This window comes from Nyctereutes procyonoides, unplaced genomic scaffold, assembly GCF_905146905.1.
Source record: "Nyctereutes procyonoides isolate TBG_1078 unplaced genomic scaffold, NYPRO_anot_genome, whole genome shotgun sequence".
Taxonomy (NCBI): Eukaryota; Metazoa; Chordata; class Mammalia; order Carnivora; family Canidae; genus Nyctereutes; species Nyctereutes procyonoides.
In genome coordinates this window covers 21,733,883-21,805,971 of record NW_026575159.1, presented here as the reverse complement: position 1 = coordinate 21,805,971, position 72,089 = coordinate 21,733,883, and the positions used below count along the sequence as shown (strand labels likewise).

The following is a 72,089-nucleotide window of genomic DNA, read 5'->3' as shown; positions in this document are numbered from 1 at the left end:
TCCTTAAACTCTTGTTACTACTCACCAAGTTGCTCTGTTCACCCTTAGCTCTCCTCTCATTTTCCCTCTCATGTTCTTTCTTCTTCCCTTGTCCTTGGGAGAAAAAAACTGTTTTCTTTGACATGGCTCAGCTTTGGTGTCCTTTTTTCCAAAGTTCCATGAATTCTGTGCTTAAACTTACACTTGGAAAGGGACTTTCAGATCAAGTTTTTTGATAACACCTTTATTGATATATATACACTTGGAAAGGGACTTTCAGATCAAGTTTTTTGATAACACCTTTATTGATATATAACACCTTTATTGTATGTATACCATACATATCTCCTGTTGAAAGTACAATTCAGGGCTTATTTTAGTAGATTCACAGGGGTTGTACAACCAGAACCACAGTCTAATATTAAAACAATTATGCCAGTTTTATTCTCATTTTCCATCTGGAGTGAAGAAAAGGGGTGAAGCCTTCTAGGTACAATATATTTCTGTCTGATGACAATTTAAATCAAAATTACTTAAAAATGTTGACTGGCTATTATATTCATGGTAGATTTACATAAATCATAAAAATTATACAGTTTTTGAATAGTCTTTTCCAATATCACTTTGGTAAACTTTTTTTTTTTAAGTTTTATTTATTTAAGTAATCTCTACACCCAACGTGGCTTGAACTCCTGACCCCAAGATCAAAAGTCACATGCTCTTCTGACTGAGCCAGCTAAGTGCCCTCTGGTAAACTGTTTTTAAGTAGTGACTGGTGCTCATTCTTTACCTGCTATGATCACATTTGACAAGTGAAATGATTAGGTTAGTGGGTTCTGAGTAGTATATAGCTGCCTGAGGCCTGTGGTGTTATAGCAAAGAAACTACTGCTTAAGTTTTGCACGAAGCAGATGTAGGAGACAAGGCTGCTTTTTGACTTAATTTTGAGCAAATGTAGAAGTACCTAGGAGGCCATGAAGCTAAATAGGCTTTTTGTCGAGTTTCAGGAAGAAAAGGAGGCTGAAAGAAAAAGAGAACCCCTATCACGTATCCTGAGGACAAGCATTTCAGAGGCACTGCTAAGTCCAGATCTTCAAGCTCTACCAGTTCTGGGCCCTGGCAACAGTTGCCTGGGGGACAGCCCACCAGAGCTTCCGATCCTGCTTCCTCCCACCCTCTTCTGTTTCCTAATGCTGTGAGGGAAACAACCAACCTTGGTAGCCAGATTCTGGCTCTGTCACCCACTGGCTTTGCAACCTTACATGAACTTTCCCTCGGAGCTTTTTATTTAACAGCAAATGGGAATAATGATTAGGTGTTTAAGAGCATTAATGCAAAGAATATAGATACCATGCCTGGAATATCTGTATATTACATACAATAAACAGTAGCTTTGGATCTTCCTTCATTTCAATGGTAAGCCAATATTTGAGAACCAGTTTATTCACTAGTCAAAACTAGTTACTACTCAGACAAGTTAAATTGTGGCTCTTTGTAGCAAGAAGGGACTTCGAAACAAAATTTATTTCATTTTTAAAGTACTAAGTCCATTAAGGACAAAACAGTTTGCAATTGAAAGCTACATTTAAAAAAATTAAGTGTAAAACTTGACTATCTGGACTTGATTATTTTCCCAAAGGTCAGAATAGCAAATTTTATTTGTTTGTTTGGGGTAGGAAGGACGGGAATCAAAGTTTAAAGAAATATGGAAAAGAAACAGCATCTTTAACAACGTAGCTGGTACTCAGTTTCTAGTTCAGTGACTTCTGTCGTTTGACCAAAGTGCTCTAATTATTTCATGTTGAGAGTGATATTTTGTCACCTGGCTTGAGGTTTCAAATGTGTTTATTGGTAATTGGTCATCATCTTTTACTTAATTTTGTTTCCTTAATTATTCTGTTTAGCTCTTCAGTGAACACCTGCATCTTACTCCCAGAATTTATGATTCTTTTGGGAAAGTTAAAGCTTTACTAAGTAAGATATTTTCTCCCACAAACAGACTTGATGTTATCTAGTTCAGTAACCTAAGTCTTAGTGCACCTTCTGACGGTAACCAGACAATGTCCTTTGAAGGTAAGTTCAATGAGACCTCCTGCATGCGTAGAAGGGAAAGCACAGAAACACATGGGCTGAGCCCAGTGGGTTTGGTGGCCTCTCTCAAGTAACTTCTCACTATATAGCCCAAGGGGCTATCTCATCATTACCAGAAACGACAAGGGTGGGGGAACCCAAGCCAGATGAAATGTGCAGAGTTTCTGTGTATATGTGCATGTGTGTGTGTGTGAGCGTGTGTGATCTTGCACCTGTTAGGTAAGCAACCATCTCCCACAGCCAGATGGAGCCTTCAGTTAACAGACTTCTCTGGCCACACAGACCTGGGGGCTCTCCCCATGTTTGCTCTCACTCTGTATCCCTATTCTTGAATACTTTTGAAATATTAGGATATCTTTGGCCTACAAGACACCTGCTACAATTGCATAAAAGTGGTTATGGGACTTTCAATGGCTGGTGGATAGTGAAAGTGAGTTTACTTGCTTCTGGAGCACAAAACTCACTGCTGATTTTGTTTTGTTTCATCAAGGCCTGAGGAGGAAAAAAACGTAGTCATGCAGGTTGAACCAGTCCAGAAGTTCCAAGCAGAAAGATAAAATGAATCACCCACCAACTTGTAAAAATGTTTACTCACTTTTCAAATGTTTCTCCAACTTTCTGGATCAAGACTTACCATCTCATAGCTAAGGTCCAAACTAACTTAAATTTAAATGAGTTTCCTGAGAAGAAGAGGAGAGGAAGAAAGGGTGGGGGGTAGGGGTGGGAAGAAGAGGAAGGGAAGGAAGAAGAGGGAAAAGGAGATGAAAGAGAAGGACTAGAATCTAGCTCTCATTTGAGGACATGAGTGATTGTTGCCATTTGTCATGATAACTTTCCTCTGGTTCATCAGTGTCACTTCAACTCTTAGCCAACAAAAAACATGTCTCCCTTAGTCACACACACACCAGATGAGTGATATTTTCTCAGTGTAAATGGATGGACAGTTATTTCCCTAATTCAGAGGCCTCTTCTCTTGAAACATTCTCCTCTAAATTTGTTTTTTCCTCTGTAAGAATCATAGCAACCACTTTTAGAATTTATTTTCCTGTTTTTTTTTTCCAAGTGCCATTGGACTGTTAAAACACCAGGAATCACTAGAAATAAAGGATACAATTTAGAGTCAAGTTGTAACTCCATGTCAAGAAGATAAAGCATGAGCAGCTAGTTGGAGAGTAAGTTCCAAAGGACACAGCAGGGCAGGATTTTTGGCTCTTCCTGGCACTGTTCCTGCCTGTGTGTCATTGGGCCAGACCCTTCCACTTTCTGGGGCTCAGTTTGCTAATCAGTAAAATGGAGAGGCTGGCCAGATGGGTTTCCAGGGCTTTTTGGTGTTTCAGAAAGGCTGTCATGTGGTGTATACACAGGTCCTTAAATGTAGCCTGGAGAAAGCAATGCTGCGCAGTAGGTCCTTGGACGCCATATTGGGAGGACTCTCCATAAGACAGTGAACATGTGTTTTATTTTAAGTGCTATTTGTTGCAAAATTACATGGTATTGCAAAACAGAATTGTGGATTTTAACATGCCTGTTGTATTTTAGAGAGTTTATTCCCTACCTATTACCCTTCTCCTGTAGAATGAGATAGTGCTTTGGGCTATCAAGATGTTTAGGAGAGATACCAGTGCTTCCTCATTGCGGACTTCCTTGCTCTTTCCTTTTCCTCCTTCCTTCTCAGTACTATAGGAGCATAAAGGGGCCATAAATAACACTCCTGGCCTCCCTGGAGGAATCTGCTAAACAGAAGGTTGTATTTTATTCTTGGAATATTTGGCTTGGGCCATCCTGTGGGGATTTAATTAGAATAGAGGCAAAAGGCCTATTCATTCAAATAGTATTTTCTGCTATCATCCTGGCCTTAGCCTGCTCTTGGTCTCTATTTTTATACTTGTTTGGGGCTCCCTTCAAAGCATGCTAAGGATGTAAAAATTCTTTAAGAAAGAATGTCCCCTCTAGGGAATATACTTAGCTCATTTCGCAGTTCTGTCTTCAGAAGTCTCTGATTGATGTAACTTGCTATGCTGAAGGTTGGCATCTTGCTTTACCCAACCACCTACCCTGTTTCTGTGAGGCAGGAAATGGACTTTACAAGAAGTGGATCGTCTTCAAACCCAAAGCCCCACACAACTGTGATGGATTCAAGGAGACACAGGAACTGCAGTATTAAAACCCAGAGACACCTTTGCAGTGACGCCTCACTTGGGGTCCCTGTTCTCCCTCTGGAACATGAACAGATTGTGTTATGTGCTCTGTCAGTTTCTATCCAGTTCCAGCTTTCTGTGGATTTATTTTTAGCAAAAGATATATTAAGAAAGCAATGTGATTTAAGATAGATTCAGTTTTGTTGTCTTTTAAAGGTTCAGTCTGATTACCTCTAGAATGCTGTAGATCTCCAAAACCAAAGTATGAGTTTTACTCTAATTCACCAAGATGAGGGCATGACTGGGGAGTGTTTTGAACACCAACATCACCAGGTTGTGTTTATTGGGGGTCCCTACTTCACTTCTCTATCTGTAGCCTCTCACTGCTAGGACACACACAGTCCCACAAAGCCAAAAGGGAATGAAACCATCTGCTTGATGTAAATGGCTTTATCATTCTGAATGTTCAAGTCTTTTCAGTAAAGCTCGGGGCTGACAACCAAGCCCAAAGCTGGGTTTCCTATTTTTTTTTCTCTAAATATAAATGTCAAAATCTAGTTTGAGAACACTTATATCTGCAAAATAGAGTTTGCTACTCAGCTGGCCTTGTGGGGACCTGTGGTGTGGCTCCTATTCACAGTTTTTGGTAGAATGAAGTGCACAAGAGGAAGTACCACTTGGTCAAGTGGCCCTTCCTTCTATTAAAAACAGTAAGTGTGGGGCAGCCTGGGTGGCTTAGCAGTTTAAGTTGCCTTTGGCCTGGGGTGTGATCCTGGAGACCCGGGATCAAGTCCCATGTCGGGCTCCCTGCATGGAAGCCTGCTTCTCTGCCTCTCTTTCTCTGTGTCTCTCATGAATGAATGGATGAAATCTTAAAAAAAAAAGAAAAAAAAAAAGAAAAAGAAAACCAGTAAGGGTCCTGGGTGGCTCAGTTAATTAATCCAGCTCTTGATTTCAGTTCAGGTCTTGATCTCAAGGTTGTTAGTTCAAGCCTCATGTTAGGCTCTGTGTCTAGCTACTAAAAATGAAAAAAGAAAAGTTCAGTGGATTTTAGACTTCCTTTATATAAATCCACTGCTCCTTTTCCTGTAGTGAATAAAGAGTGTGGGGCAGAGAGAAAGACCAGGGTGAAGCAGACAAGAAGTGCTCTCCTTTGTGATAATAGGAAAAGGAGGGGTGAGAGCCCCACCCCTCCCGTCATTGGCTTGAGTCCTTATCCACCATTAATTGTGCAGAATGGAAATATGTTTAATTATTTTGATAAATTTACCTCCCTAGGTCTAATTTTTCTTAAATTAAAAAATTAATTAATTAATTTGAGAGAGAGAGAGCAAGCAAGCATGCAAGCACAGGGCAGAGGAGGGACAGTGGGAGAGAATCCTCAAGCAGACTCCCTGATGAGCACAGAGCCCTACGATGGGCTCCATCCTACGATCTTGTGATTATGACCTGAGCAGAAATCAGGAGTCAGCACTTAACTGACGGAACCACCCAGGCACCTCTCTATGAGGTCTAATTTTTCTACATTTGTGATCTGCAGAAAATATTACCTGTCTTATAGAGTTCTTGTGAGAATTAAATTAGGTCATGTAAGTAACAGACATGTGGTAAGTTCTCAGCACATGATCGCTGCTGTTTTCATTTTTCAGCAAGACCCTTCACTGCCCAGAATCTCCATGATTTCACCTAAGGATGAGGCATTTCAGTACTCAGTCAGGCCCTTCCTAGTTTAAAGCAATGATGATAGAATTTCCCAAACTTACCTGTTCGTAGAAAATTTTTAAAATAATGTACTAATAGGACCAGCAGCCATTCTTGAGGATATAAATGTCTGATGAATGATAAACACTGAATCATGTCCAAATGTGTTGAAAGATACATCATCTAACCTGTAGTCATAACATATACCATGCACGTTAATGCACTGGTTACTGCCTCCAGCAATTCCCCAGTCACACAGCCAGCGGTCTCAGGCAATTTCTTTTCATTTTGTGCAAAAATACCTCATTTCTTATGGTGTAGTGTCAACTTTAATTGTGTACCTGCATTTATATGTTTATGTTCTCGACAATATAATTAAGTTATATTGTAGAAGAACAATTTGCTAGCATCAATTTTATTTTTGTGAAACATCTATTAACATTGAGTTCTACGGAAACTAATTGGCTAAACCTCATATCCTGTTACCACTAAAGCAGTGTTTTTCAAACTTTTTTGACAGAGGCTCACAGAACGAAATTAATTTTGCCTTGCAACCTAGGGCACACACACATATACAAATATTATGTAATTGAAATACATTATTTCATGGTATAATGTTCTCTTGTAAAGCCAAGCACTCTATTTTTTATTCTATTCTATTCTATTCTATTCTATTCTATTCTATTCTATTCTATTCTATTCTATTCTATTCTATTATTAAAGTACTGCTGATCAAAGCCCACTGGTTTGATTTCCAGACCCACTAATGGGCAGTGCTCTCAGTTTGAAAAAGACCCAGGGATCAAGCTAGGAAATGTGTGGTGTTTGTGGCTCTCCTTTTGCCAGGTGGGGGTACTTCTTAGATTACACTTCAAGTGTATTTGAAATGGAACCTTTTCTAACCTCCAGAAACCCTATGGAGGGGGCATTACCTACGAAGGGTCATGTTGCCCAGCCTGAAGAGAGGCAGCTGCAGGCTCCCAGGCTAAAAGGAGGGAGAGCAAGATAAGGGAACCCACAGCTCCCTCAGAGAAAGGCCCAAGAGTAGTAGGGAGAGGGTTTGGAGAAGCTGAGGAGAACTCTGGGGATGGCCCTTCTCCAAGACTCCCAAGATTTCAGCTGTCTGCCATCCCCACCACCCAACCCTGGCCCACCTGCTCCTCTCCTGGCAACCAACCCACAGCCCCCTCTGTACTCCAGGGTTCTCCTGTCTCTGCTGGAAAACACTCCTCTCTCTGTTTCTTTCCCTTCTCATGTCAAAGCCTGATTCACACTAAATCTGTCATATCTCCCCTTGAAACTTTTCTTATACAGCCTCCCAATACCAACCTCAACCTGCACCCCTGTCCGTGTGCAGGACTGATGCTTCCTCTCTACCCAGGACATCCTCTTTACTTCTCCATCCTAACATGCACCATAATGCATTTCATTATTTTTCCTTTCCTCTGTGCTGTAAACTCCTCTGAGAGGCCAGGGACCTGTCTTTTTGTGACTGTTCTATCTTGAGGAAATGTGATCATAAGCAGTAGTTACTTACCTTCTAAATGGCTTACTATGCACCATCTGCTTCCACGTCCACCACCCTGTTTTGTCTGTGAGGCAGGGAGGGATGATAGGATTATTTGCTGCTTACAGACTGAGAAACTGAGGTCAGAGAAGGGAGGAAGCATTCCTGAGGGTACACACACGGCCTGTGGAGAAGACCAGACATTGAAGCTTGGACTCTAAGCACAACATGGCACACACACACATACACATTCACACACACACACACATACACACACGGCCTCCCAACCAGCCCTGTTCTTACTCGTGACCTTCAGAGTCCTCAACAAAAGCCTCACTGATTTGTCCTCATTGTCAGAGGTTTCCATTAGATGTGTGAGCAAAAGGGTGGGCATGGGCACAAATGCCTGGATTCAGGACTGGGCCCATTTCACCAATAATGGATGCTACATCCTCTGAGAATTCTAGAAGGCATTGAACATTGCCGAGGGAGTTCAGAAGTAGGATTTCTCCTTCAAATTTGCTTAACCCTGACATCTGATTGCATAGAATTTGGAACAAGAGTTACCTGTAGACATTAAGGAGATGAAGTGTGTTTGTGTGGACACGCATCCTGCATCAGAAAAGTTCAGATACATAAAGAGATGCTTTTGTATAATTCATGTTATTTACTAGAACGATTTTACTGGCCCTCCGAACATCATTGTGCTCTCTACTATAAATATGCATTCAGACCTTTTCCAAACCACTAGTCATTTGCCCAGCGGGCCATAAAAGCAATGTATCATGTAACCATGTATTGGGATGAAATTTCAAAAGCTCTCCATTTAGGCAGCAGGCCTTAGCGGGTTTGGGGAGCTGTAACATTATCCATTTAATTATACATTTGGACACACTGAAAAAAAAAACCTGTATTATTTACACAATTGCCTGTAATATTCTCTCCAAGCTGTTAGACCTAAGTCAGAAACCATTAGAATGCTAATCAAGAGAAGAATATGAAATATATTTCCTTGGTGCAACTACAGCAAGTTTTCTAGACACTTTTATTTCAGCCACATGTTTTTTCCCCTCACACCTTCTATCTGAAGAGGCCTCCCATGGCCCTGGTGGGGGTACTAGACTGCTAATTTGGGAACACAACACAATCTGCCAATATTGGCTCTTTTTTTCTCAAAGACGTCTCATACAAGGCATGGTACCATATATCTGAGGAGAGCCAAATTGTTGGAATGGGGAAGTTATTCTATTCAGGGAGAAAGTTTCCCCAGGATATAATCCTGTCAGGGATAGACATTGCATTAAATGTTCTCATTCAGATTAACTACTTGAGAGACACAGAGAGTGTGCCTTTCTGGATCCCCGGCATTCTAGAATATGGTAGAGCAGAGGGCAGATGTGTGGAAGGAAGCCCAATGCCTCTATTCCTTACCAGTATGTTTTCAAATTCCCATGCACTCGGTGGGTGCCCACTGCACAGAGCAGAGGAAGTCTTGTCTTATAGAAATATGGCCTTTGGAGGGGGAAGCAGATAGTAAAGCAGCAAATCATGCATGTTGGTAAAAGGAAGCCCAGAGGTTTTCAGATGGGGACTTGATGGCCTAGCATGTGCTCAGGCCTGCACAGGTGAGCGTCCTTTCTCCCCTGACTGCATCCTGCCCTCCCCAGCAAGTCGGGGTCTTGGATTTATGCCTCAGACACTGGCAATGGGTCTCTCATTTCCTCAGACTGGGGTCTATCAGTTGGCTCTGCATGTACCTTTAGTCTTTCTTTGGCTTTTCTTTCATTCTGAGTATTCAGCTTTGTCCTTTTTATGCTTCATCTGAGGAAGAGTCTCGAGTTAAGCTTGCAAGCACTTGATGCTGCCAGAAACGTGGTCTAATATCAAGCAAGAGCAGAGAACTCAGGTAAGCCTCCACATGGAGTATCTGATTTATCTCCTTTAAGCAATAAGAGCTTGGAATGACATTGAATGGCCACGCATTTGCATAATAGATAGACTATCCCTTTGGTTTTTACTTTGTTGTCACTGCTTACTGCTTTGTAATGTTACATAATATAACTGCTATTTCCCATGTTCTCTTGATACAAAACAGTTCCACTGATGTGTACCGTTTAGGTAGGTTGTTTCACCAAAGCACAGTGTCCTTGTGTGAACATCCATGGAGTAGAAAAATGAGTCCTGGAATTCTTCTCACCTCTGTTACTATTTACATTGTCATAGTGCTGACAGACACAGCAATACCGCTTTCAGCCAAATGCACTGAATTTATGAGAATGGCAAATGTTGACTCCTGATAGGTGTCAAAGAGGGGATAAGATTTGGGGGGGAACATACTAAATATTTTATTCGGTTTAACATTAATAAAGAGAGATTTGTCATTTTATGTTAAATGTAGCCCTTAAGGAAATCTGGGTAGATCATGGATCTTCCTGGAAACTACTTTGAACTGAAGTAGTTTCTTGCCAACATTGAAATGTACTTTTGTGGGTATTTTAGGGCTTTGAAAATCAATCAATGAACCATTAAATGGATCCTACCATTCCATAACCATATGATAAAATGGAAATAATTTAAGAACTCTTCCAAGACTGTTTTCTCCTCTATATCACAAGACTAATAATAACTGCCTTGCAAGGTAGAATGAAATGAGATGACCTCAGTAAAGCACCGAGTCTGGCTCTTGTATGTAGTAGGCATTAAATGTATGGCCCTGTTAGAATTCTGCTGTGCTCATCTAGTGGAATCCTGCCCACTATCGGGGGTGATTCTGCTGTTTAACATATTTTCTCTGAATTCTGCTTCAAACAAAAGAAGGAGGGAAGGAAGGGAGGAAGGAAGACGGGAAGGATAAAAGAAAGAAGGGGAAAGCAAGAATTAGACAACAGAAACAAGAGGCAGGGTATTTGGAAGTGTGTGAAAGGTCACGTTTCTTTGCACAGAAATCTGTTCTGTTTGTCTCTTGGGCTCACAAGCCAGGCTGGCATGCTGTAGGGATCAGAACTCTGGTGTTTATTTATGTGATCCTCACTTCAACTGGCAGCTGCTCCAGTCCAGGAATTTTATGGCAGGAAATATAAAGTGCTGTTGGATCCGGGTGCTTTAAGTCCTGGGTGGAATTGTTCATTCTTTAAAAAAAAAAAAAAAAAAAAAAGGAAAAAATAAGAGGGTGACAATCAGCTAAGGACTATTAAGCTTCATGGCCTTGCTCTTATCACATTGCATCTACTCTTACCAGTTCTTAATCACTACAATGTAATAACATCTTTAAAATTTATTGAGACAATTAGAAGCAAACAGTTCTTTTGACCCCCAGCTCTTTCAAAGTCACGTGATGCTACACGAGAAAGTGGGGCCATGAGACTGGTGTTGCAGTTTAATGTCCATTTTAGATTCCAGCGTGCCACGAGGAAAGGGGAACTGGATGGCAGAACTGAGAAACTAGAATTCTGGTCTCTGTTTTTCCTTTAGATTGTGCTCTGATCTTGCACCTGCAGTTTGACTTCCCTGAGCCCTAACGTGCTCATATGTAATATAGGAGTGGATCTGAGGTCTCTTCTATCTCAAAAGTTTTTTATTTTTGTTTTGGAAAGAAAAGGGAGAATCTGTTTTGGAATTGAAAACAAATGCTTTCCTTGAGATCACTGCCTACACTGTTGACCTCATCCTTTATAGGCCACTGCTGTGTCCACAGCCTCAGCTAGATGGGCAGTGGACTACGTGACTTCTTTCCTATATTCAAACTGCAGCCTAGAGGACAAGAAGGCTGAGTACCTGAGTGAAAAGCAGTCCACAGGTTGGGAGGCCGGTGACCTAGATCCTGCATGACTGATGGGGAGCCAGAAGTCCAGGACAGCAAAAAGGATAGTGGGACTGACTTACTTGGAAGCTGAACCCAAAGGCTGTGAGGTCAATTCAAGATTGTATAGACAATATGGATCTTAAATAAGCTTCAGTCATGGCAGACCTGGCTGGTAGTGAGGATCTAACAGAACAGGTAGATAGAAGCCAGGAGGGATGTTATAACTGGGATTTTATGTAAATTTTGAGACACATACATGTGTGAATACATACAGAATTATTTCAGGGCCCATTTCTGGTCTGTTTAGTACTCAGAGCTTAAGAGTGAGGGCTCTGCTGTTATGCTGCCTGAATTTAAATTCTAGCTGTGTAACCTTCAATAATTTATTTAACCTCTCTGGGCCAGCCTCTGTTTTCCCAGAGGTAAAGTGGAGCTAGAGCTGATAGCACCATTCCTGTGGGATTGTAGATAAAGTGCTTAGCATAATTCCTGGAACATAATAGATTGATAAATTCAGAGCTATTATTCTTTTGTATTCATTATACTTTAATTGACTTCAAAAATAAATCTCTTTTCCTTGAGGTAACGCAAATAAGTTCTTCCTTGCAACGAACAAAGTCTTAACTAAAGTAATCTCACCTTCTTCCAATGTGAGGGCATCTCTTTCCCCCGTGAGGCCTTCCTTGATGACCAAAGTCCCATTTTCATGTCCACTGAATTTTCTCTGCATTCATATAGGACTTTGCAAAACAGTATCTGCAGAACAGAGACAATGATCCCCACCACCATAGCATGTCCTGAATTGTAGTGTTGATGATTTTTCATGCTTCGATCTTTTCTTTTGCAACAAAGAAGCAGCTCCTTGAGGGTAAGGGCTATGCTTTGTATTTACTGATTTCCCAGTGTCTAACGTAATGTTGGAATGACCAATGGAATATAATACATTTGCATTATTGGACAAACTCGGGTGAACCATGAAAACCTTTTCCCTAGAGCAGTTCTGTCATTCCTTGTATCATCTTTGGCTCACTCATCCAGCAAGCACAATGTTTATTTCATAGGACAAAACTAAAAAGCAAACACATTTTAAGAAGTCAAGTGCATCTGGGTTGTCTTGTTACATGTGCAGCTAATAAACTTCACCATGTTGCTCAAATCATGTCTCCTTTCCAAACCTCAAGTTCCACATCTGCTGAGTGAAGCTGATAAATATTTTGATCTCTAATTTTCCTGCCAAATTAATCTAGTGTCCATTACATGTAATGGCTGATTTCTTGGAATTTATTCTTTTACAAAACTTCTTAAGGGAGTTTACTTGTGCTTGGAGTTTTAGTGTTGCCCAGAGGCAGTATAACGTGGTGGTTAAAATCAGGGCTTCAGAGTTACGGACTTTGGATTTGAATTCCAGCTCCACCAACCTACCCATTGGTCTTCAGCAGGTCACTGCCCCTCTTTGATCTTCAGGAACAAAACCTGTCTCTGGCGGTTGGCATGAAGACCAGAGATGATAATGTATGTTAAGTGTTAGCATTCAGAATTTGGTAGTCAAGACGAGGGCTAGAATTATCTTTCAAACCCACATGGCTGAGCATCAGCTATGCCTCAGTGGGTGCTGTGTATTAGGAAAGATGTTTTCTTTTTACCTGGTCGCATTACTGAGGGGTACACATAACTACTCCTTAGAAAATGCTTTGCTTGTTGAGTGTGCAGAATACAGGATGCTGGGGCAGAGCTGTCTGGGGAGTTGAGGCAGGCAGGTGGAAAAACATCACCAATGGCCAGGGTTTTTGCATTCAGCTTTACTGACCCTGGAGCTCCTATTGTGTTCATCATCAAAAGCCTTGGAGACGATACTCATAGAGTCTTTCCTCTTTCTGGAATTCAGCTTATACAGACAAATCTGTGACCTTCAGCAGATTTTCCCACCTCTATTTCCTCATGAATGAGGATAACAATGAGATGCCTTATAGGAGCTTAGGTAATATGATGTATGTGGCACATAGTAAAAAGTCAAAATGCATGTTTTTTTATTATCATTATGCATGTACGATGATAACGCTCAGGAAGAGGGGTAATTAGCCACCAGTAGAAGCACAGGTAGGAATAAACGAGGTGGGCTGGGGCCCAAATACCTGTGAAGAGGCATCCGGGCAGGGGTCCATGCATCTGCACAATTTGGATCTGCACGTATGTTGAAGAACTCTAAGTATTTTTTTTAAGATTTTATTTTTATTTATTTTAGAGAGAGAGAATATAAGTAGGGGGAGGGGCAGATGGAAAGAGAGAGAATCCCAAGCAGATTTCATGCTGAGCACAGAGCCTGATGCAGGGCTTGATCTCAGGACCCTGAGATCATGACCTGAGTGAGCCAAAATTAAAGAGAATAAGTCTAACCCAACTGAGCCACCCAGGTGCCCCTAGATCTCTAAATATTTTAAACAGTGGAGCTCAGAATGTGTGTTGAGGACATGAAGGAAGAAGACACAGGGACAGGGGGGGCAGGATCAGATCTGGACAGCCTTTAGTGGCCAACTTTTTGGAGTCCCATCAGTCCCTTCTGCTTATTTGCTCACGTAGGAGGCATTTCCAGTGTTCAGGTTCTCAGGCTGCCCTTGACATGCTGTTCAGTGTTCTCTGGGTCACTCAAACTCTGAGACACAGGCCACCCAATGGTTCCAATGTCTTGCTGCTTTATGGGTTTGTTGACACCAGAATTGTATGTTAGGAACACATGCAGATCATAGGTGCTAGGTAAGTGCAAATATTTTAATTAAATGTTGCCTCACGACACCAAATATCAAAAACAAAATTTGCCTCCCACCATATCCAGCTACCAAATGGTGCACTAATATGGTATATTATCCATAAAACACATGTATATATTTGAAATGATAGTAATGATACTAATTCTATAATAGCAACCATCTTTTGAGTATTTACCATATGCCATTGAAATAAAAACTTTATATATATATGCATATGCATATACAAACACATATATAGCACCCTATTTAATCTTTACAACTCTATGTGATAAATATTAACTATTATTCCCACTTTACCAATGAAATAATTGAGTCTTAGGATGGTTAAGAAGACTGCCAACAGTCACACAGTCACAAAATTCACAAATAATACAGCTGGAATGTGAACGTGGGTTAACCTGAGTGCTTGATTTGGACATGCTAAGGAAGCAACCAGATTGGGAACCTGGATGTTCTGAAAAGTATGCAGAAAATTCAGGCAAACAACCAGATATTTGTCAAATGACTGACTAGTAGCTGCTTGCTTGATTCAATCCTCTCTCGTGTAGAATTTTCTTATCCTTTATCCCTTCATAGCCTTCGTCTTGGCTTTCAAATGTAATCAGAGAAATAAGAGAACAATGTGGTTATACTTGTAATAGCCACTTAAGGTAAACTCATAATTTATGTTACTGAGGAGAAAATGGAACTTTAAAATAGAATCTTCTCAAGGTCACGTGGGTGGCCAGTGACCGAACTAAGACCTGAGCCCTGATTCCAAGCCCCTTTCTATTGCAGTGTGCTACTTCCTAAAAAGTTGTGATCACAAATGGCCCCCATTCTCAGGGTCAGACACCTCTGTTTCTCCAGTTCCCAAGTTTTCGTTTGAAAGTAATACCGTCTCCACTGTGCTGAAAGCTGATACCACCCTCTCCCAAATGGGAGAATTAAATTCATTACTAATGCTTAAAACCCAATTCAGGTATGCTCGGCTACCAACCCAGGCGCTGAAGTGAGACACCTATAATCATCTCTTTATTGTTTGCTCATTTTATGGGGGCCCTCCCCTCCCTCCACCCCCCTCCCTGCCTGCCATCAGGAATTCACATCGCGGAGGCTCCTTTGCGGCAGCATGGGCAAGCATCTCAATTTCCAAACATCTGGCTGGTTTCAATCAATGAGGCTCTAAACACGCCACTCCTGGGGCTACAGTGGTAGTGGCGGGATAGCTGGATTCAGGACGCAGATCTAGTAATAAGCAATACAAGTAATAAGCTCTGAATTCTTTTGTTCATGAAAAACCTAGATTTATACTACCAGGGCTGGGCTGGAAGGAGGTAAAAGTAAAAACAAAGCCTTACTCAGTCTAACGGAGCTGACAAGCAAGTTTAGTGAAGTGGGAAATGTCTGCTCCTTTCCTGAAAACCAAAATTCTACTTAGTGACTTCAGGAGAAGAGAATCCAAACAGATTTGCAGAGAATCAGGATAGGAATCGGATGCCCAAAGCAGGGGAAACAGGTCTTTTCTACGAGAGGGAATGACACTAAATTCTTTTGTTTGAATAGTGCTTTATAGTTAATAGAATGGTAACTAACTTCCACGTGGAGAGAAGGTCATGGGCAGGGACACTATGGCCAAATTGCTGGGTTCATATGCAGCTCTTCCCAATTATAAGCTGAGTGAACTTGGGCAAGTCACTTACCTGTTGGCCATCTTATTTTCCTGAGAGTGATAAATACTATGACTACTTTAGGATTTTTGTCATTGATTTAAGAGAGAGAGAGAGAGAGAGAGAGAGAGAGAGAGAGAGCGCCCATGCACACATGAGTGAGTGTGCATGTGTGTGCATGCACGAGCAGGGTAGGGGGAGGAGCAGAGGGAGAGGGAAAGACTCCTTGAGCAGATTCCCTGCTGATTGGGGCCCCCTGTCCCACCACTGGATCTCACAACCCTGAGACCTTGACCTGAGCTGAAATCAAACGTCTAGTGCTTAACAGACTGAGCCACCCAGGTGCCCCTACTGATAGGACTTTTGTAAGGATTAAGTAAGATAACACATACTAAGTGTTTAGAGCATGCTCACTACATAGTAAATTCTACATAAGTATTTGCTGTTATTGTTTTATTTGTTCTTTATAAATGTCTTGCAATGAAGGTAGAGTAGACATTATCAGCCTTGGAAAAAGTAGCTCAACATGATCAAGAAGTTTACCTAAGATTATGCCAGTAGTAAGATACAGAGCTAGGTCCCAAACCCACTTTCATGCTTTTGCTCAGTCCTTCATCCATCCATTTCTTTATTACTTTGTTGACTATGAATGAATCAGCCACTCTGTTAGGTACCCAAAGACGAATCTTATCTTGACATAGATATTTCCTAAAATATATCAGAGGCTAATGATTTCTACAAACACTTGATGAAGGTACTGCTTGGGGAAAGCTGGAAGTGAGTTTGGGGGTGGGTTTCAATTGTTACTATTTACTAATAGTTTGTCAGTCTTCAGGGCCTATGAGCTGTGAGTGTATACTAAAAATCAGCTCTCTGGTGAATTTTTTTTTATTTATGATAGTCACAGAGAGAGAGAGAGAGGGGCGGGGGCAGAGACATAGGCAGAGGGAGAAGCAGGCTCCATGCACCGGGAGCCCGATGTGGGATTCGATCCCGGGTCTCCAGGATCGCACCCTGGGCCAAAGGCAGGCGCCAAACTGCTGCGCCACCCAGGGATCCCATCTCTGGTGAATTTTTAAAAAGAGTTTATTAAATGCTTATTACATTTTTAACACTGTTCTAGGCACTATGGAAACCAGTGAGTAAGCCAGACAAGGCCCACCCTCTCCTAGAACTTTTATTTCAGTGGAGTGACAGATAATAAAAAAAATGCAATAATTTAAAATAGTACAATATCCTATTAAGGTTGGGAATAGTGATATTCCTACTACTACTAAAATGGTAATGGTGATAATTATAGTCAATGAGAGAGAGATAGCTATGTAATAAGCAGGAATTCATTCTTCATGTAGTTATCACAAATCTTATGCCACGGAGCACCTATTCAGAGCTCCTAGATCAGCTTTATGTTGGCTCTGCTTTGGAAAATATCGCTATTCATTTCAAGCAAATAATCTTCAGGTGTGGCTTCCAGCACGTCTGTCCCTAACATTGGCAGGGCCCAAGACAAGAGTACTACAGAGGCGCACATACCATGTGTCTAAACATTTAAATGTTACACACCAAGTTAATAAACTTTTAAATCTATGTGCCTGCCTTGATGAATATGTCATAACAATCTAGAAGGCCAGGTTTGGGTTTAGAATTCTCATGATCTTAGATTTTTGCTCTGGAAGGTAGTGGCCTGGGGAGAATTAGCTCCTGAAAACCATCCTTTTCCTTGTCTCATCTCCACAAACAGTAAGTGGCTTCATAAGAAAAGATGTGGACTGTGGCCGCAAACAGCCATCCCTTGAACACCACTTAGCTTGGGTCTCAGGAAGTATGTTCCAGAAATCCCGGAGTCCTGGGTATCCAGCAAAAAAACGTACAGATACAATGACTCAGTTATTTTCACTCACTTCCAACTCTGCGTGATTCGGTTTCCAGTGCTGGAATTTGGATGATAGGAAAACCTACAAAATATTGATATTATGCTCTCTGTGTACAAGATGTTTTGTCTAGAAAGAAGTGTGTCTTGGGGGGAACTTCTAGATGGTGGCATAAGAAACATATAGAATTGAGAAATACAAAGAAGCATCTTGGCAATAATAATATTAATTGATCACATAAGTTTCTAGAATCCAAACAAGTGTCAAAGCCTCAGAGCAGGGAAGAGTAACCATGTTTGGAATTACAAGCAAAACATTTCCTTTCCTTGGACTGCAGATTCCCATGTGAAAACTGCAAGTTTTAGATTCTAAGTTCCTTTCTAGCACATTCTTCTATGATTTTATGATGTGATCTTCAGGGGATTTTCTCTTGAATGGAAAGCAGGGGTATTTATTGAGGGGAAGGGGCTACACAATGAGATGTTTACCAAGAACAGTAATTATATATTATGGTCCAGTTCTTTACAGCTCACATCAAAGTTTTTTGAATGTATTATTTTGCTGAATTTTCATTCCCAGCCTGCAGTGCTGGTATTTTTTCCCCCCTCTATTTGCCACTGAAGAAAATGATCAGTGAATTACCCACAATCTCTCAGCATCTGATTGACAGAGCCAGGTCTCAAGTCCATCTTACAGCCTTCAATTGCAAGGCGAGTGCAGGTTTTTAAACCATCGCATTTGGGAGAAATGGTCTTGCAGGTGTGAAATCCATTCTTTCTGAAGGAAGAGAGGGATAAAACCCAGCAAGCATAGACCCATCTCTTATGACTCATTAGTCAACTTAAAGAGAACCTTTATTGCAGGCAGGAAAGCATTATTGCAGCTGCTACCAGCCCGACACACATGAGGCACATGCCCTCACTGCAGCATTGTCTCGCTCTGCCCCAGACACCGGGCTCTGGAATAATGCAGCCAGTGGGACACCTTCCCTGCACATATGTTGTAAAATGCTTAAAAGCTGAGAGCGTGCCTCCGAGTTCCGCTTCTGTTTCCATCCCTTCGCCAGATTGTGTGTGCAGCCTGGCCCGTTGCCCATGGCAGTCTACCTGCCACGACGGGAAAGACGGTCTAGATGGAGAAGAAAAGGAAGCACTGTTGTGCGGAGCGCTCCCCCAGGTGCGTGCTCTCAGAGATGCTCCCAGAGATTCGTGCCAGGTGGAAAACACCAAATACTCCAGCAAATTAGCATGCAAGGTGAGTGGTGAGAATGGAGGAGGGGCAGGGGCGGTGGTAGGAAGCATGAACCACGTGAAGCATCACCAAGAAAGCAGAACCAGACTTCTGGATCACTGGGAATGCGTCAGATGCAAGGCAGTAAGTCAGAACAGGAGGAGGGATGCCTGCCAAGGGAATCACAGGGAGACACCCATCTTAGGGTTAAGGTCACGTTTGGGCCCCTCCACCAATAACAGCGGCTGGCTGTGACGTATCTGTGTCCCCATCACACTGCATCTTGGAGGTCGGTGCACGTGGATCAGTCTTCTGGACTCTGCTCCTTCCCTGGGGTCTGGATGATCATGGGTCACTTGATTAAATGCTGAGGTCTTTGTTTGTCTAGAAAAAAGGGTGGGGGGGATGATGAGACCGACCACTAGGCTTTCTTTGTGATTAATGTGTCACATGTGAAATGCAGTCTGGCTTAGGTCAGTGTTTGGAACGTCGTAGGTGTTAACTGCACTACATTAGCTGCATAATCAGAATCACCATCATTAATCTCATCATTAATTTGTCTTTCCATCTTCAGTGAGTGTTGGATGCACTTGTTAAAAATGTTTACAATCAGAAGTAGTGGGGAAGAATTTACATACTCATTTCAAGCATAAACTTCAGTTAGTTTTGGTTAAGTCTACACGTACACATGGTCACCACTACAGTGAACATAGAGGGGTTCTCATATCCTAAAATGTTACGCTGTCCCTGCCTGACCATGGCCCCTCAACACCAGCGAGGCAGCTACCCATCTGCCTCCTGTCACTGTGGTGTATTATACATTTGTTATTTCCTTTTTTTTCTTTTTGCTTATTTCTGGTTTAATTTACTCTTTTTTAATCTCTCATGTGTGATAAATAATTTAGATAATTTAGATTTTTAGATAATTGACTTTAGTGCTTTCTTCGAAGACTACCATTTAAAGCTAATATTTTCCCTTAGAGCACTGCTTTAGTTGCCTCTCAAAATTTGTTGTTTTAATTTTCATCTAGTTTAAAATAACATAATTCCCCTTTTCATTTATTCTTCGATCTATGATTTAGTAATGCACTGTTTATTTCTCAAACACATGAGAATTTTTTTAAGATTTTTTTTTAAATTTTTATTTATTTATTTATGACAGTCACAGAGAGAGAGAGAGAGGCAGAGACATAGGCAGAGGGAGAAGCGGGCTCCATGCACTGGGAGCCCGATGTGGGATTCGATCCTGGGTCTCCAGGATCGCACCCTGGACCAAAGGCAGGCGCCAAACCGCTGCGCCACCCAGGGATCCCTAAGATTTTATTTTAGTTCCAGTTAATAGTGTAATATTAGTTTCAGGTATATAACAGAGTGACTCAGAACTTCCACACACCAACTGGTGCTCATCAGGACAAGTGCACTGCTTAACCTGCATCACCTATTTCTCCTGCCATCCCCACCCCCCCTCTGATGACCATCAGTTTGTCCCCATAGTTAACTATCAGGTCCACTTCTTGGTTCGTCATTCTTTATTTTTCCCCCTTTTCTCATTTGTTTTGTTTCTTAAATTCTACATATGAGTGAAATCATAAGGTATTTGTCTTTCTCTGACTGACTTATTTCACTTAGCATAATACCCTCCAGCTCCAACTGTGTTATTGCAAATGGCAAAATTTCATTCTTTTTGATGGCTGAGTGATGTTCCATTGTGTGTGTGTGTGTGTGTGTGTGTATGTGTGTGTCACACATAGCACATCTTCTTTATCCTTCATCAGTTGATGGACATTTGAGCTATTTCCATAATTTGGTTATTGTTGATGCTGCTGCTGTAAACATTGGGATGTAGGTATCTCCTGAGGGAAGGGAAACAAAAGCAAAAATAAACTATCGGGACCTCATCAAAATAAAAAGCTTCTGCACAGTGAAGGAAGCCATCAACAAAACTAAAAGGCAACCTAGGTAATAGAAGAAGATATTTGCAAATGACATATCTGATTAAGGGTTAGTATCCAACATATATAAAGAATTTATAAAACTCAGCATCCCAAAATGAATAATCCAATTGAAAAATGGGAATTTTCAAGATATCTTTTTGACAGTGGTTTCTATTTTAATTCTGTTGCTGCCCTGGCCTCTTTGACCTGCAGGATCAGTCTTTTCAACTGAGTGAGAATGTCGTGTTGTCTTTGGGTGTTCTTCCTTATACTGCATTCTGGAAAGTACATCCAACTAAAAACTGGGAGCAGTTGGAAGGCTCAGATATTTTGTTTCCCTCCTCATAGGGCTCACAGTCCTCTGTTGCTGATTGGATTAAGATACTTATTGCTTGTCAAATGGAAATAATTGTCCGAGGGGTCGAAGGAGCTCTAAAAATCTTTGGCACGACGCATATGATCCAGTCGAGTGCTTAGCACATAGTGCAGGCTCCACAAAGACGAAACATTGAATCTGAATAAGAAAATATCATTTAGGGGCACCTGGGTGGATCATTTGGTTAAGTATCTGCCCTCAGCTCAGGTCATGATCCCAGGGTCATGGGATTGAGCACCGTATCGGGCTCCCTGCTGAGAGGAGGGAGCTCTCCCTCTCTCTCTCTCCCTCTCTGTCACTTCCCCTGCTTGTGCTTACTTCTGTCAAATAAATAAATAAATAAATAAATAAATAAATAAATAAATAAATAAATAAACTCTTGTAAAATACATCATTTAGAACTTATATATGGCATCCAACTCCCTTATCTTCAAGGCCAAGAAAACCCAGTTGTCCAAGTTCATCAGAGAGTTGTAGGATCAGAACTATAGAACAGGTGTCTTGATCTCTGTACTCTAAGGGGCACTCTAATAAAGGAAATCTCTTCTTTCTCTAGAAGGTTATGGGGGATTAGGCACTCCAACAGCTACACTAATAAAGTTAAAGAAATGGGTGATCTGGAAAAGTCTTAGTTATGAAGCCTCTAAAAGGGGTATCCCCTCCTCATCGAATGTCAGTGCTAATGCAGAGGAGACTGCCTAAACCTGAGCCTAGTGACTTTTCCTTTCAAGCCTCTGCTGGGGCCCACAGGGTTTAGGAATAGAATGTAGGTCTTAGAGCAAAGCATTCTGGGATCCATATCTCATTTACTAACTATTCAACCAGGACAAATAGCTGATCTTCTGCAAGATCTGATTGCCTTCCACCTGATAAGGAACACACTCATCCCTCAAGATTTTGATATAAATACAGCACAGAGAATATACCTTACAAATGGCAATGACCCCACTAACTGGCCTCCCAATGAAAAACAGGCACAGGATGATGTTGAGATAGGTAGTCAGTTTAATATAATGGTAAAAATTAGGAGTCAGACAGATGTGAATTTGAATCCCAGTTCTGCCACTTGCATCACTGTCCCATGGGGAAGTTGCTTAACCTCTGCACAGAAGTCAGAATTGACTGGGTTATGCCCTATAGTGGATACAGAGATGCATTTCCCAGATCCCTTTTCAGGACTGAAGACCCAGGTTTCCAGCTGCTGGGAGTGTTCACAGCTGATGGCTCTCAGCTCACTTCTCTCCAGGATTTGCCCTTGGCTGAAAGTCACCTTACCCAACATCACAGCTTCCTCTCTGGAACAGCTTTGATTCAATGACTAATTGGTTCAAAGGCATAAGGGCCTGGCCCTCTGTCTCCCATGTGGGACAACTTAGTGGCCATCACACCTTCAGAGCTTCTGGTGGAACCAGCTGTGCCCTTGCGGTGACTGTACCAAAGCCCACCTTCTCTAACTGCCCAGGTCTGCTTCTTTTCTTTGTCCCCCAGCTGTCTTTGGAGAGTGTTCCCCAACAAATATTCCACGTGTCTGCTCAGTCTCAGACTATCTTTCCAAGAAAGTGACCGCCAAATGCAAATGACCCCCAAATCTGACTGGCTAAACAAAAGTATTTATCTACATAGTTCAGCAGAGCACTTTTCTCCCCTTGGTCCCATGGTGACTTAGGCTGATCAGATTCTGCTTTTGCCCCATGGCATCTGAACAAGCAGACTCTAGTTGTAAGTCCCTGCACAGCTGAAAGAGCATGCACCAGCTCCTCTCTGCACTGGCCTGAGGGGACCCATGACCCTGCCGCACAGACCCTGGACACACCCATAACAAAAGCAGTCACCGAGGCAAGGTGGACCAATGCAAGGTGGACCAATGCACAAAAGTGCTTCACGAGTCAGGCTGAGACATGAGACCGTTCCAGGGTACCAGATGTCATAAATTGGTAGGAGCAGAGGGTCGAGGGACTGTTTTCCTTTTAATTTTTTAGATATTTATTTTTGCCACATTTGGTTATTTTTCTAACATTACCGTGAATTGTGCCCTATTTTCATGTCCATCTAAGTAATTACTTATTCTTTAAGGAAATATCTGCACGTTTATGAAAGTACTGTGAAGAGAAGACCAGAATTACTCTGTGAAGGTAGGGCATAAAAAATAGATACATAACATAAAAATAGTATGTTCTAACTAGAAAATCTTTCCTGCTACAAAACTCTGAGCTTGAAGCATATTCCCTGTTGAAAATGCTGCTTTGCAAATAACAGAGAGGTTAAGGTAGCCTAGCAAGTGCCTAGTGCTTTCTTCCTAGTGACCTAGGAGGATTGAAAGGGGAGTGATGGTCTCACTGTGTTAGGTCGTTTCCGTGTGCCTGTCCATTCTTGTACTCCCCTAACAGCAGCACCCCACATTTTGAGAAGCACAAAACCAGGGATCTGGACTAGTTTCCACATATTGCATCTTTTTTTTAAGTATAGAATTTTCTTTTCTCCTAGTTTTGTTGAGATATAATTGAAATATAACATCACATAAATTAAAGATATACATTGGGATGATGTGATATGCATATACATTGCAAAATGGTTACTGCAATAAAGTTAGTTAACACCTCAGTGGCCTCACGTAATTGCCTTTGTTTTAGGGTGTATGTGGTGAGAACATTTAAGACTCTCTGAGCAACTTGCAAATGTGTAATTAAGTATTGTTAACTACAGCCACCATGCTATGCATTAGATCCCCAGTACTTACTCAATCTCATGGTTGAAAGTTCATACCCTCTGGCCAACCTCTCTCTTTCCCCAACCACCACAACCACCATTTTACTTTGTGTCTAGGAGCTCATCTTTTTTAAGATTTCACATGAGAGTGAGATATGCAGTATTTGTCTTTTTACTCTCTGACTTATTTCATTTACCATAATTCCCTCCAGGTTTATCCATGTGCTGCATGCAAATGGCAAGAGTTCCTTCTTTCTCACAGCTGCATGATTTCCAATGTGTGTGTGTGTGTGTGTGTGTGTGTGTGTGCGTGCGCATGCGTGCATGCATGTACCACCTTTTCCTTATCCATTCTTTTATTTGTGGATACTTAGGTTTTTTCCATGTTTTGGCTTTTGTGAATAATACTGCAATGAACCTGGGAGTGCATCCAGCAACCTGGATCCAGCGTCCGAAGGAAATGAAATCACGATCTTGAAGAGGTATCTGCACCTCCATGCTTAGTGCCACATTATCCACATCTATTACAGTTTGAACTTTGCCGCAAAACTGGTGCTTTATAGGGGTGAACAGACAGAAGCAATAGATTCTAATGAACTTGGATCTGAGGCCACAGAATCTCGTTAACATCATCAGCACCTACTTCACCCAGAGCAAACTCTGAAAGCTTGTTGGAAACTGCACAGAATATATCCTGCTCTCTGAGCACTTCATGTTTGCTGTCTTTTTCCTATCCTGGGTCTGCCCTCATCTCACCCCTTAATCTTTATTACATTTTTGTTCATTTCTCCCTCACCTCCACCCCCCCCCCCATTCCAAGTCAGCATCTCAATTTGCCCTGCCGTGCTTTGCATTTGGCTTAGGAGCCTGGGTCCTACCCTTTGCTTGGGGCTAACACTGATTCAGCATTCCCTTCAAATATGTATGCAAGGATGTGTCCCGAAACGCTCAAGAGATCAAAAACTTTTGTCTCGAGAGAGACAAAAAAAAAAAAGTCAGTGGGCTTTATACAGCTTTGTACAGTTTAGAAAGCTACTACATGTGTGTATAGAAAAGATCCTGTATCAGCAGGGAGGAATAAAAAAAAATCCCTTAGTGGAGAAATCTAATACAAATCAAATGATGTTATCTTACCCTTCCAGGCATTTAAGGAACTTGGTTTTCAGGAGGATGATACGTTTTGGATATGAAATTAAGTACACTTTCCTCCCTGGCTAACACTGCCCTGTTTTGAACTTTTCTGTGCAGAGCTTGGCATGAAGACAGCTACTGAGGTAAGTAAGGGTGAGGTGCCCACACCATTCACCACCAGCTTGTGATCCATTATTAAAACCAATGGCTTCATATAAGTCCCGGGACAATGCATTCTATTGAGAACCAGTTCAAAGGCAGGGATTTTGAGGACTACTATGAGCAAGAGGATGATATGATAAAAGGCAAGGAACAGAAAAGAAAAGAGAGGAGAGGAGGGGAGATATGAAGAGGAGAGAGAAGAAGAGTAGAGAGAAGAAGAGAGGAAATGGAAAATGAATATGCAGTTGCTCTAGTCAGGTTGTTTCAGGGCATTCAGGGCATCATGAGGTTAAGGACCATGATTGCATAGTTCATTGGCTTTTCTTCAATGGTTAGAGCAGTGCCTTACACAAAACAGGTGATTGAGAATGAGTGACATGTATGTCATTTTCTGTCGAATGAGAGAATGACATGTATGTGAATCGTGTTTTACAAAAATGTGATTATATTGTACCTGGAATGTTGCAACCTAATCTTTCCCGTTAATAACATACTGGGTACATTCTGCTGTATTAATAAATGAACATTTACACAGTTCTTTAGGGACTTCAGAGTGGTCTATGTTTTGCCTCCCTGGACATATGATACTTTATTAAGGCAATCCTTCATTGATGTATATTAGAGTTGTTTCCATTTTTCATTATTACAAACAATATTGCACTAAATATTTTTGAAAATACCTTAGTTGTTTTCTGATTATTTGCTTGGGAAAAAATTCCTAGAAGTAAAATTGTAGGATATAAATCATATACTTTTATGGCATTTAATTTATATTTCCAAATAGCCTTTCAGGAAGATTAGCCCAATTTACTTTTCCACCAGATGCATATGAAAATAGATGTTCTCAACACTTTTGATAAAGAAATAAGCATTGCTCATCTATTAAAATATGCATTTCTTTGCCTCTCTTAATATAAAAATTTCTTTTCAATCTGTTATACTTTGTTCTTTCCTTTTTTCTTGGTATTTCCATTTCTTTCTTTTTTTTTTTTTGGTGGTTCTTTTTGTATCCTTTTACCTTCCTAAATCCACCTCTGTTTGTTTCTTTACTGATTTTTAAGAGCTCTCTCTTTATTGAGAACATTAATCCTTATGCTATCATATATATTAGAAATATTTTCCCTTCTTTCTGTCCTTTGCTTTTTAGTTCTGTGTAGAACAGTGATCATGGTGGAAATTGATGCTGCTGGTGCTCTTAGGTTTGGTATTGCTGTTGGTAATGTTGTTTTCTGTTGGTGGCGGTACTGATGGTGTTGTAGATTTTAGCACTGAGGATGGGGTTGTGTTGTTTCACCATATGAAAGTTTAAATTCAGCCACTAGCATATTGTGCTTTAGTTTCTGCCTTTGGTGCCATTCAAAAAAATTTTTTTTGAAAAAGACCATTGCTATGGGGGATGCCTGGGTGGCTCAGTGGTTGAGCATCTGCCTTCGGCTCAGGGCTTCCTCCTGGTCCAGGGATAGATTTCTGCATCAGGCTCTCTGCAAGATGCTTGCTTCTCCCTCTGCTTGTGTTTCTGCTTCTCTCTTTGTGTCTCATGAATAAGTGAATAAAATCATTTTTTTAAAAAAGATCACTGCTTTGGTAAAACTATATATATATATATATATATATATATATATATATATATATATATATATATATTTGGGTCACCTTGGTGGCTCAGTCATTTGAGCCACTGTCTCTTGATTTTGGCTTAGGTCATGATCTCAGGGTCATGGGATCAGTCCTTAGTTAGAAAAACATGTTTTGTTCTAGTGCTTTTATGGTCATTGACACACATACACTCTCATGTGTTTTAATATTAATCTGTCTGGAATAAATTTTCTATAAAGTGCATAGTAGTGTCAAAGGATCAGGAGATCATCATTCACTAACTCACACTATTACAGATTGTGAGACAACACTGAATTTATTGCTCCTAATCAGGGAGATGTATGCTGCTGTGTTGTGGTGGACCCAAGAGAGAGGGCAGTGCATCTTACATGGTTTGGGAAGGTGGGGAAGTGTGTCGTTGAGGGCCTTGTGGAGTTTTATAGGTCTAAGTATCCTGACATCTACATAAGGAAGGTTACTTAGGGGAGGCTGCTGTTGATTGACACTCAGAAGTTTGTTTCTTAGAGAGAATCAGTTCCTGATAAGCTATCTTTCCAAAGCCAGGAGCTTGGAAATGGAATGTCACTAATGGACTGGACTGACAAAGTAGGTCCATTGAGAGGAGTTGTTGATGAATTCAACAGGTTTAAAGGCAGTTCTGATGGTTACCTGTTACTGTGGTTACAGACAAATTGGTCCTTTCCCATGATTATGGCAACTTTTACAATTTTCAGTGAGGATATAATTTTTTTCCCTAAGTGATGGAAAAAGGGAAAGAGATTATGTTTTAATCTGTTTATTTCTTTACAATGTGAGTTCTTGGAGGTTAGGAACCTCAGCTCCTCTGTTCTTTACTCCCAACCCTGGGACTCTGAGTTTAATGAGTTGAACTCTGAGGACCAGGTTCTCAAGTGCCTAGGCTATAACCATATACAGCCATTTAAAAGCAACCCAAATAGGCTTTTTATTTATTCATTGTTTTTTAGGAGGGAGGGAGGGGCAGAGGGAGAGAAGAGATGTTAAGCAGACTCCTGACTGAATGTGAAGCCCAGTGCAGGGCTCAGTCTTACACCCCTGAGATCACAACCTGGGCCAAAATCAAGAGCCAGATGCTTAACTGACTAAGCCACCCAGGCACCCCTATACAACAGTTTAAGTGGTCATGGATTCATATGATTTTGATATATTTTGATTTTGATTTTTGGCACTGGGAAGATCAAAAATCATCTTTACCCACTGCTTCACATTGCCAGGGCCACTCATATTTATTATATTTGAGAAGGCAGGTATAATTGATAGGAATCAGAAACATTAATACAAATGCTGTCCGTCAGTATAACAGCCAATATTAATTAGTACTCACCATGGCTTTCAGTTAAGTCCTTTACATGGGCTGCTTCATGAGATCATCACAATAATCATCGAGAAACTTCTTATGCCTGCCTTATTACAGATAAGGAGTTGAGGTTCAGAGAAACAATCAATGAGTCAGATGGGACTGGCATAAGGGAGGGATAGAACTAGTATTTACTTAACATTACATAACACAGTTCTTCAAAATATGTAGAATTGACTTTCAATTTGGATTATTTCCTACTGACCTTCTATAAATGAGGACTCAAATTTAGAGAATGCCAGGGACCTAATGTTAAACTGGCACTATGTTCCAGGCGCCAGTACATCCATAACAGAATTTAATCTTCCCAATCGCCGTGCCTGGTGGCTGTTATCACCATTCACTTTTTATAGAACCTGAGGCCCAGAGAGATCGAGCAAATTGCCAAAGATCCACAGTTGGTAAGGGGCTGAGCCAGGATTTTAAACATGATGATGCTGTTTAGTTGCAGGGACTCAATTATGTTGTCCTGTGTCTAAAGCAAAGTGATCTGATGGTGTACTCTCACATTCCACAAACCGATTTAATTACAAGCTGTCTTGGTTAAGAGAATTATAAGTGGGTCCAAAAATCTTATTCTCTTTCTTTTCAGAAATTTAACCTGTAATCCGAGTTTGGCTAATTCACGCAAGTTTTGTGAGTAATCTGAAATCCACTTCTGTGCAATCCAATCCCTCATAGTGTTGCTTGATTCCTATAAAGAGGGTGATGGCTTTTCCAATTCAGTGTTAGATTATTTCCTGACTCTCTTATGATCGTGGTGGTGTGGTACTCAATCACTGGATATTAAAGCAGAAGGAGTTTGCGATGAGTCTGCATGAGCAGCCCAAACTAGAGAGGACAGGAACAATGCCATTAGCAGAGTCTTCCCACGAGAAGAAGCAGAAAGCCTTGTGGCTCTGGGGGTTTCCCACATTCCCATTTCAGTCCCCCAAGTAATCACTGATGAACTCTTGGTGACCATAGAGTTTATTTCAATAAATGCCATACGTTGCTAGTTGGCATATGCAATCAAGGATATGACACTAAAAAGTAGTCCAATAGTGTCATGGTAGTCACTAATTTCAGCTAAGCTTTTACTATGAAATTCCTGTACTTTGTGGGATTTCACTTACTCTTTGGCAAAATTAAAGAAGTCTAATTCTCGTGAGGTCTTTTAGAAGAAAGGTATCAGTTAATTTTAGGCAGACAAACAAATGAAAATATCATTAGTGGTAAGTGGATGGTGGTAAGCTTTCTATCTTAAAGTGATTACAGAATGGCTTTTGTTTTCCACCAAGACTATCACCTAGCAAACTCAAGACATATTTGTTGAATAAAAGAATGAAAGAATCAATGAGGGTCAGGTAGTCTGAGTCCTTTCCAGAATCAGTAGGTCTCTTATCTTTGGGGAAGCTTGACATTTTCATCTTTCAGACACTACCAAGTGAAGGGAAACAAAGATGAACAGAGTTCTACACTCTCAGGCCTTAGACTTCAGTGGTATAGGCATGTAAACAAGTAATATAGATAGTAATTCTTTTTGGTAGACATAAAGAAGTTGCAGGGTGGAGGAAATAAATGCCTCATTGCCTGAGAACTGAGTTGGAGAACCTTCTTGGAAGAAGTGATATTGAAGTTAAGGATTATTACAAGGAGAGTTGAAATGGAATGGTTCTTCAAGCCAGTGAGGAGTCCTGGAAATAAGGAGAATTAGAAGGATATATCAAGAAGCAAATAGGAAAGGGAGTTGGGTTTTGGTGAGGGGAAGGGCTTTATATAACACCAAGAAAAGATACCATCTACCTTTAACATACAAATCATTTGTTGATTAAGTGAGAATATACATGCGTCTTTCTGATAAGCACTGAGGATACTGAGAGTCAAAGTGATGTATCTAGTCTCTGCACAAAGATTCAAAGATGGAGGAAAACCTATTAAACCTGTAATTCCAGTTGATGGTGGTGAGGACCATGGTGAAGAAGTACAGGGACTTTGGGGGCACAGAGCTTAGTGGATTTTTGGGGAAAGGGTTAAATAGGTAAAAAGCTGGGACTTGGGGAGGATAATTAGGGAGCCAGCTAAACAGATGAAATAGTATAAAGAGGGAGAAAATGTTGAAGAATGTTCAAGAAATTAGAAGATCAGTCAACTAGATCTTAGGCTTCAGAGCAGATGTGAGAGAGAGGAGGCTGAAGAGATGAGATGGTTAGATCATCAAAGGTATTACTAGTCACATACCGAGCGATAGTGAATAGTACAAAGAGCTATAGATGTCAAGGGATCCACTGAAGGGCATTGAGCAGGGAGAGAAAAGAAATGCGCTTTCATCTTTTAGAGTGGCTGCATTTTTTTTGATCTAGCTTCAGGAACTAAATGATGGAAGAGATTGTAGGACAGGGATTCTAGCCTTGGAGAATCAGGAACCTCAGTGTCACTGAGTCAAGGTCCTTCCCTGTTTTCAAAATGTCTTCACATTTACAATCTTCTGCAGTGCTGTGTGGAGGTGAAGGGAGAGCATTGTTATCCCATTGGGCCAAGTAAGAAGCTGCATCTCTGGTTGGTTGAGACAATGGCCAAGGTTAATTAAGTGCCATGTTGGTTTTGTAGCTGAGGCAGCCCCAGACCTCTGGCTTTCTGCCACAGTGCATTGTCTTTTCCACTGTGTTTACTGTGTGGCTTTTCAAAAGCCCATGCAAAACCAAGTATTTCCAAGAAAAGTTGATGCTCTTCTCTATTTCAATCCTCAGAATGACACAATCCTTCATCCCTGACTGCCAGGCTGTTTTTAGCATCACTTCCCCACGTTACCAGTGACAGCAGCTTGTGGAGTGAGAAGGCTGCATATGTGATGTGATGTAAGGAGGCTCTGAAAAGATGCCACTGTCCTTAGAAGTCTTCCCCAATTTGTCTTCCATAATTACAAAACACCTTTGCCTTTATATTTTATCTGATTGGATGATAAAAGCCACCCCTACAAGAGGAGTCAGAGCTCAGCTTTTGTCACTTCCCAGCAAGGCTGGGGATGCTTTCCCACTCATGCCAGGGCCCAGACAATCGAAGACTTACAGGCAATCATAGTTTGAATAGTGGAAGCGTTAGAACAGAACACAGGCATCACATTTGATTTCCCCATTTTATAGATGGAAAAATTGAAGATCCGAAAGAGAACATAACAATCCTAAAGTGGCATAGGTTGCTATAGCCTGGGTAATGAGTGTACCCTTAGTGTTCTTTCCCCCAGGCCTTATTGTCCCTAATTACGTGCTAGGGTTATGGTATAGGCAGCACTCAGTATTTGCCAAGCACTGTCCTAAGTGGTTTACATACATTCGATCATTAAATCCTCATAAGAACATAGTGTGGGAGGCACTATTATTTTATACATGAAGACACAAAGATATTAAGTGAGTTTCAGAAATCTGCAGAGCTGGCAAATGTCAGAGCTGGGAGATGACCCTTGGGCAGGCTGGTTCCACAGACCAAGCTCTCAACCATGGCAATATGTTACTTTGGGGGAGAAGCTTGGCAGGTGTGTTGGGGGTAGAGAAGACACAGAAAGGCAAGAGCAGCAAAAAGGAAGGGCATGTCCAAAATACAGTCTGGGCTGATTTATGATTTTGTCAAGAGGCTCTATTCTGTTCTACATAGTAGTGTGACCCAGCATCAGATTCTCAATATATCCCTGCTCGTGCCTTCGAGAGAGAGCAAAGCTCACGAACTGACAACAGGACTGAACACAGGCCAAATGCATGCTGCAGGTGCTGAAAAAAGGACAAGGCAGGCTGAAGGGAGGTTAAGAGAGTTGGAGTGTGCTGATTACAAGAGGCGAGAATTCCAAAAATTTCCCTGACACAGCTCACATTGGTCGTAAGTGTAGAGTGTTTTCTGCTAGAGTGTATGATGGGCAGGGGGTACCCCTTCAGGAAGTGTGAGTGTGATGGGGACAGGATCAGAGATTTGTCCAGCCAGGAATGGTCCAGGAATTGTGCATGCTTCAGAGGGGGAAAAGAAGACTTAGAAGATGTCAGGCTCATCCCATGACCTTGAACAGCCAAGCAGTCAAAGAATAAATGCTTCCTGCCTGACTCCAGCAGGACCAAGACAGCATACTTCACTCTGATCATTGGAAACTGTCACACAAAATAGAATGGGATGAATCACAAAATAGTAAAGTAGCCAAGTTCCATGTCTGTTGGTGTAATCAGCAGAAGTTAGATAAAAATCTCCCAAGAATTATTTCAGGGACAGGAATGCTGAGATGGAAGAGATGAGAAAGTAAGTTTGTCTAATGCGATCACCTAGTTTTCCTGAAACTTTCAGAATTTGGGGAATCTTTTGCCAGTGTGACGTATTCAAAATTGTATTCCAGTTATGGGTTGTATATTGCTGCAAACCAAAGATGCCTAGTAAACAGAAGCTTTGCTTTCCAGCATGGAAAACATGATGTCTAGCTTCATGTGATTCAGTTAATTAACCACCACTTATTCCTAGACATAAGGCACCTTCTGCAGATGATCGGGTTTCCCTTTAGTGGGTGGCAGGGAAAAAAAGTAGCATAAAGCAAAATACATGTGGCGGCAACTAATGGAATTATTTCTTTTTCTCTTGCTCTGATGTCTTGGGAGTGGAAGCGTCTCTTGTCTATTCTGGTGAATAGAAGCAGACATGAGTTATTATTATGGTCTCTGCCTCATAATTTCTGTGTCACCAAGATGTGCTCTGTTTATTACTGCACTTAGAAAGCTTTGGAATATTAGCCACAGAAAGTCTCTCTCCATGGATTCTATTACCACACTCTTCAGTTGTTCCAGGAAACTGAAACTATAGAATGACATTTCTGGGGAGAAATAGCTCTCAGCCTTATTCCTTCCTGGTTGTGTGCAGACCACTGGGAGAGTTTTGTTATAGATCATTAAAACAGGAGTGATCCCTGGAGGTCCTCTGGTTTATCTCCCTGTCCTTGCCTGGCGTATTTGAGGAATTGAGATCCAGGGAGTGGAGGGGGCTTGTTTGAAATCATAAGAGAGAATATGGATTTGGATCTCCAATTTCACATATTCCTAGTTCTGTGAATTTACTCTTCTCAGATCCAGGCGACCTCTTTTGGAAGTTCTAAATGCACATGAGATGGGTAAAGAATGTAGGTGGTGACCAGTTCACCCAATGGGCCCATTTAGTGAAGCATGGAGTGCCCTGGTGTCCATCCACAAGGTGGAAATAATGAAGATACCCTGGAGATTTTAAAAATGGGTAAGGCAGGGTAAAAATGGTTCTAATTTTATCAGAGCTCCTTGAGAATGCTATGGCTTCTAAATTTCTTTCCCTTAATAAGAAAGATAAACAGAAGGTCTTCCCAAAATGAGTATAGTGAGCCTTAGTTTTCCTCATTTGTAAAAATGGGACTGGCTTTACAAGAGTCTTGTTAGAATAAAATGAGGTTGGATATATAGAGCTCCTAGCACTGCTTCAGGGGTAGGAGGCCCCTTGGTGCCCTCCTTTCTTTCTGTTTTGAGATGGAGGGTGCTCTCTGCAAGGATTGGTCATGGTGTTGTGGTCTCTGCACAGTGGTAGGGATGGGGCTAGAGGCAAGCTTCTTGGGGGTTGGAGGCCAGCCTTTGATTCTAATCTCTTCATTAAGATTTTTTAAAGTGCTTGATGGAGAGGGATCACATGAAATCATTTATTCCCTTACAGTGGCTCCCCACAGCATTGCAATTAAAGTTAGAATCCTAATCAGGGCCCAGAGGCCTTATGTGTCCAGAGCTCTGGTCATCTCTCTCCTTGTGCCTGTCTTTGCACCCTGTTCTTGATGCATGGAGTGAGAACAAAACCAGTGTTCAACAAATATTTGTTAAATAAGTAATCACCACAATTCATGTGTAGACTTAATTAGTAGTAGGGGAATAGTTCATTAAAGTTAAGACTCTTCAGATCATTTGTATACCTGCTAAATTTTTCAATAATTTAAAAAAATAATAGTACCCAATGCTCACAGAGCTCAGTGAAATTAGAATGCTAATGTACTACTGCATGGTGCATAGCTTGTAATTATTTTGTGGCTACAATTAGCAATATGTATCAAGAGCCACAATAAAGATAATATCCTTTGATCTAATAATGCCACTCATGAGAATTCATCAAGAAAGAAACTAAGTAAAATAAAAGGCCATATTAATAGAGATATTCTTTGCAAATTTCTGTACAGTAACAAAAACATTGAAACATTCGAGCGATCCAACTAAATTATGGTTTCTTCATTGAATGGAATGTTATGAACAATTAAATATAGTAGTGGTAAAGCATTTACAAAATAATGTCTAAAAGGAATATCAAATAGCATCCACACTCTGGTAATAATTATATGAATGTGAATTTATCTGGACAAGAGCAGTGGAGACATATGGAAAATAAAAGTTGTATTAGGTTATGGAATTATGCTAGTTTAAAAAAAATAAAATCAAGTATAGGCTCATTATTTTTATCCAAAGTAAATATTCTTTAGAGAGAAATGAATAATACATTAATAAATAAGAAAATATTATTAGAAACAAGATTGAAGAACTTTTCATTTTTTAGTTTTATGATTTCTATTTGGGAAAAAAAAAACTCCTGCTTCTTCCAGCTGGAATGTGAAAGTGAGGAGACGGTTCTTCACATGGGAGATGAATGGTCCTTTTTTGTTCTTTCTATGCCTTTCTCTGTACTTTCCTTTTAGCCAAAAATATCCTCTCCCCAAACTTCACTTCTAATTGCTCATTGTTTTCTTCAAGTGCCTACCCTTCAGAAGCATTCTGAAGCCCTCCTCCGTTACTATTCCACTGATTTATTCACAGAAGAAAAAAAAAACCCTTGAATATTCATTTATCCATCCAATCAGCAAAGGCATGAGGCTTCCTTAATCTCTCATGGTCATTTGGAGTTTAAGGTATTCATCTGAGACTTTTAGTCTATCTTTCAAAGACACTGGCAAGAAGGAAAAGTGACAGCAATCTGTTGTTTCTTTATCTTTTTTTCTTGAAATGATAATTTATCCTGGCCATAATTCCTGGTGGAGCATTTGTCTAATTTCAACTATATTTTTCATTATCCCATGAGCTAACGGCTAAGTGGGTTGCCTTTATTGCACTGGATTCGAGCTTTAGCATTTTTCCAATATCTGGTGAAAATATCCATTCATATAAACAGAAATGCCATAATAGCTGCATGTGGAAGTTCTGAGGTAATGTCTCTTTTCTCAAGAAAGTTTCAATTTAGAATTTTCCAGAGTGACCCATGGAGCAGTCTGAGATTCTCCATTCCCATTGGGTCAGATGAACTTAGTGAGAGCAGACAGGGGAGATGTTGAATGACTGCCATATTCCAATCAGTGCAAGATTTCTAGCCTCTGGTTCACAAAAGGATTCCTAATCACAGATGGGGTAGGAAAATAATAGACGTCCTCTAGGATAAGTGGGCGGGAAGAAAAAAGTAGAGTAACATTTCTTGGGTGTCTACAATGTGCCAGATTTATGCACGTGGTTTTTAATATCACTTTTCATCCCCAGGAAAACAAGGTGGATTTCTCAGGGAGATATTAACCCATTTTCTAGGAGAGAAAACAAGATGAAAACTGTAAAAAAAAAAAAAAAGGAAAAAGAAAAAGAAAGAAAAAGAAACCTTGGGGCAGAAGCTTAACAAGATTACCCAGCAGATTAAATAATAGAGCTCCTCACCCTGCTTAGATGGTAGTTAATGATGGGGGTGTTTTATGCATGCTTTTTGGCATCAAATGTAGGTTGGGCAAATAGGTAGAAAATGAGATGTTTTACTGAAAAACACAGTCTCATTCATGCAAATCATTTTGTCCTATCCTTTTTACATCACTCCTAAATAGAAATTATAAATCTCTTTAGCTGAAGCTCTTGATTGTCTGAATATCAGGAAAGCTAGATGTATTCGAGAAATAATATTGGGAGTTCCCCAACCAGTGGCTGATGGGAGATGGTGAATGAGTACCCCCAGCTCCCTCACCCTGAAGGAGAAGACTCTGAGGTGTGAATTTTGTGCTGACTCCTACTAGAGTTCCCAGGAGAACTAAGCTCTAGGTCTCCATAGTCGTAACTGGCTTACCAGTACACCCTTTAGAAACTGCCTTCTTTCTTCAATGACTTCGCCATTTCCCTACGAGTATCCGCTGGTATTGCCTCTTAAATAAACCACTTGCTCTCAGGATCAGCTTCTGGGTGAACCCAGTCACATAATTCCATTTGATAGCAAGTACAACCCAAGTAGAGAAGGCAAGCCTGGACTCCGTGAATGGTGGAGCTCAATAAGGCTACCTATCACCCCTGGAAGAATGATTTATATATTGAGAAGTAAAATATGTGTATTCCAATATCACATCTTAAGGTAGACCAGGGTTTGGCAAATGATAGCTCATGGGCCGAATCTGGCCTATTTGATTTTTATGGCCTGTACTCTGACAGCTAAAAATGGTTATGTTTTTAAATGGTTGCTATATAGTACTCTACATTACATAAATTGTCATTTAGGTGATATAAGTTGTTAAATAAGTATCCCAAATGTTGTTTCTTGGTCTGTGAAACCTAAAATATTTACTGTCTGGCCCTTTACAGAAAGTTTGCCAACTCCTGAGCTTTCAACTACCTGGAAATCCCGCTGGTCCCTTAAACCCCACATTTGTACTAACTGTATGTCATGGTGTTGGACCAGCCAGAGTCCTTGAGAGCAGGGAGTGTTAACCTACAGGATATAAGTACCCCGAAGTATGTCCTGTCCTGAAAACATGGTTGTATTCAGTAAGTGTGCTCTCTTTGGAATTTGATGCAGGCAACATGGAGGGGATAAGTTAGGTAGGGGAGCAGCTTAAAGTTTTGAGAGTGATGTATAGGGGAAGCTGTGAGGTAGAATCAGGTTGGAGGACATATTGGGGTGGGGGCTAGGGTATTGGTATGGAGTCAGAATTGTGAGAGGGCAGGATAAATAAATGTTATGAGGAAGCTGAAACCTTGAAACCATGAGTTAAGTATAAGACTTGATGCAGGGAATGGACATAAAAAGATTGCAACCCAAGGATCTAAGTAAAGCAGCAAGACTTTCTTCCATAGCATGCTGTGAATGCCCCGAGGTCAGCCAGGTCTTATTTTTCATTCTAACCCCAGAACTAAATGCTATTCAGATTTATCCAATAAAGCTTGATTAACATTTATAAGTTAAATCATTGCATTTGCTTTTTATCCCACGACCTAACAGAACATCTTTTGAGTGGCTTCTGTTGCTCATGTCTTTTTATGACTTTGCACCTTGACTCCACAGTTGTATCAGAAGACCCACAGGCCAAAAGCAACGATGGAAGCACCTTTACAAGCTGCTTCTCACAAATTCTAATGTAGTCATTAGATGTTGAGTGAATATTTGCTTATTGATGCATCAATACATTTAAATATATATGTTTTGCAAGAAGACCCTTGAACAACATACATTTGAACTGCACTGGTCCAGTTATATGGGGATTATTCTTGCTAAATACAATTTAGTATTGTAAATATAATTTCTTTATGATTTTCTTAATAACATTTTCCTTTCTCTAGCTTTCTTTATTATATGAATACAGTATATAATACATAGAGCAAACAGAGTATCTGTCAATCTACTGGTCATGTTACCATCAAGACTTCCAGTCACTAGTAGGCTATTAATACAATTTAGGGGGAGTCAAAAGTTATACCTGGATTTTTAGTGATGTGGGTTTGAGGGGTACCCCTAGCCCCACTTTGTTCAAGAGCCAACTGTATATTTATATCAGAACAGTATCTTCAGTAGCATATAGGACCCTTCAGTCATACATATCTAACTCTTTACTTCTACTTGTTCTTCCCTAAAGATGTTATCCGTGTACAATATTTGGTACTTTACTCATCTTTTCTCATCTCCCTGGGTGGATTACTTTTGCCTTTCAAATTCCCTAAATTGTCTCTGGGACATAGTCTTAGGCAATTACATTCCTTTCAATTCTCAGAGCTAGTATTACAAAAACATTTCTAAAGATATTCCATCATTCCATGAAATAATAATAGGTCATCTGTGAGGCAAAAGTAAAATGCTTTGTTCTTGGGAATCAATACATACAACAGTGATTTTTTCTTGACAGGTACTTTTATTACTCAATATGTACCTTCTAAAAGTGATTTACCTTTAGACAACACCATTTCCCAATATTTTAGTATTATGATGCAACAGTATTCTTGAAGCAAAATGGTGTAGTAGAACATGTGTGAGATGCTCTCAGAAGGCAGAGTCAATCTACAAGAAAATTCACATTTATATTTCTGTGGCATTTTGACTATTGCTCAGGAGTATAAAGACTTTTCTAGTAGCCTTCTCTTTTGTGAGTTTCTGTAGGACTTGGTTTTGCATGTGCCAAAAAATGTCAGTGCTCCCTTATGCTCAATCTCATTGCTTCCAACTTATTTAGTCAGATGGCTCTTGGGCACATCCAGTAAAAAGCCAACCACAAAAATGAGCAGTTGCTGTTTATAAACTCTGCACATTGTTATATAATCCAGATGACAGCACAAGTGTGAAATGCTGTTAATATTCAGCTTTAACCACAGTTTTAACACTTGCAGACAGTGAATGTGTTGCTGGGGTGTCCAGTTTTACATTAGGAAAAGTCCTGGTGGAAATGGAAACTTTATGAGCTGGGTCTATTGCATTGAAACTTTATTGTGCCTATTACATGCTGAGGTACCAAGGGGCAGTGAATTAGACCCATATGAAGAGCCAGAGTCAGTTTTCCACAAAGCCCTTGGTTGGTTCTGCTATCATTCAGTGCTCTGAAGTATTTAGCTATGTGTTATTTTATGGCATAGTTTAGTCTTCAAACTATGAAGCTGGATCTGGCTTCTATTGGGTCATTTAAGGAGCTAACTTTCATCTCTTGAGGGACATTGCACCATACCTAGAAAAACCACTTGAAAGTGGCAGGAAAAACAAACAAAACAAAACTCATTAAATACTAAAGTTGGCATAAATCTTTTGTTGCATTTACTTATGAAGTCTCATACTAATACCTCCATCTCTGTATTTAGCCACAGCTGGTATAACTTTATCAGGTAGAAATGTCTTTGGATCCAAGCAACAAGAACTTTGATTAATAGTGGTTTTCTCATCTAACAAGAAACTTGAGAGGTAGTGCTAAGTTCAAGGGTCCAGTTATGTCAAGGTTCAATTATGTTTTACTTGGCTTTTCTCTAACAGACTCAGGTGTTTAATGCAGCTCCAGACATCATTTCTATGTTCAAGTTAAGGTGGTGGACAAGGGGGTACTCAGATGGCTCAGTTGGTTAAACATCTGACTCTTGGTTTTGGCTGAGGCCATGGTCTCAGGGTCATGAGGTCGAGCCCCAATTCGGACTCTGTACTCAGTGTGGAGTTAGCTTGTCCCTCTCCCCCAACACCTTCTCCCACTCCTGCTCTCTCTCTCTCTCTCAAATAAATAAATAAAATCTTTTTAAAAATATGATGGAAAGCAGCAGTCATGACTTTCTTTCTTTTCAGGAAAATAAAATCTTTTCTGGAAGCATCAGAAACTTCTCCTAAAATTTGAACCATAGCTAGAAGGAAAATAGAACAGAAGATGATAATGGTTAATCATCCAGAAGTGAGCACATCACAGGTGCTTTTGGCAAAGAAGGAAGGTGCTCTGGGCACTGGGTAGGCATGTGACAGCATCTGCCAAAATGCTCTTCAGCACCAGCTCAAGTCTCTTCTCTGATCCCACAAGTTTATCCTTTTTTTACTTCTTCTTGCTCTTATTTATCTAATCTGGCCAATACATTTCTTTTTTTTTTTTAATAAATTAATTTTTATTGGTGTTCAATTTACCAACATACAGAATAACACCCAGTGCTCATCCCGTCAAGTGTACCCCTCAGTGCCCGTCACCCATTCACCCCCACCCCCCACCCTCCTCCCCCTCCACCACCCCTAGTTCATTTCTCAGAGTTAGAAGTCTTTATGTTCTGTCTCCCTTTCTGATATTTCTCACACATTTCTTCTCCCTTCCCTTATATTCCCTTTCACTATTATTCATATTCCCCAAATGAATGAGAACATACACCGTTTGTCCTTCTCCGGTTACTGTGGCCAAGTTCAAAAAGGGTGTTGCCTGAGTTCTTCTCTGGGATTTTGATGGAATCTTGTCTCACATTTAGATCTTTCATCTATTTTGAGTTTATCTTTGTGTATGGTGCAAGAGAGTGGTCCAGTTTCATTCTTCTGCATGTGGATGTCCAATTTTCCCAGCACCATTTATTGAAGAGACTGTCTTTCTTCCAGTGGATCGTCTTTCCTCCTTTATCGTATATTAGTTGAGCATAAAGTTCAGGGTCCACTTCTGGGATCTCTGTTCTGTTCCATTGATCTATATGTCTGTTTTTGTGCCAGTACCACACTGCCTTGATGAACACAGCTTTGTAGTACAACCTGAAATCTGGCATTGTGATGCCCCCAGATATGGTTTTCTTTTTTTAAAATTCCCCTGGCTGTTTGGGGTCTTTTCTGATTCCACACAAATCTTAAAATAATTTGTTCTAAGTCTCTGAAGAAAGTCCATGGTATTTTGATAGGGATTGCATTATACGTGTAAATTGCCCTGGGTAACATTGACATTTTCACTAATATTAATTCTGCCAATTAATTAATTAATTAATTAATTTCACAGAATATTAATTCTGCCAATCCATGAGCATGGAATATTTTTCCATCTCTTTGTGTCTTCCTCAATTTCTTTCAGAAGTGTTCTGTAGTTTTTAGGGTATATTTTGAGAACCATTTGAATGGTAAATGGTTCTCCGACCTTTTATTTTCAGGTTGTAGGTGTCCTTCTGTCTAAAATGAGTCTCTTGTAGACAGCAAATAGATGGGTCCTGTTTTTTTATCCAGTCTGAAACTCTGCGCCTTTTGATGGGGTCATTAAGCCCATTCACGTTCAGAGTTACTAAACTCCCCTTTAAGAAGAAGTTCAAGTAACTCTGGCCAATACATTTCTGAGAGAATCTGAAAGTAGTGTTCAAGCCAAGAAGTTAATACTAAATTAATAATTTATGAAAAATTATCCATATTTAAGAGTAGGAGAGGAATGCAGAAAAACCAAGTGGCTTTAAGAGAAGGGACTTTGGATTTAGTTCTGAATCATTTTTGAGTCCTGGCTCAATTCTTATCTCTTACCTCAAGTGTGGTAGATTTAGCTTTCTTAAATTTCTGTTTTATCAGGAAAGCAATAAAAATAATTTCCGATTCAGAAAGTGGTATTGAGGATTAAATGCATGTAAAATGCTTGTCAAAGTGCCTGCCTGTGGTTAAGCACTCAATGAATGTTAGCTATAGTGGAATAGTCGTTGATTAAAGCTTGAATATTTTGATGTCATTGTTTTATGTAATTTTTAAGAAATACATAGAATTTGAGGTGCCTGGGTGACTCAGTCAGTTAAGCATTAACCCTTGATTTTTGCTCAGAGTCATGAGATTGAGCCCTGCATGAAGTGCCACACCCAGTGTGGAGCCTACTTAAGATTCTCTCTCTTCGTCTCGCTTTGGCCCTCCCTGCCCTCCCTCTCTTAAAAAAAAAAAAAAGGAGAGTTAGATATGTCTAGTTTAGAGCACTATTAAATGCCCTTGGTTGTTCTTCAAATAAATTTCTTAGTTTGTTGATTTAAGACGCATGCTAGGCTCATAGAAGCCCAAGGTCAAGTGTTGGAGATTCAACAATGTAATGGTTGGTAAGTTTAACACTTGAAAAAAATACATATAAATCCTACCTACCTACCTACCTACATACATACACTGATACATAAGGTAGTTAATTTGGATGTTCATCACATTATTGTGGTTCGGTGTGATTTGAGATTGATCAGCTCTGTTTATGACCCATTTTTGCACTCAGTGTTGTATAGATAAAAAGAAGAGAAACACTTGGAATATCTATGTGGCACATAGTAACCAATTAAAATATACTTATTGTTTTATGTATTATTTTGTGTTTGCATATGCCACAAACATTTAATCTCCATGTATATTAGGTGTATTATAGAATTATAGAATATTAGCTCTAGAGGTTAGCGCATGTGCTGCTGAAGTTAGCAGAGCTTTAGAGTTTAATAACAGATGTCAGAAGCCCTTCATAAAGGAACGAATACAAGTAATGATAATAAAAGTGATAATGTAAATAATGTCATACAAAGTTCTTTCCACGCATTATTTCACCGAATGCTAACATCAGTTGTATGAGATGAGGTCTATTATTCTATTTTAGACATGAGAAAACCAGTCTTTGGAATGAATATACAATTTGTCCAAGATTGTATATCTAGAAAATACTTTAGATTTGCTAGAATGTAAACCCAGGTCTATGCCATCCTAGCATCTAAAATCTTATTTCACATGGCATTATGCCTCTACTTGTCATTGTTTACTGATTGCATCAAGCCTTAATATTTGCTCAATACGTGACTATATAAAATGAAACCTAGGTAGAATGTTTCTAATGGAAGATGTTCCTTCCTGGTCGCTGTTTTACTAAAGCTATGGAACCACGTTGCTTTTATTTTTTATAAAACTCGAGAGTGCAGACACCAGGGAGTACTTCTCTAAGGGGACTGCTTATTTTCTAAGGTGGACTTGATTCCCTACTTATCCTGATTTTAATTTTAGAGTATAAGTAGCAGGTGTTCTTATTAACTATTTAATAATAGGAAACAATAGGTTTAATAAAAGGAAACCATGTCTTACACATTGATCTGCTCTCTTTGGGGCTTTCTGCATTCTGAATGATTCTGTGTTCCTTTCCCTTAAAACCTCCAGTGAGTGCACTGTCCATCCATCCACCTGAAGGGAAAGGAGAGGACTAATTGTGATGACAACGCAGATGATATTCCACTTTTCATCAATTGTTCTTTCCTCAAAGTTTAACCAACTTCAATTAACTGGAGGAAGAAATGAGACAAAAAAAGTTTAAGAAATTTGTGATGCAGCTAAGGAATTCATGATTTTAGTGTTTACAACCCATAAAAACAAGAGATTATATATAAAGAGTCACATACGGCTCTGCCAAACTCCCCCACATAGCTTCCTACCCCATATATCCATTTCACTTTCCCATGAACACCTAAAATCCAACATGACCCAAACCAAACTCATTACTGTCCACCTACTCCCCCCATTCTCCCTTCACCACACAAATGGTTTCTTCTCCACGGTGCCCATATCATTGATTGGCATTCCTACCCAATCCATTTCCCAAGCCAGATGTCTGAAAATTCTAAAATGAGAATTCTCAATTCTCTGTTCTTTCCATCCACTGGCACAGCCTTAGTTCAGGCCACTGTTCTTTTGTCAGCTTCACTTGGATTACTGGAATGGTTTACTGTCTTCAGTGTTGAGTGCCCCTCTTTGAACCATTCTGCAAGTTCCAGCAAGGTGATTGATCTTTGGTTAAGCAAGGCTGATATTGTTGCTTGTCTACTTATTAGTCTTCATGGATTTCCTTTGACTTCAGCAAGAATTCTGAATTCCTTACAGAGGATTTCACTCTACCAACTTATCTCTGCTCCTCTCTGCAGTTTCTCTTCTCACCCCACCCCTGCAGCCCTTCTAGAGGGCTCTGGCCTTCATCATTGTCGGTAGTCTTTACATCATATTCTTGCTTCCTGGAAGCACTTGCTTCCCTTCACATCAGTGTTGAGCAAGTAATTCCTCGGGTTTCAGCTTCGAAACAATTTGCTCTTGGAAGCCTTCCTCGATTTCGAGGACTGGGTTACATTCCTTTCTCTACAATGCCCCTTATCTCCCTGTTTACTTGCACTGTTCACTGATCTCTTTGAAGAACTAACTGTGTGTGGGTTCCATCCCTGTGGTCTCTCCTAGAGCCCAGCATATAGTAATTGTACTTACTGAATTAAGTACTTACTGAGGAAATGGTGTGCTGGCTGTGAGAAGGAAAATGAGGGCAATTTGCTGAAGTACTTCAGTTATAATATATACCTTTGCCTCAATTATCCTGATATTTTGGGGCACCTGGGTGGCTCAGTGGTTGAGCATCTGCCTTTGCCTCAGGTCATGATCCCAGGGTCCTGGGATCAAGTCCTGTGTTGAGCTCCCAGGGAGCCTGCATCTCCCTCTGCCTGTATCTCTGTCTCTCTCTGTGTGTCTTTCATGAATAAATAAATAAAATCTTTTAAAAAGGTTATTCTGATATTTTGAGGCAAGGCCTGTGGACAATATGTGCGTGTGCATGCAACACATAAGTGTTTAGCTGGGATGATTAGAGTTATTACTGTTCATTTTCCTTCTATCAGTTTAGATAGATAAACAGGCTTACTCAGTAGAGGCCAGAGGACACAGAGCAACTTTTTGACTCTAGAGCCATGCAGGCCACCTTTATTAGTTTCCACTGCTATGTGACAGATGCCTAGAAAATCAGTGGCTTAGCACAACCCCATTATTGAGCTCACATTCTCTATGTCAGTGGTCCAGCATGACATGGCTGATTCCTCTGCCCGGGGTACCATGGAGTTGAAATGAAGATGTCAGCCACACTGAATTTTCATCTCCAGGCTGTAAGAAAAAAAAATACTCTTCTAATTTTATTCTTACTATTTGCAGAATTCAGCTCCTTATGATCATAGGATTTAGGTTTCTTTTGCTGGCTCTCAGCTTCTAGTGGCCTTTTGCATTCCCCTGCTGCATAGCCCCTTCTGTCTTCAAACTGGCAGTGATGTGTAGAATCATTGGCGTGCTTTGAATCTCTGACCTTCTCTTCTGCTGCAAGCTGGAGAAAACCCTTTGCCTTTCAAGGGCTCGTGTGTTTAGGTCAGGTGTACCCTCATACTCTCTTAATCTTAAGGTCAATTGATGTGGGACCTTATTTATATCTGCAAAGTTCCTTTATAGCTGTATGTTCCTGTTTGGCTAAATAAATGGGAGGTATGAGTACACGGGGGTAGGGGGTTAGGAATCTTGGGGGCTGCTTAGAAGTCTCCCCACCACATAAACAAATTGTACCAAAAAAAAAAAAGAAAGGAAGGAAGGAAGGAAGGAAGGAAGGAAGGAAGGAAAAAGAAAGAAAGAAAACAAGTGAAAGCCAAATAGTATCTATAATAAAATTTGGTGATGAGAATTGGATTTTGGGTAGAGGGAAACATGATCTAATTTTTGGAGGAAGATGTATCTTCCTGGCATCACACTTGACCCTGTACACGTGCAACTTGTCCAACGCAAACATGAATCGCTGTAAAATTGGAGGCTGCCTTTTAGTTCCAGCTTCGTATTTCATGGCTTCCTTACTCACTGTCTGGTTGGTCCTGGACATGTTTTACAGAATTCCTCCTCTTTTTCCATTTTCCTCACTAGTATCATTGTCACCAGCATTGTTATCACTACCCTTTAATGATCGCTTCTTCTGAACCAACGTGTTATGTATCTTACATCATTAAATTCCTTTAAAAACTCTTCTGTAGTCAACTGCTGTGCCTGATTCCTAAATTCACTTAGGACCGTTCAGCACATAAGTAAGCTAAGGCTCTGGTTGTCTGATGCTCAAATTCATTTGTCCCGTCCTGATACTTTCCTGTCTTTTGAGAATGCCAGATTCATTCAGCAGCATGTGTGGGAAGTGGAAGGATTAGAACCCAGCGCTTTGGACCTCCTAGCTCACCCACCCACCCTCCATGGGTAGAGCCAGTAACTAGAGACATCTGGCCCACCTTCTGAGAAAGTGGCTCTTGTGGGCAAATAACACGTTACTCATTTATTTCCCTTTTCATTATTAGTTCATTGTGAGCTAAGTGACCAAATGATCTTAATAAAATTGGCCTCTAAATACCAAATTGTAAACTTGCATGAATCAGGATCATGTGTCCTGTCAGATTTTTTTCTTCCTTTTTAAATTGAGTTCCACTTTAACATTCTCAGTGAAATGTAACAATAGGATGCTCTGTTTCAACAGTTAGTCAGACCCAGCTGCTATGAAAATAATATGTTTGAGAAAATTGACTTGACATTTGATGGCCTTACAATTCTTCTGACAGGATATAATCAACTCATTAGGAAGAAACAGAAGCCTTCCTTGTATAGCCACGTATTTCTGGGCATGACCACATTCCCTTGGAGTGGGGTGGGCAAGCGTTCAGGGCACGCTGGGGCTTCATGGCCTCGGGGCCAGCACTCAAAGTGACCGAATTTACTTTCTCTTCCTCTGTCCGCTGCCCTTGATCTGACGAATGGGAAACATCACTTTCTTCAGCCAACAATTTCTTTTTTTCTTCTTCTTTTCCTTCCCTGAAGTCTAAATTTATAACAAGGGCTTGGATTTTTAAAAGATTCTCTCAGCCTTCCTTCTGCTCAGGAACAGCTGGGACAGCTCTCTTGGGAAAGTGATTAGAAGCAGGAAGTGGCAATTGGGATTCCTGATTTCAGTTCCCAGGCTGGTCCCGAGTTCTTTGTGGGACCCTGAGGGGCTCATCCCAAGCCTTTGCTTAGCTCATGCATACAGCTCCCGGTTGCTTTGCCTGTGTTAGTCTCAAGCTAGCGATGTGGAAGGAGGGGAAGAGAGTCCTCTTTAGAATCTAAATTCCAGCTCCCTAGGACCTAGGTAGTGAGGAGACTCCCGTAGGCCACATTTTCACATCTGTAAAATGGAGCCAATAATGGACAGCTTGAAAAGACACTGAGTGTCAGAGGTGGTCACATATAGAAAATCACTACAGAGTTCTTGGCATGTCTCCTAAATTCTCTTCTAGGTTCATTTGCCTGGACCTGTCTATAATTTAAGTCTTTCTATGCAGTTAGTCAGTGGATATATGCTTGACATGATTTTTTTTTTAATGGCCTTTTAGGAAAAGAATCATATCAAATATTAAATCGTTACAGTAATGATGATTTATATGCATTTCATGGTTTTTAGCTTATGAAGCTTATCTTATTTCTTAGAAAGAGAAAGAGAGCATGTGAGCAGAGGGGAGGGGCAGAGGGAGAGAGAGAGAGAGAGAGAGAGAGAGAGAGACAGAAAACCTTAAGGAATCTCCATGCTCGGTGTGGAGTCTGACATAGGGCTCACCCTCATGACCCTGAGATCATAATCTGAGCTGAAGCCAAGAATCAGATGCTTAATGGACTAAGCCAACCAGGCATCATACAAAGCTTATTATTAAGGTTAATTTCACTTCATTCTTTTTTTTCTTTTTTTTTAAGATTTTATTTACTTATTCATGAGACACACACAGAGAAAGAGTGAGAGCGAGAGCGAGAGAGAGAGAGGCAGAGACACAGGCAGAGGGAGAAGCAGGCTCCATGCAGGGAGCCCGATGTGGGACTCGATTCTGGGACTCCAGGATCACACCCTGGGCAGGCACTAAACCGCTGAGCCACCCAGGGATCCCCACTTCATTGTTCTTATTTGCTACATTATAACTTCTACTAGAAGAAGAACTATGTCTCTCTTTTTTATTATCACTATAGCCTGAGTATCTAGAAGCGTTCCCAGGACATACAAGGCATTTTTTTACATATGTGCTACATGAATGAATTAAGCAATTAACTAATTGTCCTTCCAAATATTTCCCAGTCTCTATGCTTGACTTCCTTCTGTACCTTTATACCAGAGATCAGTGAACTACAGCCTGTGGGTGAAATACTGTCTGTTGTCTATTTTTGTAAATAAAGTTTTATTTAGGTACAGCCATGTCCATCCATTATATATCATTTATGGCCACTTTTGCTTTACAATAGCAGAATTAAACACCTGTGGTAGAGACCATATGGATCACAGAATGCAAAATATTTACTAACACTTTACAAAAAAGTTTGCAGGCCTCTGTATTTACCAGGCATAGAGTGATATTTCCAAGATGCAAACCTAATCATTTTACTGTCCCTGCTTAAAACACTCAATGACTCCTAATCACCCTTGCAAAGAAGTCTAAGATTCTTCCGCCATCAAGTTCATGATCCGAATCCTGTCAATTTCTGTAGACTCATCAGTTGCTCCTCTCCTTGCAAATCACACAATGTTTCAGTTCAGTATGTCCAAGGTATAAGCTACTGTCTTTGCTGAGAATGCTATTCCTTCTCATTTTTTCTTGGTAACCTCTGCTCATCCTTCTTGCATTTGCTTACATGACATTTGATCTGGAATGCCTTCTCCGAAGTTTTCAAGCTAGGTAAGGAACTCCTGGTCTGTGGTCTAATTGCATCTTGTACTTTTCTTGTTACACCACTGATCAGCACTTTGTGAATAATGAAACCTAAGTTCATAGGGATTGATTTGACCATAGTCACTCAAGTAAGTGGAGAGGTTGGGATTTGCACTGAGATCTGCCCGAGTCCATTGGTCACTTTCTTTCTGCTACACCTTACTTCTGATTAATTAATATATAAAATAATATTTTCAGCACATGGGGCATGTGTAGGATGGTGTGTAGAGAGTAAAATGAAGCATGACCTTGTGATTTTCCTACAAACACTCTGTCCCAGCCACAGACACATTTAAAATGATAGCAGCAAAAGGCATGTGACAGTTGATTTGGGTGGAAAATACCAAGAGCTATCGATGTAGAGCTTATCTGTTGCATAAGTTCTAAGTATATAAGTTAAATGTATTATTCATTGTATAAGTATCTGCTTATCCATAACATGTTGTCTTAATACATGGTGGCTTCAAACAACAAATATGTGTCATCTCATAGCTCTGTAGACTAGAAATATAAGCATATGGTTCATTTGGACACCTCTGACTCAGGCTAAGTCAAGTTGCAAAGTTGTTGATCAAAGCTGTGGCTTCGTGTGAAAGCCTGACTGGGGAGAAGTCTGCTTCCAAGCTCACTCAGTGATCGTTGGCGGGCCTCATTCCCTTGCCATGCGGCTTCTCCACAGAGCTCCGTCACATCATGGCAGCTGCCTTTCACCGAAGCAATGATATGAGAGAGTATAGAAAAACTCCCAACATGGAAGTTACCATCTGTCTATAAACTAGTTTCAGAAGTGACATTGCATCATTTTTTCCATGTTCTGTTCATTTGACATGAGTTCTATCAGCCTGGCCCAAACTACAGGGGAAGGATTTATACAAGGATGTGAATACTGGGAAGTAGGGATCACTGGTGACCATTTTGAACTTGCGTGAAAACCTCAATGAAAGCAAACTTCTGCTAGGAGAGATGGATGTTGGGCAGGTGACTGGTGGTGTATGCTAAAGCAATCTAAATCCTAACTTAGGTAGTTCAGGTAACTGGATAATAGGTTAAGAATATGAATAGCAGGGATCCCTGGGTGGCGCAGCGGTTTAGCGCCTGCCTTTGGCTCAGGGCGCGGTCCTGGAGACCCAGGATCGAGTCCCACGTCGGGCTCCTGGTGCATGGAGCCTGCTTCTCCCTCTGCCTATGTCTATGCCTCTCTGTCTCTCTGTCTCTCTCTCTCTCTGTGTGTGTGACTATCATAAAAAAAAAGAATATGAATAGCACTCTATAATGCTAGAAACTGAGAAGAAGGTCCAAAGGTATAAAAGACCATTGGAGTCCCTTAAATGAATATGTCCAAATCTCTCAGCAATAGAAATGCTGACCTAGAAACACTAAGTTGATCAATGTGTAAAACTCAATTTCTTCTGCCGTGCCTGTGTGGCTCAGCTGGTTAGGCATCTGACTCTTGATTTCAGCTCAGGTCATGACCTCAGGGTTGTGTGATGGAGCCCTGTAAGGAGTTCCATGTTCAGCAGGAAATCTGCATCTCTCTTTCCTTCTCTCTTCCATTGCCCCTCCCCCAGCTCCCTGTCTCTGTCGCTCTATAAAATAAACAAATAAAATAAATCTTTAAAAACCCTTAAATGTCTTCTTAAAAAAGCTCTTAGTTTCTTCTATTTCTATGCATTAAATGTTGATATTCCTTAAGAATTTTGACTTTGAGTTCTCTTATTCCAGCATGTAGCCCCCTGCCTCAATACAGATTCCATGAATAAATAAATTACTCTCATTCCCTCCCTTGAGTTTTACCTTGTATTGTAAACAGAAGATACTGGAACATAAATATCCTGCCCTAAGATCTTTCGTGTGCTCCAGACCCATTCATCTTTGAATTATCTACCACATATTCATATGGAGGTTCCATACTTTTTTTTTTTAAGATCTATTTATCTTAAGAGAGAAAGAGGAGAGAGAACACACTCACGAGTTGGGGGAGGTACAAAAGGGGAGAATCTTTAAGCAGACTCCCCGCTGAGTGTGGAGCCTGACATAGGCCTCAGTCCCATGACCCTGAGATCATGACCTGAACAGAAGCCAAGAATCAGACACTTCAGAAACCAACATAAGCCACCCATATGCCCCATACACTTTTAGATTGATTAATTTAAGGAAAATTGATCATCTCCTCCCTATGATCTTTGCATATTCCTGGATTTCCTATCTCAGTGATTTCCAGAGTAGAAATATGGGAGTCATCTTTGATTCATTCTCTTTCCTCACCTCACCTCATCTCCTATAATGTCCTACTAATTTTATTAGATGAATATTCACTGAATATAGACATTTAATTATTTCACAATTATTCATTGAACACTTGGCATATATTAGGTACCATGGCACTTCACTACTACTGACAATGTCTTCATTTATGCTCTTGTTATATACTTTACCTGGAATAATAGCTTTTGTTTTTTATTTTGTTTTTGTGAGTAACTGGGGCCATTTAAAGGGCTAAGATTATTAAGTAAGAATAGGTTGACAAGAGAATCAATCAGACTAGATCAGTCTCTTCATTTTTTTTTACTTTATTAAAATACTGAGTTTATTTCACATGTATATTTTTGTCTCCCCACCATTTCCATTTGTCTGACCACCACTACTACTATGTCCTATCATAACATTCCATACATACTTAAAACCAAGCAAAGGGTGGAGTTCCATCTTTAAAAACTAAACAGGCATTTTGGACAACACATTCTTGGCAATGGAACCTGGACAACATTTATCAGACACGGTAGGGAAAGTTCTCACTCTGCATTATAAAAAGGACAGCCAGATATCAACTGTTACAGAAATGAAAGAAGACGGAAAATTTTAACAAACTGTTTAAACTATTTTCTTAAAGAGACTTCCTCCACTGCCAGAGATCTTGAATAGCCTCTTGGTCAGTCATCCGGAAGCAATTCTTCACATAATTGATGAACTTGGCTTCCACTTTGGGAAGAGAACCACCTTTTTCTATACTTGCTTGCATTTTTGCTTTAATGTCTTCTACAGAACTAGGTCCTTTCGGTGTTTTGGGAGTCTTTTCCTGTTTTTTGAAAGATTCTTGACCTTTTGTTCTTGGTGTTGATGGTTTTGAGTCTTTTCCATTCTGGTTTGATTTTTGTGCATTTTTGGCTGGAGTATCTCGTATAGATTTCTTTACTGGAGCCTTTTCTTCAGCTTCCTCATCATCAAAATCATCATCATCATCATCTTCATCATCGTCATCATCATCATCGTCATCATCATCGTCTTCATCAGCAGCAAGTTTTACTTTTTTCTGTGGAACCTTGCTACCACTTCCAGGGGCAGAACGCTTTCCAGATATTCTAAGAAGTTTCACATCCTCTTCTTCTTCATCTTCTGACTCTGCATCTTCCTCTACAGCTACTAAGTGCTGTCCACTAATATGCACAGGACCGGAACCACACTTCAACCGTAAGACCACAGGTGGTGTTATTTCAAAGCCCCCAAGGGACACCGTTGGCTGTACAGACATTTTCAAAGTTGCCAGAGTGACTTTAATTGGACTGCCTTCATAATTCATTGCCTCTGCTTCAACAATGTGCAATTCATCCTTTGCACCAGCTCCCAAACTTACCGTTCTTAAAGATAACTGGTGCTCATTTTCATCATTATCCACCTTAAAGTGGTAATCTTTGTCAGCCTTAGTTCACAACCAAAAAGATAGTTCTGCAGCCGCAGGGGGCTCATGTCCATGTCCATCGAATCTTCCATGGGGCGGTGGCACGCACTTAGGTGGGAGAGAAGGCGGACGGAGACACACGACTACTGTTCCTCAGAACAGCCACGCAGGACGGAATCACAGCAGGGAAAGGCAGTCTCTTCATTTTATATCATAAGTTGACATCTTTGATTTATAACTAGAACCACTCTTGATTCTACTTAGAAGGAATCATCTAAGCAGTAAGAAAAAAATACAGACAATGAGTTAGAGAGAAAGTTAAAATACAGCCAGTTATTTTACAGTGACTGAAATGAAATGCTTACTCAAATAAGAGTATTTTCTACTAGTTACCAGCACCAAAACAGCCAGATGACTTGGTATAGATTTCCGTCTATCCAATCCTACAACATCCATTACTTTGTCTGCAGTTTTCTATTCTCTCTAGGTTTAAAAATGAGGTAGGTGCTCAGGGACCTTGTGTCAAAAGTAAGTAACAATGCCTAGAAATAGTCCACTGTTGTGAATTAGAAGCATAATATAGTAGTAGATTGACTTACTGTGAGTAACAGGACCCATTACCATCTTTTGGTGGGGCTCATGACCATGAACCAATCATATAAGCTCTTTGAGCCTCAGTTCTGCCATCTGTAAACTGGGGATAATTGCCTGACTTCTTTACAAAATTATTCTGAGGGTTGTATAAAATACTGCATGTGAAACCATTTGAGGGTTGTAAGGACTTTACATGAACATTTGATATATCTTTTCTGAGTGCTTTTATAAACTATGGGAATTCAGGCCTCTGGTTACTTAACCTCTAATGTTTCCCCTCTCTGTTTAATGGGAATAATAATACCTTAGAAATCTGAATTGGGGATTAAAGGAGAGGTTTATGGCTCAGTAATTGTTGGTCCATCAACATTCTATGTATTTCTCATAAGAAATATCCTTATGAATGTGATCAAAATGTCAAATGAAAAATTTCAGTACTGCTTTCATTCTGTTAGCCCATATAATAATTTTTACACTTTATCAAAAACAATTGTAGTTCAGCTTCCTTTATTGGCTCTGCAAGATGTGTCTAATTGAAGACAGCAGTAATTAATGACTATTTTTCATTTGACTTTTGAGGGGTAGACAGAGAATAAACTGTCAGCTTTATTATTGATAGATCTATTGGCTTAGATGCATGAGCAAGTAACTTTGATATTTCACCCTGAAATACAGTCACTCTGTCATCAACATAAGCAGACAATCTAAAGACTGTCTGTGGGAACTCCCCAAATAAACTTACAGCACAAAAGAGTGATGTAAAACATATTTTTTCTTGTGAGCATATAGCTCCCAATAAAAGAGTGGTGAGACCAAGGGTTTGTAGCATATATGACCAATTAGTTATCTCAAAATTGATCTAAATTCAATGCATTACAATAAAAAACTCACACATTTTTAAAAAATATTGACAAGATGATTCTAAAATGTCCATACATCTCTAAAGGACTTAGAATAGCCAAGAAAACTTTAGAGAAGGAAAATAAAGTTGGACTATGTACAATACCTGATTTCAGGATTTACTACAAGCTGCCGTAATTCTGGGCCTGTGAGGCTCCTGACATAGATTCATACACAGTTAGTAAACTCATGGCAAAGATGCCAGGGTGATTCAGTGGGAAATGGAAGAACTTTCAGTAGTGCTGAAACAATTGGATATTCATAGGGAACATAGTGAATCTTGAGTCCTACTTTACAGATCTAAATAAATGGAGAGGGATGCCTGGGCGGCTCAGTTGGTTAAGCGTCCAACTCTTGATTTCCACTCAAGTCATGATCTCAGGGTTGTGAGGTGGAGCCTCGTGTTGCCTCTGTGCTCAATAGGGACCCTGCTTGAGATTCTTTCTCTCCCTCTCCCTGTCCACTCCCCTCTCTCTAAAATAAATAAATAATTTTTTTTTTTAAAAACGAGAGACACACCTATGTTTATGCACTGGAGAATGTAACGTCCTTTATTTTTTTAAACAAAATATAAAATTTTAACTTAATTTTATTTGAATTCTAGTATAATTTATACAGAGTAGTTTCAAGTGTACAATATAGTGATTTGACACTTTCATACATCAGCTGGTGCTCATCGAAACAAGTACAGTACTTAATCCCCTTCACCCATTTCCCCCATTTCCCACTCATGTCCCCTCTGGTGACCATCAGTTTGTTCTCTATAGATAAGAGAACTTGGTCTATCTGTCTGTCTCTTTTTCTCCCCCTTTACTTGTTTTGTTTTTAAATTCCACTTATGAGTACAATTATATGGTATTTGTCTTCTCTGACTTACTTCACTTAGCATTATACTCTCTAGCTCTATCTACATCATTGCAAATGGAAGATTTCATTCTTTTTTATAATACTCCATTGCATATATATATACACACACACACATATATATACCACATCTTCTTTCTCCATTCATCTGGAGATCCATTCATATGGATGCTTGGGCTGCTTCTGTAATTTGGCTAATGCAAATAACACTGCTATAAACAGAGGTGCATGACTTATCCCTTCAAATTAGTGCTTTTGTATTCTTTGGGTAAATACCCAGTAGTGCTGAGTTGTGGGGTAGTCTTATTTTTAACTTTTTTTAAAAAAGATTTTATTTATTTATTCATGAGAGATGGGGTGGGAGACACACACACACACACACACACACACACACACACACACACAGGCAGAGGGCAAAGCAGGCTCCATGCAGGGAGCCCTACGTGGGACTCTATCCTGGGTCTCCAGGATCAGGCCCTGGGCTGAAGGTAGCGCTAAACCACTGAGCCACCGGGGCTGCCCCTATTTTTCACTTTTTGAGGAACCTCTATATAGTTTTTTGCAGTGGCTGCACCAGTTTGAATCCTTACTATCAGTGTACGAAGATTCCTTTTTCTCCACATTCTCGCCAACATTTGTTTCTTGTGTTTTTGATTTTAGCCATTTTGACAGGTGTGAGGTGTTATCTCATTGCAGTTTTTAAAGATTTTTTTAAAATTTATTCATTCATGATAGACAGAGAGAGAGGCAGAGGCACAAGCAGAGGGAGAAGCAGGCTCCATGCTGGGAGCCCGACGTGGGACTCGATCACGCCCTGGGCCAAAGGCAGGCGCCAAACCTCTGAGCCACCCAGGGATTCCCTAGTCTTGATATCTATTTCTCTGATGATGAGTGATGTTGAGTATCTAGCCATGTGTCTTTTGGCATTTGTATGTCCTCTTTGGAGATGACATGGGTAATTTCTGCCCATTTTTTCTTTCTCCAAATTTGTATTTAAATTCCAGTTAGTTAACATACTGTAATATTAGTTTTGGGTGTAAAATTTAGTGATTCATCACTTACATACAACACCCTGTGCTCATCCTAGCAAGTGCCCTCCTTAGTTCCCATTACCTATTTCACCCACCCGCCTGTCTACCTCCCCTGCAGTAACCCTCACTTTGTTCTCTCTAGTTACGTCTGTTTCTTGGTTTGACTTTCTCTCTTCCCCTCCCATATGTCCATTTGTTTTGTTTCTTAAATTTCACATATGAGTGAAATCATATGGTATTTGTCTTCAATTGTATTATTTGGAGTTTTAATTGTATTATACAATTAATTGTAAATTTAATTGTAAAATGTATTATTTGGGGTTTTTGGTGTTGAGTTGTATAAGTCCTTTATATACTTTGGATACTAACCTTTACTGGATATGTCATTTGCAAATATCTTCTCTCATTCTATAGATTGCCTTTTAGTTTTGTTGATTGTTTCCTTCACTGTGAAGGAGTTTTTTATTTTGATGTAGCCCCAATAGTTCATTTTTACTTATATTTCCCTTGCCTCAGGAGACATATATAGAAAAATGTTATTATGGCTGATGTCAGAGACATTACTGCCTGTGCTCTCTTCTAGGATATTTATGGTTTCAGGTCTCACAGTTAGGTCTTCAATCCATTTTGACATTATCTTTTGTATGGTGTGAGAAAGCGGTCCAGTTTCATTCTTTTGGATGTAGCTGACCAGTTTTCCCAACACAATTTGTTGAAGAGACAGTTGTTTTCCCATTAGATATTCTTTCCTGCTTGCCAAAGATTAATTGAACATATAATTGTAGGTTTATTTCTGGGTTTTCTGTTTTGTTCTATTGATCTATGTGTCTATTTTTGTACCAGTACCAAACTATTTTGGTTACAGCAGCTTTGTTTTTTTTTTAAAAATTATTTATTTATTTATTAATTTTTTTGCCAACATGTAGTATAACTCCCAGTGCTCATCCCGTCCAGTGCCCCCCTCAGTGCCCATCACCCAGTCACCCCATTCTCCCGCCCACCTCCTCTTCCACTACTCCTGGTTCGTTTCCCAGAGTTAGGAGTCTCTCATGTTGGCACCCTCTCTAATTTTTCTCACTCATTTTCTCTTCTTTCCCCTATAATCTGTTTCACTATTTTTTTATATTCCCTGTATGAGTGAAACCATAGGATGATTGTCCTTCTCTGATTGACTTTCTTTTACTTAGCATAATACCCTCCAGTTCCATCCATGTCAAAGCAAATGGTGCAACTATGTAATACAACTTAAAGTCTGGAATTGTGATAACTCCAGCTTTGGTTTTACTTTCCAAAATTGTTTTGGCTATTTGGGGTCTTTGTAATTCCATATACATTTTAGGATTGTTTGTTTTAGTTCTCTGAAAAATTCTCTTGGTATTTTGATGGGGATTGCATTAAATGTGTAGATTGCTTTGGATAATATAGACATTTTAACAGTATTCTTCCAATACATGAGCATGGAATGTCTTTCCATTTCTTTGTGTCATTTTTAATTGCTTTCATCAATGTTTTATAGATTTCAGCATCCAGGTCTTTCATCTCTTTGGCTATATTTATTCCTAGGTATCTTATTATTTTTGGCTCAACGTTGTTTTCTTATTTTCTCTTTCTGCTGCTTCATTGTTGGTGTATAGAAATAGAACAGATTTCTGCACATTGGTCTTTGTATCCTTCAACTTTACTGAATTTATAAGTTCTAGCAGTCTTTTGGTGGAGTCTTTAGTGTTTTCTACATATAGTATCATATCATCAGCAAACAAGGAAAGTTTACTTCTTACTTGCTAGTTTGAATGTGTTTTATTTCTTCCTGTTGTCTGATTGCTGTGGCTAGGACTTGTAGTACTATGTTGAATAACAGTGGTGAGAGTGCACATCCTTGCCCGTTCCTAACCTCGGGGGAAAAGCTCTTAGTTTTTCCCCATTGAGTATAATTGCTGTCAGTTTTTCATATATGGCTTTACTATGTTGAGATACATTCCTTCTAAACCAGAAACTATAATATTACTAATATGGCAGTACTTTCAGAATTTAACTACAGATTCCAAGAATTCCCTATTAAAATTCTAGCTGGCTTTTTTGAAAGAAATTGACACACTGATTCTAAAATTCATATGATAATAGAAAACAATCCCCAAAAAGGACAAAATAGAGGATGTTTCCCATTTTTGAAACTGACTACAGAACTTGATTACACGATTATGACTGTGTGGTTCTGACATAAGCAAAGACACATAAATGAATGGAAGAGAATTGAGACTCCAAAAATAATATTATATTTGTGGTCAGTTGGTTTTTGATGAGAATACCAAGGCAATGCAATGTAGAGAATAGTCTTTAGCAAATGGTGTTGGGACATCTGGATACCCACGTTGACAAAAGTAGAGTTGGCTACCTTCCTCACACAAATGCACAAAAATGAACTCAAAATGGATCATAGATCTAGGGACACCTGGGTGGCTCAGCAGTTCAGCATCTGCCTTTGGCTCAGGGTGTGATCCCAGAGTCCCTGGACTGAGTCCCACATTGGGCTTCCTGCATGGAGCTTGCTTCTCCCTCTGCCTATGTCTCTGACTCTCTCTCTCTCTCTCTGTGTGTGTGTGTGTCTCATGAATAAATAAATAAAAATCTTTTAAAAAATGGATCATAGATCTAAATGTAAGAGCTCAAACTATAAAAGTCTTAGAAGAAAACCTCAGAGTAAATCCTTGTGAATTTAGGTTATGCAAAAAAAATGTCCACAATAGCCAAACTGTGGAAGGAGCCTCGGTGCCCATCGAAAGATGAATGGATAAAGAAGATGTGGTTTATGTATACAATGGAATATTACTCAGCCATTAGAAACGACAAATACCCACCATTTGCTTCAACGTGGATGGAACTGGAGGGTATTATGCTGAGTGAAGTAAGTCAATCGGAGAAGGACAAACAGTGTATGTTCTCACTCATTTGGGGAATATGAATAATAGTGAAGGGGAATATAAGGGAAGGGAGAAGAAATGTGTGGGAGATATCAGAAAGGGACACAGAACATAAAGACTTCTAACTCTGGGAAATGAACTAGGGGTGGTGGAAGGGGAGGAGGGCGGGGGGTGGGGGTGAATGGGTGACGGGCACGGAGGGGGACACTTGACGGGATGAGCACTGGGTGTTATTCTGTATGTTGGTAAATTGAACACCAATAAAAATTAATTTATAAAAAAAATATTTTTTTTAGTTATAACACCAAAATTCAAGCAAGAAGAGAAGATTGAGAATTGGACATCTTCTAAATATAAAACTTTTTTTTATTACAAATAACACTATCAGAGAAGAAAAGAAAAAGCAGTCTATAGGCATAATGGGAGAAAATACTTATAATTTATACATCTGATGAGGAGCTTATAACCAGAACCAAAGAACTCCTAAAACTCAATGATAAAAAAAAAAAAAACACCTCAATTTTAAAATTGTCAACGGTATGAACAGACATTTCTCAAACAAAGATATGCAAATAGACAATAAATTCATGAAAATATATTCAACATTATTAGTAGGGAAACACAAACGAAACTAAAATGAGATACCACTTCATGCACACCAGGACGAAAATGACAAGAATAAATGCTGATTAGAATGTGTAGAAATTCCACTATACCTTGGTTGTAGAAATATAAATAGTGCAATTTCTTTAGGAAAAAGAAGTGTTAAAAACAGATTTATTTTATTTTTCCAATTCCCAGAAATTCTAATTTCAGATAAATACCCAAGAGAAATGAAAACATCTGTTCACACAAATATAGGTTCTTAGGACCATTATTCATAATAAATAAAAATTGTAAATTATCCAAATGTCCATCATCTGATGAACAGATAGATAAAATATAGTATCTTCATACTATAGAATATTATTCAGCAATAAGGGAGAATGAAATTATGGCATATACTACAACATAGATGAACCTTAAAATCATCATGCTAAGTGAAAGAAGCTAGTCACAAAAGACCACATATTGTATGATCCATTTACATGAAATAGCAAGAATAGACAAGTCTATAAAGATTGAACATAGATTAGTGGTTTCCTAGGGAAATGGTGATGGGGAATGACTTAATGGTCATTGTGTTTCTTGTGGGGGTAGCAAAAGTGTTTTGAAATTAGGCTGTAGAGCTTTGTAGATATACTAAAATTCACTTAGTTTTACACTTAAAGTGAATTTAACGTATGGTCAGTAAATTATATTTCAACAAAGCTCTTAAAAATCAACCCTGTGTGGGGTGTCTAGGTGGCTCAGTTGGTTAAGCATCTGACTCTTAATCTAAGCTCAGGTATTGATCTCATGAGCTTAAGCCCTGCATTGGGCTCCAATTATTAAAAAAATAAAATAAAATAAAAAATCAGCCTGAGGAAGGGCTATTAGTACTAATATTACTTCGCAGTCGAGGCAAGCAAGGCCACAATAACATAGTTGGTCAAGTCAGGATTCCAGTCAGGCCTCAGCTGAGTACAAAGCTCATGTTTTGTCACCATATATCCAGCCTGAGGAACGGAAATATATCCCACTGTTTAATGTAAACAATGAAGAACAGCAGACTTCAGAATGGAAGGCAGCCCTACGTGGATTTATGTCCTTGGCACACTGAATCCTGAGCACTGTGATTAGAAGCAGTGGGATGGAAGAATTAATCTCAGGAAGGCGATAATAATCTGAATATGGGTGTTTATAATCTTTTAAAGATGGTTATAAGGGTGATGAGCCTGTGTTCTATCCCCAGTTGAGAGATAAGGAATCAAAAGCTCAGAGAGGTTGACTGGTTTGCCTAAAGTCACACAGTTAACAAGTGCTGAGCATCATATATTCAATACTATGGATTTTGAGTTTCCCCCTTTTTTTCTGCAGTGACTGTTGTGGGAAGAACATTCCCCTTTATTGTGATAAGATTCATTCATATTGTCATGAACTACTTAAATGAAAAAAAAAAACAGTTCTCAGCATTCTTATTGTTTTTTTCTTGAAATAATACATGATGCATCATAAGTTTTAATTTCTTATAGGGGGTTGGCCTTCAAATGTTCTAAGTGACTATTGAAGTATGTGAATAGGTTTAAGCTATTATAAAAACAGTAAACGTAGCTGGAATGTTTCATGCCACAGACTCTATAACAACTCTCCTCATCAAGAATGTTCTACATTCGCCATCTTATTGTTCTCTATTTCTGAGCATGTGTATTTAAAAATAGATCTTCAGGGATCCCTGGGTGGCGCAGCGGTTTGGCGCCTGCCTTTGGCCCAGGGCGCGATCCTGGAGACCCGGGATCGAATCCCACGTCGGGCTCCTGGTGCATGGAGCCTGCTTCTCCCTCTGCCTGTGTCTCTGCCTCTCTCTCTCTCTCTGTGTGTGACTATCATAAATAAAAAAAATTATAAAAAAATAGATCTTCATTAAGTCTGTGAAGACTCACCCTTCAAGTATTAAGGTGTCACATATTCTTGGAACATATTGTTCTGGTGATGGAGACAAGAGAGTTGTGTGTTTCAGGTAGGTCAGCCAGTGGACCATTCTGGCAGGCTGGTTGCCCCCAGTGAGTGATCGGAGAAAAGGGGATTGGTGTCAGGAGCCTGCAGTTAGGATTTATGATCTCAGAGAAATTACCATGCCTGCCGAAGCTTTCAGAAGAGGAGCCAGCATTTAGAGAGGGCATTTTCTCTTATCATGTCTCATTGGAGCCTGGCAAATTTGGATACACATATTACTGTGTCTATTTTTAAGTGGAGAACCTTAAGGCCAATAAGATTACATAGACTGTTCAACCTCACAACCTCACAAGTGGCATAGTTGGCATTTGAGCCCAAGTCTATCTAAAGCTGAAGACAATGTACTTAATAGCTCCAACCCAAGGCCTCCCAACTGCCTCCTGAATGCAGAGTCCCAGATACCAATACTCTGAATGGCATCATCAGTGTGAGATGGAAAACCTTGACCAGAATCCAGAGCAGAAGCAGATCTCTGTTCTTATTGTCTCAGGCCAACTTGTCTTTAAATTAAACAGCCCTGGAGAGGAAGCAATAGTTTGTCTCTCTGCCACTTCATGTAGGTGACCTTGGGAGAGAAAGCCACGCCATCTTTCTGAACTTTGATCGCTTCACATCTTGTGACACGGATCTACTGGTCTTCCCTCCTAACATCACAGGGTTACTGTGTTTGCTAAATAAAGCCTCAGAGGTGGAAGGATGGTGAAAATAAGGGATATAGTTGATTCATTCAGGACCGTGATTCTGTGCTGATTGAGAAAAATCTAGGGGATGCTAATGATAATCTTTCTGATCCCCCCCTTTTATTTCTACTCATTGACCACACTCCCTATCCCATGACCACCATGTGGCAAGTGTTTTCAAGCTTAACCCACTTGTTACATTAGAACACAGATATCTTTCCAACCAGTAGCATCAAAAGCCGACAGGTTAATTCTAGGACACTAATAATGGACAACACAGACTTCACAGGTGCTTTTGCATTTAAATTCCTCTTATAAAACAAGGGCTCATTATCTGGAGTCCTACTCATTTTATAGGCTCCAGGGAGCTCAGAAAGCATTTGAAATTTCATGAAAAATTGGGATGCCTGGGTGGCTCAGCGGTTGAGCATCTGCCTTCAGCTCAGGTCATGATCCTGGGGTCCCGGTATGGAGTCCCACATCGAGTTCCCTGCGTAGGGCCTGCTTCTCCCTCTGCCTGTGTCTCTGCCTCTCTCTCTGTGTCTCTCATGAACAAATAAATAATTCTTTGGGGAAAAAAAAGAAATTTCATGAAAAAAATGCCTCTTATTTGTCTCTTTTTCTGGGTAGAGGCTTCAGAGTTGCTGCCAGATTCTTAAAAACCCACGGAATCTAAAGACTTAAGGAGTTTCTCTTGGTGGGTACTGTTTCATGACCATGTGACCAGTCTCCTGATTAGCATCTCCGGACACTTTCGGGGTTGCTCTCCTATCATAACCAACATTCAGTGAACCACTTAGCCTTGTCTTCTGATGTCTCCTAAACTCAGATTTTTCTCCAAGCCCACTTTTGCAGTTGAGACTTTATCATTGATTGTTAGGAGTATTGAAATGTTTGAAATGGTCTTCCTGCCTCTACTCTTGACCTGTGAGCCATTTCTTTAGTAGTGTCATAGTGATCTCTGATCTCTTCAAAACACACATACAACTTGTCATAACCCTATTCAAACAAGCTCTCTAGCATCCTCTGTGCAAAGCCCACACATTTGCTTTATTATCATGGCCTTCAAGGCTCCTAACTGCCTGGCTCTATCCCAGCTTTTTAGCCAAGTGCCTCCCCTGCTCCCCTCTGTGGAATTTATGAACCCCATCCCAGGTGACCCACCATTATTATAGTTTGCTTTTGATGTTTCCTCTGTCTGGAATACCCTTTGGCCTCTACAGCTTGCAAACTCCTTCCCAGTCTTTTGGGCTCAACATCACAATGGCACCTCCGTTGTGAACCTTCTCCCTATCCCCACACTTTCCTTCCCAGAATAGTGAGTTACCCCTTTCTTTAAGTTCCAGATCTCATTTATAGCATAATTGTTTCTACCAAATTATATTTCCTAATTCTCCAGATGTCTCCTCCTACTGTACTCTGACCTTTATATTTTCAGAAATAATGGGAATGAGCAAGATCAGTCATTGATAATAAGGGGCTGAGAGAGGCATAGTTTGTAAATAATACCTTATCAAATAAAATCATTGATAACTTAATAATTAACACTGAAGAAGCAGATACCACTGCAGACAACATGGAATGGGACCTGAGGTCAGTGTGAAGCTTTTACCATGCTTGATAAATCACACATCAACATTGGTTACTTCTTTGATCCATGACATGGAAATAGAAAGTCAGTAATTATGTATTGGAAATAATTGGGCCATGGATACAGTCATTATGTTGGGAAGAACATTGACTTAGGAGTTAAGAGCCCTAGATTTTAATATCACCCCTGCTATCAACTCCTCTTATGGCACTGGCCAGTTTGGTTCTTGTCTGAGGGTCTCAGTGTTCACAGTGAGGCAGTGTTAAACCAGAGTATCTCTTAGATCACTTCCAGTACTAACATTTTATGAGTCTAAGAAAACATACCATAACCCCACATTCTGGGCTGATTCCTGACCCTGTTTGGCAAAGACAAGTGGGGATATGAGAACTACTGTACCTCAATTAAAAAAAACCCACAAATCTTTTTGTTCTAGGGCCTTTGGCCAAGAGGCAGCAGAGAAGGAACATTTTGGTGGTATTGATCTGGGATTCTGTAAAGATACCTCAATTGTGCGAAACTCTGGCATTAGTGTCTGATTTCCCAGAAGAACTTTTATGAGCCTCTCTTGAGTCAAAGATTCCCTGAAGGACCATCCAGAATTATGACTCAAGCTTGGTAAGTTAATAGAAGGGTCAAGAAGCCAAAAGGCCATGGCAGGAATCAAGATCTTAAATCTGGACCACACCCCAAGTCTGGCTGAGGTCCTTGGAGCATGTAAGCATGAATCAAATATCCCTCTCTTAAAGAGAATGGGCAAAGTCCAACTTTTTATCTTTGTGTGCTGTAATATTTATCTCTTGATGAAAAAAGGTTATGATGTAGGGAGAAGGATACTAGACCTATTTCAACTTGCTGTGTCAGTTCCCTTTGGAAACTCACGTAATCTCCATGGGCCTCAGATCCCCCACCTGTATAAGGGAACAGCCTCCCTTTTGCTGCTCTGTGTTGTTGGGAGAAACAGATGAGTCTGTGTATGTGAAAGCACTCTGTAGACTGAGATAAGAGTACCTCTGGAGGAGCTGATGATAAGAAGGGAAAAAAAATAAAAGAAAATCTATCTTTTCTGTAACTTCTGGCTTATTTTATTACTAAACTTAATTGCTATCTCTCCTAGATGCAGCCTTTTTGGAACTTTAACTTGAATTGGTTGGTCTCTGTAGGAGACACAGAATGTTAGAACCCAGAATATTTAGGCATGAAGTTATAGCAACTGCTAGACATCAACACTTAGAAAGGAGGAATGCTAACATCGGTTAACAAATTTTACTCTCCATGAGACAGTGATTCCAGAAGAAGGTGAAAATACATATTTACTTACTTCCAATTTGAGTTATGTATTTCAATTCCATCAAATCATAGCTTGCAGGGACTTGGGATTGGCTCCTCTGATCTATTCAGCTTCCTCCAAAATCATCACCTGGTAGAGTTTTTTCACTAGTTGTGCACCTGTATTAGTTTTCTACAGCTGCCACTAAAAATGACCATAAACCAAGTGGCCAAAATGAAGGATTTTATTGTCTCACAGTTCTGGAAGCCAGAAGTCTAAGAGCAGGTGTCAGCAGGCCCCTGCTCTCTGAAGGTGCTAGGGAAGGATTAGCTACAGGTCTGCCTCCCAGCTCCTGGGGATTCCATGGCTTGTGGAAGCATCGCTACAATCTTCACATAATGCTTCTCTCCCTTCTACATGTCAGTCTTCAAATTTACCTTCCTATAAGCATACTTGTTCTACTGCATTAGAGGCTGCCCTACTCTAGGATGACCTCATCTTAGTTGATTATACCTGCAATGACCTCATTACCAAATAAGGTCACATTTTGAGGTATGGGAGCGATCCAGATTTTAATATATGGAATTTGGTGGGAGCGTAATTCAATCCATGACACCCCCCTTCTTTGTCAAGAGAGAAACATTTTTGCCCTTTGGACTCTCTCATCTATACTGCCCTTCCGCTTGGTTATAAAGTCCCTTTTACCCACTTGGTGTCTCTCCTGATTTCATTTCCTCCCCTGGCCTTGGGCTTAGAGCATTTGTTCAGTGGAGTTTGTGTTAAATAGGATGGGTAATGTGTAGTAGATCTTATATGTGAAGGGATATAGAGAATGAAGAGTTCTTTGAAGTGGACTGGCGTCAGAATGGAGGACATCTTATTGGCAATATTGGCTTCCTATCAGGAAATTTCCAATGATTTTAATGAGTAGAAATATCTTCTTGATTTAGATGGCTTCCTTATATAATTCACTTAGCCAGGGGAAGACAGGTAGACAACATTTCTTTACCTTTTTTTTTTTTAAGATTTATTTATTTATTTGACAGAGAGAGAGAGAGAGCTCGAGTGTGGTGGGGGAGGGGCAGAAGGAGATGGGGAGAGAAACTCAAGCAGACTCTGTGCTGAGCATGGAACCTGATGTGGGGCTCAGTCTCATAACCCTGAGATCACCACCTGAGCCAAAAGTATGAGTTAGGGGCTTAACTAACTGTGCAATCCAGGTGCCCTTGGTAGACAACATTTCTTACAATATTGCCACTACTTTATATTATCTTCCAATAGAGGGTAAATGAGGAAGAGATTCACCAGTGTGTGTTTATTTCAGCCTAGGTCAGTGGTTTTCAACCAGGGTTAATTTTATCTCCCAGCAGAGATTTGGCTCTATCTGGAACAATTTTGACTTTCTCAAGTGGGGAAGAGTTGCTAAATTTAGTGGCCAGGGATGCTGCTGAACATTCCACAATGTATAGGACAATTTCGTACCTGGCTCCCAAGATCAACAATGGCAAGACTTAGAAACCCTAGGGACATGATTTTCCTCTTAGAATGACTCTGAGCAAGAATTTTCAATGTTTTTCTACTTAGTTGGAATTTTTGGGCTATTGAATCCTTTCAGTGTGTGATCTTCATCCTTTGTAGAAACCACTAAGAAACACTCCTCAGGACTCAGACCCACTTGGCTTGTCTACCATCAGGTACCTTTATTCTGTTGCCTCCATACATAAAAGATGGGCACAGAACTTGTCAATTTCTGGGTGTCCCTTTTAGTTCTTGAGGCCAGTGAATGTCGAATTTCAGAAATAATACTGCTATCGCTATAATAAAAAATCCAATAATCTCACCATTATTTTTCTACAAATAGGTCTATAATGTTTTAAAAGGCAGGTAATCTTTAGAGGGTGACATTGTCAATAGTCTGACTTTGCAAATATGACACTTTGTAAGTTACACAGTTATTTATTCACATGAAGATCAGCTTAGACAAAAAAAAAAGACAAACCTGGTTCAAGGAAGCTGAGTTATATTTGTATAAGTCTGTTCTTCTAGCAACCTCTTAAAAATGAGATTGGCTTAGAGGGGAACCTATTTCTTCTTGTATAGGTTGATGATGTTGATGATGGTAACTATGGAGTTCCTTCTGTGTTTCAAACCCATTACATATATTGCCTCATTTAAACACTACCACAAGTCTATGTTGAAAGTACTGTTACTGTTTCAGGACAGTGAGATCACAAAAGTAAACAGCTCACAGGTGGTCAGGTAGGTACTAAGTGGCTAACTCATAATTTTAGCTTAGGTTAATCTGATTTGAGAATTTCAAACTGTAGGTGAGAGTTCAGTTAATAAACAGTGTTAATTGAAGAATAGTTTTAAAAGAGAGAAATAAGAAATGATTAGTGAGAGTTCAGTTAATAAACGGTGTTTATTGAAGAATAGTTTTAAAAGGGAGAAATAAGAAATGATTAAAAGTATAACAATAAGGCAGTGCTTAAACAAAGTAACAAAATATAATAACAAAGTATAATATATTTCCATATTATTAACTATTGCATAGCTATTGAACCTTAGCTTTAGAGTAACAATAAAAATAAGGACCTATACCAAGGATCTACATTCCAGGCATATGAAAATGCTCATGATATATTGAGAAATGAGAAAAGCAGGATGGAGACGAAATGGATGCTGTGATTTCAATTTAAAAAAATATGTGCTCATGCACTAAGATTGTATGTAAAAAATAACTGTATAGTATATACACCAAAATAATAAACATATTTATGTCTAAATGATAGGATTATAGGCAAATTCATTGATTTTTTTGTAGCTACCAACCTTGCATACATTTTTGTAATTAGATAAAATATTTTATGTATGTGCATATCTATAAGCACACCCATGTCTGTATCTAGATCTATATCCGTATATCTACTCTAGGAACTGACTACTGAAGTGGAATATTTGTGTTGTATATTCAGTATTTTCTTTTTCCCCTTTCTTAATGATACTCAGATCTATACATCTCTCAATTTGTCCATTTACCATTGGAGAAGTTAAACCCACCCAGGCTCCATGGGGAAGTTCTGATTGGTCTAAGCCATTCAGAGTAATTCCCTCTACTTTGCAGACCAATTGGTGTAGATAATACAGACCAAAGCTCTGGGGATTATCATGCACAGGATTTGGATCCCAGTTGAACATACATGACTCAATTAAAGCCAGTTAGATGAAAGATGAGGATTTGTAATGGCATCTGGGAAAGAATCTAGCTTATTATTCTCATTCAGCTACTGAAAGACTAATTTCTTCTTCTGGAAGGTGTGAAGTTTGAATATGAACCTTAGAACTTCTCCAGGCATGTGAATACTCTTCTTCCACTTCTATGGGTTCAGCTTCATCCAAAGGCAGGTCAACCCCATGATCAAGTGCCTTATTTCTGGACTTCTGATTATCTTTTAAGTCCAATGGACTTAAAATTTCCTGTATCTTTTGAGTCCATTGGAATTCAGTTTTTACTCATTAGAAACAAAAATGGCTCCCACTTAGTAGTTAAAAAGTTGGAAGTCCAAAACACAGGCTAAGGGACAAACCTCAGTAGGTGTTTTGTAAAATGAACCACCGCTACAATATTGTTACTTCTGTCATTTCCAGAATATCCCATCAGAGCAGTATCTAAATTAGTAACCTGGATCTTCAGTAGGATTAACTAGTAGTCATAAGCCCAGCAAGATCAGCTTTCATATTTGTTTTCTCTAGAACTTGGAATATTGGAAAGATAGGTCTAGTTGAGTAAAGGCAGGGGAAATTATTCTATGCATCTACGTGTCCATAAAACACACTTTAGTCCCATCTCACTTTATTGCACAACAATTCTCAACAGTGGTGATTAAAACCTCTGTTTTACAGATATGAAAACACTGACTCAAAAAAATTATATGATTTGTTCAAAATCCAAGTTTGGACTTCAGTTCCTCCTGGCACCATAACGTGCTTCCTGGTATACCACATTGTTTCAATTAAGAGGGGAAGGTCTAAAGTTTCAGTAGTCTCGAAGAAACTAATTATATTGCTTTTGCATTTGTATATTATCCAGAATCTGACTACAAGAAAGATAATAAGAATAGCAAGTGGACCTACCTGCATAATTAATTAGCCTGAAGGAATTTTTAGTCCCTGTATCATTTGTTTCACCTTAAATTGTTGTTTAGTATATTTAAAAGTAGCTTGGCTTTTAGACAGAATGTAAACACTTAAAATTAACTCACTCAGACCTGTAATTCCTGCTCTGACCTGTATTAGCTGGCTATTCTAGCCAGGGCACTTACCCTCACTGCGTTTTCCATTTCTGTACATTCTGTACAAGTCAAGATAATAATACTAACCTTACTATGAAAGGTAAAAAAAAATCATCTGAAAGTACCTAGCACAGATCCCTGACATATGGAAAGTTTTTAACGAATGTGTAAAGGAGATACAAAAATAGTGGAGAATCAAAAATATAATGAGTCTTTATTGTGTAAAAACTATAAACCTCAGTCTCATCATATATATTAATCCTACTATTCTAGGTGCTCATGTTCATTATTGCATGAAGTAACTTGAGATTCTGTAGGATGCAAGGTTCCATGGAAACTTCCAGTGTCCTAATAACTTCATGGTGTTGCAACTTAAAATATGAAACCACTTGGAATGGATGGAAAGTTCCCCTGAAATCAAGTATCTTTTTTTTTCATTTATGAATTCACTCTCTTTAAACAAAGTGCCAACTGTGTGTCTGGAATGCTATTTCTGTCCCCCTCTATCTGTTTGAAGCAGGGTATTCGTTAGCAACTTTTTGAATTTGGGTAGGTTTTTCAATTTATAATTTCTTTCTTTGATCTATTGTTTACAGTGTCTAAAGTGCTCATTTAATCATTCTGTCCTGTGTTATTATTTAAATATTTCATTCACTTGTCTGGTCACTGTCATCTAGGAGATGTTTATTGAATACTTAATTGTGCAGAGTACTCTGAGGAGGAAGGTGGGCTACGAATGATACCTACTTGTATGGGTATTACTGTGTCCGCTCGGTTTGGAGCATGCGCAGCCCTTCTGCAATCACAGTTAATGGTAGCCTGAAGAAGTATGCACATAGGGGAAGCCAAACCAAGAGGCCCATAGAGGAATGCAGCTAAAGCCATGGATTGGTATCATGCCATCTCTGCAACCTGCTTTATCTCTGGGCTTCTGTTCCCATGAACTTTGTGAATTATTTCCGTATCATGTAAGTGAACCTCGATTTTATTTTTCTGTTATTTGTAGCTCAAGATATTTTAATTAATATACCTACTCTTATCTCTTGGGTGCGACCCTAAGTTCCCAAAGAATGGGAAGTGGTTTATGAATTCCTATGTTGATTGACACAGTGGATGGGTATCCAGAATTTGAACCTAGATATTTCTGATTCCATAGATTGGGATAACACATAGCATTAAAAATAATGATTCTTGCTCAAGCCACCTGGGTGGCTCAGTGGTTGAGCATCTATCTTTGGCTCAGGTCGTGATCCTAAGATCAAGTCCCATATCAGGCTCCCCACAGGGAGCCTGCTTTTCCCTCTGCCTGTGTTTCTGCCTCTCTCTCTCTCTCTCTCTCTCTCTCTCTCTCTGTCTCTGAATAAATAAATAAGATCTTTTTTTATATAAATTAATTTTTATTGGTGTTCAATTTACCAACATACAGAATAACACCCAGTGCTCATCCCGTCAAGTGCCCATCACCCATTCACCCCCACCCCCCGCCCTCCTCCCCTTCCACCACCCCTAGTTCATTTCCCAGAGTTAGACCTGCCCTACGACCCAGCAATTGCACTGTTAGGGATTTACCCCGAAGATTCAAATAAATAAGATCTTAAAAAAAAAAGATTCTTAGTGTTTTTGGGGGGGTGGTCATGTACCTTTTAACAAATGATAAAAGGTATTCCCATATCCTTGAGAAATATATATATATATACATATATACTTTTATATGTAACAAACTAAATGTTTATATGCAATATCAGGGTTTCATAAGCCTCTGAAGCTGTTCACGCACCCAGACCACAGCTAAGAATCCCATTCTAGGTGATGAATCCTGTCTATATATGTGCATTTACCGATTATCCATGCTCTTATTTTAAACCTATCTAATATGAGATGTGACCTTCCAAACCTATGTTAAAAGGAGACTTATTTTTTACTTACTAATGTTAATATTATCTACACACTTTCCCTCTTATTAATTTGAGATATTCTATAAATGTAGTGCCCAATACTAATGAAATAATTTCTTCAGTAAAGGAAGGAAATCTGCAAAATTTCAAATGACTATGCTTTTAAAGTTATCTTTTCATAAGTTCTGATATTAATAACAATAACTATTTTAACAAGATAGCATGGAGTATTTGTGTAGTGGGTTTCAGTTTTCAGAGCATTTGTCCCTAATTTATTCCAGTCTCAACAACCTTGTGAGGTAGAAAGGGTGGACTTTTGTTGATTTATGACTGTCCAGCTTCCATTAATTTGAGGGACCTAACTAGCCTCTGTTTTGTACATTCTCAATGGGACTATAAATCAATGTCCATTGCCCTCCTAATAGAGAACTAGAGGCCCCTGGAGGTTGGTGCATTCTCTTTCCTCCAGACTTTTTCTTTCACTGTTTCAAAGAAGCCAAAGGGCTTGTGATTTACACTTAGTCAATCAGACTTTCTCCCACAACTTGGCATGTTGTGTTGAGTGACTCCCACCAAGAAGAAATGGCTGAAATCCTTCATTCCAGGTGTGGCACTATGATGAGATGATAGAATGTTCTTGTTGCCTTGATCCCATTCTGAGTTTTTGTTCTGATTTTTGCCTTATTTCTAAGCCTGGACACTAGCCTATCAATTTACTGTGGGAGATCTTTGACAACATTCCAATAAATTCCCTTTTTGTTTAAGTTAACCAGATTTAGACTGGGTTGTTGCCAGAAAAGAACTCTAACAGAGAAAACATAGTAGATTTTAAATCTCTGTATCACATACAAGAATGTGGGGTTGCAATTTAGCAGTAAAAAGTGAAGCCAGACCTCTAAGGTTCAATGTTTTGCTATTATTATTGCTTTTTTTTAAAGTAACTTGTTATTTGTTGTATCATTTGGGTGTTCCTGATATGAAAGCAAGGATTGAACAGAATTCCACCTTGAACATTGTATTAGTTAAAATTAACTTCAGCTAAATTAATAGAAAAATCCAACACAACAATGTTTTAAATAAGGTCATTTCCCCCTTCCCTTTTTTTCATGTAAGCTAAATCTAGAGGTAAAGAGTGGTTCATGACAAGTTGTTAGGCAGGGACAGAGCTTCCAGCTAATCTCTCAAATATCCTTAGGATGTGGCTCTTGTTCTCATGATCCAAGACAGCCTACACATCATGTGTGTTTCTAGGGCAAGATCAAGGAGAGAACTGGGAAAGACCATGCCATATTCCTTTTTAAAAAACTTACTGGCAGTACCACTCAGCATCTGTGTTTATACATCATTGGGCAGAACTCAGTCATGTTACATCCTTTAGCTGCAAGGGAGTCCTAGAAACAATATTTTTTAGCCAGGCAAAAATACGCCCAGACACAAATTGAAGGTTTTTAAATTTTAACTTTCATTGATGGTTATATATAAGTATACACCATGATGAGTGTTCTCAAACTGAGTCCA

At 39.7% G+C, this 72,089-nt stretch overlaps 1 protein-coding gene across 1 annotated transcript; it reads right to left on the bottom strand.

The window, feature by feature from the left end:
- Positions 1–50,823: 50,823 nt before the first annotated feature.
- Positions 50,824–52,116, bottom strand: LOC129502500 (nucleophosmin-like). The gene is given in 2 exon segments (XM_055314146.1): positions 50,824–51,967; positions 51,970–52,116. Coding segments are annotated over 2 exon segments (882 nt in total). The 5' UTR covers positions 52,034–52,116; the 3' UTR covers positions 50,824–51,149.
- Between the last annotated feature and the right edge of the window lie 19,973 nt (positions 52,117–72,089).